Source organism: Salvelinus alpinus, chromosome 11 (genome assembly GCF_045679555.1).
Source record: "Salvelinus alpinus chromosome 11, SLU_Salpinus.1, whole genome shotgun sequence".
Taxonomy (NCBI): domain Eukaryota; kingdom Metazoa; phylum Chordata; class Actinopteri; order Salmoniformes; family Salmonidae; genus Salvelinus; species Salvelinus alpinus.
Window position 1 is genome coordinate 56,179,500 of NC_092096.1, and position 72,089 is coordinate 56,251,588.

Genomic DNA, 72,089 nt, shown 5'->3' on the forward strand with positions numbered 1-72,089 from the left:
AATATTAAGTTCTGCTTTTCTGATGTATCAAATACTTATGTCATGCAATAAAATGCAAATTAATTACTTAAAAATCATACAATGTGATTTTCTGGATTTTTGTTTTAGATTCCGTCTCTCATAGTTGAAGTGTACCTATGATAAAAATTACAGACCTCTACATGCTTTGTAAGTAGGAAAACCTGCAAAATCGTCAGTGTATCAAATACTTGTTCTCCCCACTGTAGCTGCTACTGCATCGTCAAAGGAATTATCTAAGTGTCTTTCAGAGATGGCCAGAAAATGAATGTTTTCGAATGTTTAGTAAGTTGTCAATTTCATGAATTTCATTACTAGCCAGATAATGAACATTTTGTGCAAAAAAAAAAGAAAGTTAGACAGGCCCATTGGGCTAAAGATGGATCAGCCCATCTGACATTTTTCTGAAATATCAGATGGCTGGTCCGCCCCTGGCTCCTGCCAACCGTAAGAGTTCCTAAGTTAAGTGATCTACTTGGTGCAGTCAGAAGAGTGCCCCCAATTGTTAACCACCACCAATTCCCGCCAATAGTTACCCACTCTGTCTCCTGACCAATGCAATTATTAGATCCAACCATGCTGGGCATCATCATTGAGAAAACAGATTCATACTTGGCATATATACTCTAATACAAGACTCTTTTTTTCAAAAGTTATTACTTTAAAATGAACAAAATATGTTTAACCAGCTGGTCTACTGAAATAGATTTGATCAATTTTGAGTATTTACAATTTTAGATTTTGGGAACCCCTATGATCATGATATAAATCAGTCTTATCGTTCTCTCTCGCAAACCAAATGCAAAAGTGGAAAACTAGTGGCTTGTTAATAATCTGTGGTGTATGCAGCTATATGGTTGTCACACTATGTACCGCCCATTATCAGAAATTACATTTGTCTCTCTTATTTGAAGATTCAGTCCTTCCTTAATGGTCTCTCAATGCAGACCTACACACAGAATGGCACGTATATATGTACCAGCTCTGGTCCTCTACGGCTTCTGTAAGTTACTGTATCTTCAGTTCAGATTTTAACAGAATTGGTCATTCAAAGCGTTGTGACTGTGTCTAGGTGTGTATGTAGTATATGTGTGCAAAAATGATTTTGTGTGTGAACAATAGCTTTTTATTAAATCACACCAGATATACATTCCACACGATTTACACAGAAAGTTATGTTTCTAAATTAGTTTTCTCTCTTTCAGTTTTGACCCCTGTCATGTTGGTCTCTCCGCCACCCTCAATGGTGGTCCATCCTGGGGATAATGTCACCCTACAGTGCACTGATGTCCTTAAAGGACCAGGACACGTTGCTTGGTTCAAACAAGTCAGCGTCTCAGAGCCTCTGTGCATCGCGTCGATGTACAGCTCTCAGCCGTATGTCAAGCATCACAATGGTTTTCAGCCCAGCCATATGGAAATGTTCATCAACAATAGAATAACCTTCCTCAAAATCACAGAGGTGGATGTAGCTGATTCTGGTCTGTACTGCTGTGGAATGTTTGATAAATACTTCATCTTCACCAACATGACTTTCCTGATGGTTAAAGGTAATCTTTTCAATCAATTCTCAGCTGTGACAACTGGATGCAATGAAATGTTGTGCTACAGGTATGCACATAAAAGGGTTGGAAACAAGTTAGCTTTCAATCAACTTTTATGTAGCTGGAATATTAAACTCTCCTATTCATCCAAAAGGTTACAAGGATTCTGACAAAGAGCCAGAGCAATGTCCTGAAGGTATGCTTAGTCTGTTATTGTATGGTGAAAATCATTTAAACCATCAGTTTCAACCCATATCTTTAATGTGAGCTAGTAATTGTTAGATTAATGGGGTATCGTTTAACTATTGGTCTTGTAGGACAGGATGATGATGGAACCATGTACCTCCTTTCCCTGGTTGTGATCCTGGCTGTTGTGACTGCTGTTCCACTGATAGTCGTCATCATCCTGGTCCTCAAGATCAGACGAGACACAAACAGACACAACACAGGTAGGAACCCACTTCATGATAATATGCGACCTGTGAACTACACTTCAAATGTGAATTTTTTTCCCATGACATACTGCACACTGACTATCAGAAGAGACAGTGTGCTCACCAGAATGGAATGATCCATTATTCCGTTCTCTCATCTCTCTTTTACATCATATTCAGGACCTGAGTCTCAAAGACAACCACAAAATGATCAGGTAAATACTGTATCGTTAAATACTCTATTTTCAGTGACATTATTTTGTAAGCAATACAGAAACAGAAAATTACAACTGCAGCCTCTTTCATGATGTTTGCAAATCTACAGAACCAAGATCCAGATGCATTGAATTATGCTGCCCTGAATTTCACCTCCAAGAAGAGGAAGATGGAGAGGAGAAGAGAGAAGGAGCTGGACACCCATGTAGTGTATGCTGCTACAAGATGACAAAGTGGAGAAGGATGGAAGTTTGGTTGGCCATATCTTTGAATACATTGATTTGCCATATCTTTGAATACAAGTTTAAATCTTGCTAAATTGAATCTGTGTAGTTATATTAAATGGACTGAAATGGATTTAAATGTAAATCAATCAATCTCTGCAGTGTATGTTTGTTAGTTGTCCCTCAGGGCTACTGTAAGCCCTCTCCAACTAAGTTAGGCCACACAGCTCCGTAGTACAGGAGGATGGAACTGGAGGAAAATTGGTTGGCCATATCTTTGAATACATTGATTTGCCGTATCTTTACGGCCCTCTCCAACTCAGTTAGGTCACACAGCTCAGTGGTACAGGGTGTGGTTAGAGAGGAGTTAGAAGTCAAAACACAACTGTTTAATGGCTGCAGAGGAGTAGTTGCCTCTTTTGGCCTCTCTTAACTTAGATCTCTGTTGTGTTAGTGATTTGGTATGTGTTTTATAGGGTGACCTTGAGGGCCAAAGTACCCAGCAGTATTTGTCACTTCTAAAGATAAATAAAGAGTTAAACCAAAATTGCCTTTGTCATGATGTTATTCGTCCCTTAGTATTTCCTCTCGCTCTTTCTCGCTGTTGAATCTCTTTTTTTAATGGGCAAAGTATTTAAGTGACTGTAAATGAAGGGATGATTTAAGGGGGTTAGACAGTGACACTGACCAACTGTTATTTTCCACTGTGGTGAGCCTTACATGCGTCATTATCTCTCTCTCTCGCTCTCTCTTTCCCGCTCTCACTCGCTTTCTTTCTTTCTTTCTCTCTCTCTCTCTCTGCTGAAGACAAACAACCTGCACTACAGGAAGACTGGCATTCAGCTCTCACCACACCTCTCAGTGCATCAAAACCACATGCTCTTTTCACACCTCTCTTCATCTGTTCATCTGGACGATAAACTCCAGACCTTTGCCCCTCAGTTAAATGTGCAAAGTACACTCTTTAAAAAAAAGTCATATCTAGAACCTGATATGGTTATTCGGCTGACCCCATAGGAGAAGCCTTTGGAGAACCCTTTTTGGTTCCAGGTAGATCCCCTTTGGGTTCTATGTTGAACCCTCTTTGAAAAGGGTTTTAGCTGTAACCAAAAAGGGATATCCTATTGGGACAGCTAAAAAAACACTTTTGGAAACAAACAAGCTAAAATATTTTTTACGAACCCTGATACTGAACTCTGCACACAATACCCCATAATGACAAAGCAAAAACTGTTTTTTATAAATGCTTGCAAATGTATTAGAAAATGACTGAAATATCAAATCTATATCCCAAAACCAATAAGTATTCAGACCCTTCACACAGCACTTTGTTGAAGAACTTTTGGCAGCGATTACAGAGTCTTCTTGGGTATGACACTACAAGCTTGGCAAACCTGTATTTGTACAGTGCATTCGGAAAGAATTCAGTCCTCTTTACTTTTTCCACATTTTGTTACGTTACAGCCTTCTTCTAAAATGTTTCCCTCATCAACCTACACACAATACCCCATAAAGACAAAGCAAAAACAGGTTTTTCAAAATGTTTGCAAATGTAAACAACAGAAATATCATATTTACATAAGTATTCAGACCATTTGCTATTGAGCTCAGGCGCATCCTGTTTCCATTGATCATCTTTGATGTTTCTACAATTTGATTGGACATTCAGAGAGTGTCCCAAAGCCACTCCTGTGTTGTCTTGGCTGTGTGCTTAGGGTCGTTGTCCTGTTGGAAGGACTAATCCTTTCCTGCCTTTGCAGCAGCTAACGGGGATCCATGACAAATACAAATACAAATACACCCATGGAGACAGGAGTGATCAGTGTGAGAACAGCCCTGATGCTGAGTCTCCTACACAGAGCTGTGTCTACAACCTCCCCAAGAGGAACCTTACCCTATCCGATGCTGGGACTTACTACTGTGCTGTGGCCTCATGTGGGGAGATACTGTTTGGGAACGGGACCAAGCTGGATGTTGAACGTGGTCACTCTGATGATCCACAGATGAGAATCCTGGTCCTTCTCTCCATCATATGAACAGGAGTTCTCCTCTGCTGTCTGACCATCTTCATCATCATCTACACCACCAGGAAATACATCAATCTAAGACAAATGTCGATGGACTTTTTGCATTAAATGTTGGAAATAGTATCACTATGTCTTGAAAATGATTATTTATTGAGATTTCTGAGTTGTTTAATATTGCATTTTAAAAAAAAATCTAATGACCTGCGACCTTGTTTAAAAAGTTGGATGTCATTTGATTAAATAGCTCTTCAGAAATCCCTGAGTATGCTTCTTCTTTTAGTATTAATATATGTATATCAATTTAAACAACTGACTGACTAAAATAGACTTGTTTCTTCTCTTGTGTTCTGTACAGTATGTCTGTATGGATGTGTGCAGAGGGCTTCTGCAGACACATCATTCTGATAAATACAAAACCCACCCATGCATGCACCCACACAGCGAGATGTTCACAGATATCTGCACTCTGTGGTCTGCTGTGAGCACAAAACAAGGCCGTCTCTACGCTTTGGACAGGCCTGCTGTCCTTTTCCACACCCTGTGTCTCTATGTGGTTTTCAGCAGGATGTCTATGTGGTGTCACTCTGTTTTCTCTCAATCTTTCAATGTTGTTCACAACCATGACAATGAACATCACAGTCCACTTATATACTGTATGCCATGTAGCCTGTATCTTGTCACTTACAAGATCATAGGTTTAATTCATTCAAACTACAATCATTTGTTTACAGAGTTTAAATAAGAACTTGTATTAATGTATACTAGGCAACAGTGAAGAGGCCCACCCACGAGGTACACCCCTACCAAACGCTCAACTAGTAGACTACACATGAGTTAGTACATGAATGACAGGGATGAGACTGACTTTCACTCTGTAAGTGTTTCCCCCATATACCCTCACAGTAATGCTTCACACATGTTCACCCTACATACAATACATTACCAAAAGTATGTGGACACCTGCTCTTCCAAAATCTCATTCCAAAATCATGGGCATTAATATGGAGTAGGTCCCCCCTTTGCTTTTGTAACAGCCTCCACTATTCTGGGAGGATTTTCCACTAGATGTTGGAACATTGCTGTGAGGACCTGCTTTCAATCAGCCACAAGAGATTTAGTGAGGTCGGGCACTGATGTTAAGTGATTAGGCCTGGCTCACAGTCGGCGTTTCAGTTCATCCCAAAAGTGTTCGATGGGGTTGAGATAAGGGCTCTGTGCAGGCCAGTCAAGTTCTTCCACAACGATCTCGACAAACCATTTCTGTATGGACCTCGCTTTGTGCACGGGGGAATTGTCATACTGAAACAGGAAAGGGCCTTCCCCAAACTGTTACCACAAAGTTGGAAGAACAGAATCGTCTAGAATGTTATTATATGCTGTAGCATTAAGATTTTCCTTCATTGGAACTAAGGGGTCTAGCCCGAACCATGAAAAACAGCCCCAGCCCATCATTCTTCCTACACCAAACTTTACAGTTTTCACTATGCATTCGGGCAGGTTGCGTTATCCTGGCATCCGCCAAACTCAGATTCGTCCGTCGGACTGCCAGATGGTGAAGCGTGATTCATCACTCCAGAGACCGCGTTTCCACTGCTCCAGAGTCCAATGGCGGTGAACTTTACACCACTTCAGCCAACGCTTGGCATTGCGCATGGTGAACTTAGGCTTGTGTGTGGCTGCTCGGCCATGGAAACCCATTTCATGAAGCTCCCGAGGAACAGTTCTTGTGCGATCATTGCTTCCAGAGGGAGTTTGGAACTCGGTAGTGAGTATTGCAACCGAGGACAAATTATTCGGCACTCGGCGGTCCCGTTCTGAGGCCATTCTATTGCCAATGCTTGTCTATGGAGATTGCCTGGCTGTGTGCTCGATTTTATACACCTGTCAGCAACGGGTGTGGCAGAAAGAGTAGAATCCACTAATTTGAAGGGGTGTCCACATACTTGTTTAAATATAGTATATGTATCTGTGCAGAATGAAGGACTGCAATTCATGTATCGTTCAATAGGGTGCAGCAGTGTACTATTATGGAAGTCCCCATGACTGCCTCAGCAGTAGAGTTGGCAGCAACTTGTAGAAGTTGTCAAAAAAGTTCACTAATTTGATGAACAATCATTGAACTCACTTTCCTGTGGAATCTCATGAGTCTAGTAGAAATAGTGGTCCAACAAATTATACAATAGACAATATTATTCTGAAGTCACGTCATCTGGATTTTTTGGGGCATTTTAGATAACTATTTTCTAACCTTAACCTAATTCTCCACATTAATACTCCGAACCTGCCATGTTAATTATCTTAACCTGCTGCGTAAGTTCTCCTAACCTGCTACAAAAAGTCTGCAGACCAGTCCTGAGAACAGCCATGGTTTCCACTAATGCGATACAGCCTCACACTGGCTTGCCTGCTCTTTCTCTTCACTAATAATGCCAGTGTGTTCAGTTTTCAGTGAGTGTGTTCAGTCTTCAGTGTTTTGCACATAGAATATCCTAGCCTATTCATCGAAGATAGGCCCTGCTTTACTGATGTTGCTAGACACTGCAAGCCAAGAATTTGCGATATACAGCATTCTATTGTGAGTTACAGCTTTTGCTTTTCCCATAGATAGGTCTAGTGCACGGATTCAGGTGCCTGACTGTCTGCCTGCCTTCCCTCTCTCTCCGTCCGTCGCTAGTTCGCTATGAAAGATGCCAGTGTTTATGTTCTCAAGCCTAGTTCACATTACCCATAAGAACTCTGTTAGGTTGCGCCGGTTGTCATGCATTTAAATGGGAACGTCCACAATGGAGTGGAATCGCAATGAACCCTTGCAGTTGAAGACTCCGTTGTGAGACGGACACGGCATACTTAGACATTTTTCAAACTTTGCGTCGTCTTCAGTCCTGCCAGAGTCCATCGAAGAACAGGAAGTTCCCAAACCAGAGAAGAAGATGAAAATATGTGGTTTTCGGTGATGGGCTTTATGGGATAGCTGCCAACTTGTAAACATTTACCCATTCCTATAAGTGAGTTATTTTTTCAATACTAATTTAAAAAATACACATTGGCCGTTAAGCAAATTATATTATATGACTGTTGCCTTCTGTTTAATTTTTTTGTGATGGTAATGATGTTTGTTTTTGATGATAATTATTAGGTAGAGTTTCCTAGCTACTAGTGGTGTCTTTAATCTAGCCTAGCTTTTAGCTAGCTAGCTAGCTGCTCTTCAGTGCAAGCTAGCTCGAGGAAAAAATAACTAAACAAAACATGTTCTATTATCACATGAAACAATATATTTTTCCTGTTTTGAATGAAAAGGTCATATTTTGCAATCTCCCAAAATAAATGTGATCTCTGACAAGAGACTTGCGTTAGAAACACTACACTTGTCCGTTCCGTATACTGGGGTAAGACTTAAAGATTACAGACGTAAAGATTACATAAGGTGTAATGAAATACATCACCAGTACAGTAACTAATCAGTTTCCTCCGTTCCAAAAATTCTGAATCTTAGGAGTCAATTCCTTTCGGAAGGCGGGAGTAGAGGAATCAGTTATTTTGGTGTAGACTCTCCACCACTACGTTAAAGTCGTTAACAGTTGGAAAAATTGCAGAGAATGGCAAGCAACAGCAGCAAAGTCCTGTATGACAATAATTTGAGAAGTTAAATGAGAAGAAAATGCTAACTTTGCAAGGTGGAATTGAGATACAGTAATAGTAGTAAAGATGCAATGCTTAGACATCTGAAAGGGACGCACCGTGAAACCCAAAGGGGTGCTGGCAGCCGCAGTGCTGCATTGTGAATTTATATGAAATTTGGGACATTTTTCTTATTGTTTTAATGGAAAACCAATAAAAAAATGCAGTTTAAATGTTAACAATTGTTTTACACATTTATAACATGTTATAAATATATTTCAGCTTCATAGAATAGCCAGGATCTGACAGGTCAAACTGCCCTCCTCATAGGATCATTACTACTTATGTCAAATAAGTAGCCACAATCACTCAAAATGAAACAGGTAGTAGAGCGATATAATGAAGACAGTGACGTGTTTTTGTGTGTAGTTTTTTAATTGAGTTCCAGGAAGTCTTTGCGTAAGGAAGGCACACAACCTATTTCTTCAAGTCATCTCTCCTCTGAAATGTTTTTAGATTTTTTTTTATATATATATTTTTCTTTTACCCCCTTTTTCTCCCCAATTTCGTGGTATCCAATCGGTAGTAGTTACTGTCTTGTCTCATCACTGCAACTCCCATACGGACTCGGGAGAGGCGAAGGTCGAGAGCCATGCGTCCTCCGAAACACAACCCAACCAAGCCACACTGCTTCTTGACACAATGCACATCCAACCCAGAAGCCAGCCGCACCATTGTGTCGGAGGAAACACTGTACACCTGGCGACCTGGTCAGCGCGCACTGCGCCCGGCCCGCCACAGGAGTCGCTAGTGTGCGATGAGACACGGATATCCCTGCCGATATGCCTGCCGGCCCCAATTGTGCGCCGCCCCATGGGCCTCCTGGTCGCGGCTGACTGTGACAGAGCCTGGGCTCGAACCCAGAATCTCTGATGGCACAGAGAATCTCTGGTGGCACAGAGTGCAGGTAGCAGGGTAGATACGGCCTCATCTTGCTTAGAGCGGACCGCAGTGTACCTGTGAACTGGTTCACTGCGATGCAGTGCCTTAGACCACTGCGCCACCCGGGAGGCTCCTCCTCTGAAATGTTTTGTCCTCTTTCAGACGTCTCCATATCATGCCACTCACACCCACCTACACACAGAGAACCAGTTCACAGGTACACTGCGGTCCGCTCTAAGCAAGATGAGGCCGTATCTACCCTGCTACCTGCACTCTGTGTCTCCTTGTGGTTTTCAGCAGGATGTCTATTTGATGTAAGTTTGTTGTTCTTACAATCTTTACTTGTTGCCACTGACAATTTGCAGCCGTAAACCTACTCTGATATGTGTATAGTTATCTGAAATCAGTTCCAAACCACAAGGACCTGCTAGTGAACTCTGTTTGAACCTTCTGAGTTAACAATCTCAGTCCAGGGGGAGGGACAAGTTAGTGATGATGTCATGGGAGACATTTCAGTACATTCGCAATCAGACATTTATTGTGAGGCACAAAGACTACTGCAAGGTCCTCTGGAAGATGACCAAAAGAGGAGGAACCTCCTTTTGATAGATTCCCTCCTATGAGAACAACATTCACCAGCGAGTGATTGGCTGAGGTTTCCAATCAGTGGATGTTTCTGTGAATGATAGGGAATGAGACTGCCATACAATTGATTTGTTTTATCCTGTCATCTGATTAAATGACTTGGTCAAAAGAGTATATGTTATCTTTAGGGGCACTTGATTTATCTTAACTAGTGCACTGGAGACAAGATAGCCTACATCAAATGCGCCTAAAAAAGTGACTGCGGGAACACAAATGGTAAACAGATAGAAAATAAAATTTTCACAAAGGTCTGACCAGAGTGAATTGGAGAAATACAAACCACAATTTCTTGCAAGACCATTCAGGAGTCAGGGTACAATACAAGACCAAAGATTGTCTGAATGAGGCGTAAACAAAAATGACGCGTCCAGTTCGACCAATCACCAATAACCCCATTGTTGAAGTGTTGTACACATGGTTAGACTTTTTCCACTCAAGGTGATACCTTCAAAGATGATCACACTGTGTGTGATATTTCTCCTCCTTAAACAAATGGGTAAGTAAAATTGTTTTATTTCTCTGCTTGTGTGATGTGTACCATAACATTTATTACAGTCGATTTCAGGCAATCCACCTAGAATGATAGCATTTTTAATAAGTATGTGCTGTCTAATATATGTGAGTAGCTAAGCAATTTTTGTTGTTGACGTGTGTGTTATAGATCACGTTCCAGCTGTAGCACAATCCTCAGCCATTCGTCTCATATCACCCAATGTTGGAGACACAGTGACTTTGCACTGTTTCTATGAAGGTGACATGGCAGTAACATTCTCCTGGTACAAGCAACCCTTTGGAAATATTCCTCGCGTCATGTCAACATTTTTTTTAAAGTATGATAGTGGCGCTACATTCTACCATGAATTTAAAGGTAACCCTCGCTTCTCAGTGGAAAGTGACAAAGGAAAAATTCACCTAAGAATCTCAGACATGGAACTCTCTGATTCAGCTTTATACTACTGTGGGAGCTCTTATGGAGACAAGGTGGAGTTTGGAGAAGGAACCATTCTCATTGTGAAAGGTACAGAGAGAATTCTTATTTTCAGATAGTTAAAAATCTTAGATTATACACAAAGAGTGTAGAATAATGACTAAAGGAAATCTTATTATTGTGACAATCGAATGTACATAAAAGGTTGATGTCCTCGCCCCCGTGGAAATCTAATTAGCATAATACACACAAAAACAAACAAATCCTTCAGTTTAAGCTAGAGATATCTGTTTTGCATTGGATGAGTCTCAATCCACTGCAACTGCCTATCCAACTCTTCCGTATCTGCGGTGAAAGGTGACAGAGCTAGAGCGGTGTTTGTCAGATCATGAGACAATTCCCGAAAATCCGTCTTTTCACAAAATTGTCTGTAGCATTCGATTTGGCCTACAAACTGTTATGGCCTACCCATCTATGGAACGATGAGACTCTCATGAACATGATGGTGTTCTACGTTTTGCGTCTTGGGACTTGTCTGCAGTCGGTACAGCCGATCTGCCAACTTCTGTCTGTAATGTCTGAACAGTTTGGGCTACACACTAATATCACCCCTCTGACTTTCACGAAAACGTACATGTCGGTTCTTCTGCACAAGACTCGTCTGAGTCTAGAGCATGGAGGTATATATGGAGACTGTTTACTGCCAAAAATAAGGGGTTAAATAAATGTTTAAAAAATATATATTATATCTCTCAGACAAAGGACAGACACTCCAGAACAAACTTCTTTAAGATTTTTGTTGGGGGGGACTATCTGTTGTTCCATGTAGTGAATATGTTATTCAATGTGTTTGTATGTGCTAATAGCATTAAAGCCAAGTACAATTTTCAATCAAATAATTGTTTAATATTTTTTGTGGGATACTTCAAGGGGTCTTAAAATTAATAATCAACTAGCAACATGATCCTTGGTATAACCTTCTTAAAACAAGTCCATATATGTTAGTAGAATCCCCCACCCCCTTCGCCGGCTTAGACAGGGCTTAGACACATTAGTAAAAAAAAGAAAGGGGTTGTAAAAAATAGAAAGTGACTCTTATGGGTAAAGTATTGTCATAATGAGATCCTATCATTATTAAACAAATGTTAGGTAGGGATGTTTTGGATATTCAAAAGATTTACTGACATCGTCATTGTACCAAGTAGCCATGCGGTCTGGCGGGATCGTGTTTCGGAGGACGCACGGCTCTCGACCTTCGCCACTCCCGAGCCCGAACGGGAGTTGCAGCAATGGGACAATGCTGTAACTACCAATTGGATATCACGGAATTGGGGAGAAAAAGAGGTAAAAAAATGCAAAATTATTTTTAGGTAACCCTCGCTTCTCAGTGGAAAGTGGGAGCTCTTATTGAAACAAGGTGGAGTTTGGAGAAGGAACCATTCTCATTGTGAAAGGTACAGAGAGAATTCTTATTTTCAGATAGTTAAAAATCTTAGATTATACACAAAGAGTGTAGAATAATAGCTAAAGGAAATTGAATTATTGTGACAATCAAATGTCTAATCTAATTAGCATAATACACACAAAAACAAACAAATCCTTCAGTTTATGCTAGAGATATCTGTTTTTTGCATTGGATGAGTCTCAATCCACTGCAACTGCCTATCCAACTCTTCCGTATCTGCGGTGAAAGGTGACAGAGCTAGAGCGGTGTTTGTCAGACCATGAGACATTCCGAAAATCTGTCTTCTCACAAAATCGTTTGTATTATTCGATCGATTTGGCCTACAAACTGTTATGGCCTACCCCTCTATGGAACGATGGGACAATACTGTAACTACCAATTCAATTTCATGGAAATTGGGGAGAAAAAGGGGTAAAAAAAATAAAAATATTTACTTATTTTCAGGTTCAGAGTCCAACAGTAAGACAGTTGTACATCAGTCTGTGTCTAAATCAGTCCAGCCAGGAGACTCTGTGTCTCTAAACTGTACAATACACACTGAGACCTGTGCAGGAGAACACAGTGTCTATTGGTTCAGAGATGGTTCAGGAGAATCCCATCCAGGAATCATTTACACCCATGGAGACAGGAGTGATCAGTGTGAGAAGAGACCTGAGGCTGGGTCTCCTACACAGAGCTGTGTCTACAACCTCCCCAAGAGGAACCTCAGCCTCTCTGATGCTGGAACTTACTACTGTGCTGTGGCCTCATGTGGGGAGATACTCTTTGGGAACGGTACCAAGCTGGACATTGACCGTAAGTGATACTTCTGACATTGTGTTTTGCTATAATCTAGATTGCAGGGAAGGTGTCATTCAGTTACTTTTGTTTTTCTCTTTCATTCAGAAATCTTTGTTTTCTGTATCATTCAGATATCTTTGTTTTTCTATGTCATTCAGATATCATTGTTTTTCTATATCCTTCAGATATCTTTGTATATGAGAGAATAAAATATGACTCAGATCAGGCCGAGTCTTGTTGGTGTCTCAAAACATTGTCATAGCTTTATCCCTCAGTGTCTCAGTGTCTCTATCCCTATTTGATATTTCACAGATGGTTGTAAGGAGGACCATCTTCTGTTCATGTATTGCCTTGGCGTAGCGTTGGGTCTGTGTATCATCCTCATCATTGTCCTTACTTGTGTTTTGTACAAGATGAGCAAGTGCATAGGTAAGCAATAATATTGTGCAAGATACAGTATGCTTATCAATTGATGGTACAGTTACATTATTTGACATGTTTTGGTCAAAATTGGTCATAAAGTCTCTTCATTGTAGGATGATGATGATAATGATTATTTTGATTATTTGTGTTTGATTAAAAGGAACCCACCTTCAGCCAAGTGCTCCTGCAGTCCCCAGTCATGATAACCAGGTAATCTGACCTAACACTTGTTTAGCTGTTGCTGAATCAATGTCTTTTTCCTTCAATCAAAATATGAAAATATACATTTTATTAGAAGTTTTCTTTCACAATACCACAATGTTTAGTCTAATACCAAATATTAGATTTACATTTTTGCTCTTGCTCTCAGGATCAAGGTGTTGACACAGTCCATTACGCCGCTCTGAACGTCGTCCACAAGAAACCAAAGGCCAGGAGACAGAGGAGCGCCATGGAGACAGACACTGTGTACTCTGGTGTGAGACGCCAAAACATGGACTGAAATGTCAACTTTTCCTCTTTAATAGCTTGCATTGATTCTGTGTTTTCTACACTTTATGTATAATTATGGGTTTTTCAGTGTGTTACAATGACTTGTAATCTGCCATGCTCATTTTTACATTGATACTGTTGTTCCATTTTGATCAAATAAAACATTAAACTGCTTTCATAAAGAGGTTTGATTAGTATTGAAATTTTTGTTGTTACATTTCTACACTTTCACCCACAGATTCAGTGTGCAACAACCATATCAAGCCTATGCTCAATGTCAAAACGGTGGTTGGTTGCATAATAACTGTAAATATGTATCAATTGCTGGTGTTTTAGCCTCTCAAACTGTCAACACTCAGTGGTGTTGTGGTGTTCTCTGTGGTGTTCTCACTGCCCTAAATAGATGTTCCACTCACGTAAACTCAACTCTAACCCCCAGCAATGACCGTCAATCCTAACCACACTCTCTCTTTACACACCTCTGTCCATCCAAACAACAAAGATGCATTTCACTAAGAACACAATTCTGCCTCTCCATGACAGTGGCGTTCAGACTTTTTTTTCATGAGCATGGCCTTATTTCTATTACAGCATGATGGGTGACTATCATTCACCCCGTTCAATGTAACAGCGATTGGTTTAGGCAATTACATGGTACTCAAATTGTCCCTATACCCATCATGAGGTTGCTACAACCTAGCCTATGAACAGAAGTTTACAACGTAGGTGCACACAGGTCGGAAGACAAATGTGAGGTGATGGACAGTGACACATGGACAGACAGTGACATTCAATACGCCTTGCACACTCTTGCCTTCATCTAGCTGAACAAGGAGAAAATCATGAGTCCAACAGTTGCAAACGAGAGTGTCTATTGGACAAATTCAAGTATGTTAATCCCCTTTTTGTTCTGTTTGCTACCATTAAATAAAAGTTTTTCAACAGAACCGCTTGTGGACTTCAATGCACAGCACATCAGCTGTATGTGACCAGGGGAAAAAACCTTTCCAAGCCAAACTGCTACACACAGCCTACATCGTTGTCACCATATTAGCTAAAGTAACGTCATAGTCAGCATAGCTAATAGAACTCGCTACAATCATGCATTAACTTTACAGTGTATGGTCCGTACACCGGCGGGCCCCGGTGACAAGAAATTAGTAAAGTCAAAAGCTTACCTTGACTTGGAAGATTGGAAGAGTTCCAGTATTGTGTTGGATAGTCATAGCCAGCTAGCTAACATAGCATCCCTCTGTTTGAGCAGGGTGTATCAGTAGGCTAAACTAGCTAGCTGTATTTGCTAGCTAAGTAAGTGAAACTGAAAAGTGAAAAAGAATCCTTCATTTTGGAAGAAATGTATTTGTTCAAAACTGCTCAACTATTGTCTTTCTCTCTCTTTGAGTCAACTACTCACCAGATGTTATGCACTGCAGTGCTAGCTAGCTGTAGCTTATGCTTTCAGTACTAGATTAATCCTCTGATCCTTTGATTGGTTGGACAACATGTCAGTTCATGCTGCAAGAGCTCTGCTAGGTTGGAGGACATCCTCCGGAAGTTATTGTAATTACTGTGTAAGTCTATGGATGGGGGTGAGAACCATGAGCCTCCTAGGTTTTGTATTGAAGTCAATGTACCCAAAGGAGGACGGAAGCTAGTTGTCCACCAGCTACACCATGGTGTTACCCTACTGAGTGCTGTTGAAGCTACTGTAGACCTTCTTTGCAAAATAATATGTTTTAGTCGAATATTTGGTGAAGTGATTACATTTAGTATAGTTTTACCTAAAAAAGTATACCTTTTTAAATGTTTTTATTTTTATGAAATCACTTCCTCCACTGAGGAATCTCCACTGCTCCATGAGATAAGTAAACTAAAAATAAACTTCTTAGCGGAATATACTTTGAACAGAATTGATATGGTTGAGAGACTGATTTCAAATATGACACTGTTCACGTAGTAACTGAGCCGTTTTCACAAACTATTGACAAAATGTGAATATGTATAAGTGCACCTTGCAGGACTGCAATCCATTTGTCTTTCAACAGGGAGCAGCAGTGAACATGGAAGTCCCCATAACTACCAGTAGAGTTGGCAGCAACTTGTAGAAGTGTTCAAAATGTCCACTAATTTGATGAAGTATCATTAACAGGGTGATTTTCTGTGATAGTTTATGTGTCTAGCCTAAATAGCAGTCAAACCTATGCCAAAAATGTTAATTACTACTAACCTCAACATAGTTCTAATAACGTGTAGCTTAGTAACAAGGAGCAACAATCACTCAAAATGAAACCGGTAGTAGAGTGAACTGTATGATGAAGACAATGACTAATTTGTTGTAGTGTGTAGTTTTGTAATTGAGTTCCAGGGAGTCTTTGCATAAGGCACACAACCTATTTATTCAAGTCATATCTTCTCGGAAATGTCTTGACCTTCTTTTAGACATGTTGATAGCATGACACTCACATCCGCCCACACACATCTAACAAGTTCACAGGTACTTGCGGTCTGCTCTAAGTACAAGGCCTTATCTAGGCTTTGGCTTTGTACACACAGGACCCTCCTACCTGCTATCTGTGTCTCTGTGGTTTTTAGCAGGATGTCTATCTAATGTTTTCACATTTGTTACTGTTGTTCATGTTGCTACTGACTGCTTGCAGTCACAACAAACCAGTTCTTTATGAAGTTACTCGCATATATATAGTCTATATATATATATATATCTGAAATCAGTAACAAACTGCAAAGAACTGGTTATGAACTATATTTGAACTCTCCAAGTTAAGCATCTCATGTCATGTGTAATACAGAACCATCTATTCTATAGCTATGGGATCAGGGGGAGGGGCCATTGTAGGATGATGTCATGGGAGAACTAGTGCATTCACAATCAGACAAGTGTTCTAGGACTACTGCAGGGTTCTCTGTAAGGAGACCAATAGAGGAGGATCCCCCTTATGATAGATTGCCTCCTATGAGAACCACACTAACCAGACAGTGGTACAGAGTGGATAAAGTGTGTCATGTGTATTAGTTACATTAGGTTCAAATCAAATGTTATTGGTCGCATACATATATTTATCAAATAAAATAAAATTTTATTAGTCGTCACTAACAATACACAACAATACACACAAATCTAAAAAGTTAAAGAATGGAATTAAGAAATCTAGAAATATTGGGACGATTAATGTCAGATTGCGTAGTATAAATATGTATATATGATGGGATATATAGACAATATGGACAGTATATGGATAGAATATGTAGTTTGCCGGAATAATAGTAAATCTCCAGCAATAGTTCATTAGGATAGGTCTTGACTAGTATACAGTATACAGTGCATTCGGAAAGTGTTCAGACCACTTGACTTTTTCCACATTTTGTTATGTTACAGCCTTATTCTAAAATTGATTAAATTGTTGTTTTTTCCTCATCAATACCCCATAATGACACAGCAAAAACAGGTTTGTGGAATGTTTTTCAAATGTATAAAAAATGTAAAACTGAAATATCACATTTACACAAGTATTCAGACCCTTTGCTCAGTACTTTGTTGAAGCACCTTTGACAGCGATTACAGCTTCAAGTTTTCTTGGGTATGATTCTACAAACTTGGCACACCTGTATTTGGGTAGTTTCTCCCATTCTTCTCTGCAGATCCTCTCAAGCTCTGTCAGGTTGGACGGGGAGTGTCACTGCACAGCTATTTTCAGGTCTCTCCAGAGATATTCAATCGGGTTCAAGTCTGGGCTCTGGCTGGGCCACTCAAAGACATTCAGAGACTTGTCCCGAAGCAACTCCTGCATTGTCTTGGCTGTGTGTTTAGCGTCGTTGACCTATTAGAAGGTGAACCCCAGTTTGACATCCTGAGCACTCTGGAGCAGGTTTTCATCAAGGATCTCTCTGTACCTGCTCCATTCATCCTTCCCTCAATCTTGACTAGTCTCTCAATCCATGCAGCTGAAAAATATCCCCACAGCATGATGCTGACACCACCATGCTTGACTGTAGGGATGGTGCCTTTCAGACGTGACACTTGCATTCAGGTCAAAGAGTTCAATCTTGGTTTCATCAGACCAGAGAATCTTGTTTCTCATGGTCTGAGAGTCCTTTAGGGGCCTTTTGGCAAACTCCAATGTGACTTTTACTGAGGAGTGGCTTCCGTCTGGCCACTCTACAATAAAGGCTTGATTGGTGGAGTGCTGCAGAGATGGTTGTCCTTCTCGAAGGTTCTCCCATCTCCACAGAGGAACTCTGGAGCTCTGTCAGAGTGACCATCGAGTTCTTGGTCACCTCCCTGACCAAGGCACTTCTCCATGATTGCTCAGTTGGGACAGGCGGCCAGCTCCAGGAAGAGTCTTGGTGGTTCCAAAATTCTTCCATTTAAGGATGATGGTGGCCACTGTGTTCTTGGGGACCTTCAATTCTGCAGAAATGTTTTTGGTAACCTTCCCCTGGTCTGTGCCTTGATACAATCCTGTCTCGGAGCTCTACAGACAATTCTTTCGATCTCATGGCTTTGTTTTTGCTCTGACATGCACTGTCAACTGTGGGACCTTATATAGACAGGTGTGTGCCTTTCCAAATCCAATCAAGTCGTAGAAACATCTCAAGGATGATCAATGGAAACAGAATGCACCTGAGCTTAATTCCGAGTCTCATAACAAAGGTGCTGAATACTTATGTAAATAAGGTATTTCTTTTTCCTTTTCTTTTTTTTGCAAAAATGTCTAAACTGGTTTTCGCTATGTCATTATGGGGTCTTGTTTGTAGCATTTTATTGAATCCATTTTCGAATAAGGCTGTAATGTATCAAAAAAAGTCAAGGGGTCTGAATACTTTCAGAATGCACTGTACATATGAAGTGGGTAAAACAGTATGTGAACATCATTTAAAATGACCAGTGTTCCATTAATAAAGTGACCAGTGTTCCATGACTAGGTACATACTGTTCTCCAGCAGCCTCTAAGGTGCATGGTAGAGTAACCTGGTGGTAACCGTGTACTGACAGTGATTAAAGTTCAGGGCAGGGTACTGGTCGGGGGCCGGCTAGTGGTGACTGTTTAACAGTCTAATGCCCTTGATATAGAAGTTTTTCGGTCTCTTTGTCCCAGATGTGATGCACCTGTACTGACCCTGCCTTCTGGATGGTAGCGGGGTGAACAGGCCGTGGCTCAGGTGGCTGAGGTCCTTGATGATCTTCTTGGTCTTCCTGTGAGACCTGGTTTCTGTAGATGTCCTGGAGGACATGCAGTGGCCCCCGGTGATGCGTTGGGCAGACCGCTTCACCCTCTGGAGAGCCCTGAGGTTGCGGACGGTGCAGTTGCCATACCAGGTGGTGATACAGCCCGACAGGATGCTCTCAATGGTGCATCTGTAAAAGTTTGTGAGGGTCTTATGGGCCAAGTCAAATTTCTTCAGCCTCCTGAAGTTGAAGATGCTCTGTTGCGTCTTCTTCACCACACTGTCTGTGTGGGTGGACCATTTCAGATTGTCGGGGATGTGAACGCAAACGAGCTTGAAGCTTTTCACCTTCTCCACTGCGGCCATGTTCGATGGGGGCTTGTTCCCTCTGTTGTCTCCTGAAGTCCACGATCAGCTCTTTCATTTTATTGACGTTGAGGGAGAGGTTATTTTCATGGCACCACTCCGGTAGGGCCCTCACCTCCTTCCTTTAGGCTTTCTCGTTGTTGTTAGTAATCAGTCCTACCACTGTTGTGTTGTCTTCAAACTTGAGGATTCAATTGAATACGTGCGCGGCTGAGTATGCACCCTTGTGGGGCCCTTTGTTGGATCAGTGTAGTGGAGGTGTTGTTGCCTACCTTCACATTTACATTTACATTTAAGTCATTTAGCAGACGCTCTTATCCAGAGCGACTTACAAATTGGAACTACTCCCTATAGGTCTTGGATGATTTCCTTTGATTTTCCCTTGATGTCAAGCAAAGAGGCACTGCGTTTGAAGGTAGGCCTTGAAATACATCCACAGGTACACTTCCAATTGACTCAAATTATGTCAATTAGCCTATCAGAAGCTTCTAAAGACATGATATAATATTCTGGAATTTTCAAGCTGTTTAAAGGTACAGTCAACTTAGTATATGTAAACTTCTGACCCACTGGAATTGTGATACAGTGAATTATAAGTTAAATAATCTGTCTGTAAACAATTGTTGGAAAAATGACTTGTGTCATGCACAAAGTAGATGTCCTAACTGACTTGCCAAAACTGTAGCCATGTAGCCATGATAACATACAGTGGCTTGCGAAAGTATTCACCCTTTTGGCATTTTTCCTATTTTGTTGTCTTACAACCTGGAATTAAAATAGATTTTGGGGGGGGGTTGTATCATTTGATTTACACAACATGCCTACCACCAAAATATGTATTCTTGTGAAACAAACAAGAAATAAGACAAAAAAACGGAAAACTTGAGCATACGTAGCTATGTTTTCCCTTAAACCACTCGAGTGTTGCTTTAGCAGTATGCTTAAGGTCATTGTCTTGCTGGAAGGTGAACCTCCATCCCAGTCTCAAATCTCTGGAAGACTGAAACAGGTTTCCCTTAAGAATTTCCCTGAATTTAGCGGCATCCATCATCACTTCAATTCTAACCAGCTTCCCAGTCTCTGCCAATGAAAGACATCCCCACAGAATGATGCTGCCACCACCATGCTTCACTGTGGGGATGGTGTTCTCGGGGTGATGAGAGGTGTTGGGTTTGTACAACGATATAGCGTTTTCCTTGATGGCCAAAAAACTACATTCTAGTCTCATCTGACCAGAGTACATTCTTCCATATGTTTGGGGAGTCTCCCACATGCCTTATGGCAAACACTAAACGTGGTTGCTTATTTTCTTCTTTAAGCAATGGCTTTTTTCTTGCCAGTCTTCCGTAAAGCCCAGCTCTGTGGAGTGTACGGCTTAAAGGGGTCCTATGGACAGATACTCCAATCTCCGCTGTGGAGCTTTGCAGCTCCTTCAGGGTTATCTTTGGTCTCTTTGTTGCCTCTCTGATTAATGCCCTCCTTGCCTGGTCTGTGGGTTTTGGAAGACGGCCCTCTCTTGGCAGGTTTGTTGTGGTGCCATATTCTTTCAATTTTTGAATAATGGATTTAATGGGGCTCCGTGGGATGTTCAAAGTTTCGGATATTTTTTTATAACCCAACCCTGATCTGTACTTCTCCACAACTTTGTCCCTGACCTATTTGGAGAGCTCCTTGTTCTTTATGGTGCCGCTTGCTTGGTGGTGCCCCTTGCTTAGTGGTGTTGCAGACTCTGGGGCCTTTCAGAACAACTGTATATATACTGAGATCATGTGACAGATCATGTAACACTTAGATTGCACACAGGTGGACTTTATTTAACTAATTATGTGACTTCTGAAGGTAATTGGTTACAACAGATCTTATTTAGGGGCTTCATAGCAAAGGGGGTGATTATATTTTTCATTTCACTTCACTTCACCAATTTGGACTATTTTGTGTATGTCCATTACATGAAATCCAAATAAAAATCTATTTAAATTACAGGTTGTAATGCAACAAAATAGGAGAAACACCAAGGGGGATGAATACTTTTGCAAGGCACTGTACATTATGATAACAGCATGATCAACTATATAATGTTTCTATTCTCCTGTGGAAGAAAACACTCTACAAAAGACATGACTGTTCAGACTGTACACCCACTACAATGACCTGACAGTCAGTGGAACAGTGACAGGCAGAAGTTCTATGGAAAAAAGAACAACGATCACAAAGATCAGAAGGAGACATCTAGTACATTGACCTATTACTTCCAAGAAAGCTTAATATAATGAAATGCACAAATAAGCTGAATACTAGCAGTAAGGAAAGTTAAATGGCAGTTTCTTGTAAAAAAAAAAATATATATATACTCAATTTATTTAATGTTGACAAATTTATCTGATTGCCCTGAGACGTTTGGACATCTGTCCTCCCTTAAAAGAGATTGAAATTGTCACACCTGCTCCCACTCTCCCTCTCTGGCACGCGAGGGTGCCAGACTGCCTTCATTATGCACACCTGTCACCATCTTTACGCGCACCTGTTCTTCATCACCGGTCACCATCACGCGCAGCAGGGCTTCAATGGAATCACCTGGACTCCTTTAATTTGTTGATTGCCCTCCCTCTTTCTGTGTGCTTCCCTGTGTATTCCCTGTATCAACATTGTTGTCGTTTCCGTTTCCCCCGTCCAAACGCTGTCCGTATTCAGTTCCTGTTCTGTTTCATGTCCATTATTCATTAAATGTTCACTCCCTGTACCTGCTTCTTGTTCCTGGCGTCTGTCCTCACAGAAATAGAGGAAGGCCAGCTATTATTTTTTATGACAATCTATCAGCAATGCTTATTGGTTGGGCATTTAATTGATCTTCACAGAATGTACATTGCATAGAGATGCATGTAACATTACACACAGAACAGCGTAAACTGGCTCTAACCAGAATTGAAAGACATTGAGACTGGTGTTTTGCAGGTACTTTTTAATGAAGCTGCAAGTTGAGGACATGTGAGGCGTCTGTTTCTCAAACTAGACACTCTAATGTACTTGTCCTCTTGCTCAGTTGTGCACCGGGGCCTCCCACTCTTCTTTCTATTCTGGTTAGAGTCAGTTTGCACTGTTCTGTGAAGGGAGTAGTACACAGCGTTGTACGAGATCTTCAGTTTCTTGGCATTATCTCGCATGGAATAGCCTTCATTTCTCAGAACAAGAATAGACTGATGAGTTTCAGAAGAAAGGTCTTTGTTTCTGGCCATTTTGAGCCTGTAATAGAACCCACAAATGCTGATGCTCCAGATACTCAACTAGTCTATAGAAGGCCAGTTTTATTGCTTCTTTAATCAGATCAACAGTTTTCAGCTGTGCTAACATGATTGCAAAACGGTTTCTAATGATCAATTAGCCTTTTAAAATGATAAACTTGGATTAGCTAACACAACGTGCCATTGGAACACAGGAGTGATGGTTGCTGATAATGGGCCTCTGTACACCTATGCAGATATTCCATAAGAAAATCTGCCGTTTCCAGCTACAGCAGTCATTTACAACATGAACACTGTCTACACTGTATTTCTGATCAATTTGATGTTAATTTAATGGACAAAAAATGTGCTTTTCTTTCAAAAACAATGACATTTCTAAGTGACCCCAAACTTTTGAACGGTGGTGTATATAAACAAAATAAAGTATTTTGTTACATTTTCACCTGTCAGCATTATCAAGATTCCATCAGCAAACAGCATATGATTCAAGAAAATCTTCCCACAATCGTAGGTCCCAAGGTCCTCTTGCCATGTGGCAGAAATGTTGAGGTGACATGTGTTTTAACCAGCCAACACAGAGAATCACCCATCATCAAATTCGTTGTAGAATTGCACATCACTCTGGTACTTTGAAGATTTAGCAATGTATTGAAGAACAGTTCTGGTGGTGAGTTTGTACCACATCATGTAGTTGATGTTCTCACTGGTCATGTGGCAATCAATAGTCACATTGCCCCCTTCTGGAAAGAAGCAGGCTGAACAATTATTTGTGTTTTAGATACACCTGAATTAAAATAATAAATGTACCATGTTGAAAGCACATGCACCAAATATAGTAAGAACCTGTGAGGTATGTTTAACAGTTATAAGATTAGTAAATTGACCTAGACGTTACTTACAAGCTTTCCAGATGAAAAGAAAGATGAAAAGTTGGTCCATCTTGCTTGTTCCTTCAAGTGATGATATTGACCTGTGTGAAATGCAGTCTCTCTACAGAAGAGAAAGGAAACTTGTGTTTGCTTTCATTGGTTGATCTCCGGTACCATCTGATCTGGATGTTCAAATTTGATTGGCTCACGAATGCAACAAACGCTGTCCATTCATGTTGTTGTACAGCTTGAACATGTGTTGCACAACTTCATCAAATTGCAAGTTTGAATGACTATGTTAATTGCACATTTTTTAACTGAATGTGACTGTGAATTTATTCTTTATAAGACATAAATACAGCTCATACTGTCTACAATACTATGTACTACAGCCGTCCACCTGAGGGCTTGTCCACCTGAACGTATAAGACATAACCACAAGCATCAATGGATCACTTTACTTCATCTGTTGTTCTTGCCATTGTTGTCCATGGGAGTCATACAGTAGTTGTGACCTTGTTGGCCGCATGTTATGACACTGTCATCTTGTAGGGCTTCTAACACAAATAAATATCTACAGAAAACATGATAATTGTCTTTGCTTAACCAGCAATATCTCATCTACAAAGTATTCTCCAATGTATGGACGGATAAAAGCCCTCCCATGATATAAATATGAGGAGGCTCTTTCTTCTTGTCCCAGATGATGATGATACTTTACATCACACTTAAAACTGTCATGTGTGTTAGGAAAAGTACTTCAGATGTCTAGGTCAAATGACCCAATAGAAAGTTCATTGTGGTTTTTGACAGATTTTAACTGAATATATATATATAGATAACAAGCTGCCTCATGAAAATAGTGGTCTACTGTTGCTAAAATGGGCAACTTGAAGAGCAAGTATAGAGTATGTATACAACTAACTGACTGACACCACTGAGACATCCTGCTGGAAACCACAGAGAGAGAGAGAGAGAGAGAGAGAGAGAGAGAGAGAGAGAGAGAGAGAGAGAGAGAGAGAGAGAGAGAGAGAGAGAGAGAGAGAGAGAGAGAGAGAGAGAGAGAGAGAGAGAGAGAGAGAGAGAGAGAGAGAGAGAGAGAGAGAGAGAGATGGTCCTGCGCAGAAGTCCAGCAGGCCTCACCAAAGTGTAGCTAGTTACAACCTTGTGTTTTGTTCATAGCAGAACAAAGCGTACCTTTAAATAGGTTGCTGTGTCACATGCAATAAGTAGGCAGATGTCTTAATTTAAAAAAATAACATTGCAACAGAATGAGGCCTAACTATAGCCTGTCCTCATTCTGTGGTAGTGGCTGTTGTGCAACTTTCACTATGAGTAGTTCTGTTGCAAGAGGTCCAAATAATTTACCATAACATGATGCAGTACTGCTAGACTTCACATAATTAAGTAAACTTTGACCTACACATTTGTGTTGAGAGGTCCTTGTTGCACTAAGTTGCTGTTTCACACCAAGGGGTGTGAACTATACAGGGCCCTAAGGGACAAAGTAGAGAGCAGTGTGGCTGCAGGTCAGTCTTCCTGTGTTAAATGAGGTTAGTTTCCATCAGTGGAAAGTTACTGCAACACCTCCACCTTCACCACAAGGCTTTGTAAACAGACCATAATGTCTGAGACAGTTAAGAACATCCGTCTGTACAACGCACCATATCATCATAGTATGCAATGAGTTCAATTTATTCACATTCAAACAGTTGGAAACACTTTATTTTTTACACAAGTAACTGGTTTATTGTTGCTAAAATGGGCACAAAAAAATATAAGAAGAATAATAATCTGTCGCTGTGCCCTTGAGCAAGGCACTTAACCCTAATTGCTCCAGGGGTGCTGTACAATGGTGACCCTGGCTGTGAACCCACTCCCTGCGGGAGTCTCAGGGAGTTGGGATTAGCATAAAAATAACATTTCCATTACACACTTGTGTACCAAGACAAATATAAGCACCACCCCAAATTATTATTATTATTATTATTATTATTAAAACAAAAAATGTTGTCAGAGAAGCAATGCAATCGATTATTTCAACATTAAATAACAAAAAAGCTATGACCACTGTTTTCATCACATTTGACTGCTTATGCGTTCATAGATAGTTAATGAAGCTAGAACTAGTTATTAAAGAGTTATCTAGTATGAAATGATCATTGTGTCATTCATCCAGTTTTACTGTCTGATCCCAGCGTACACCACTGTCTCCATGTGACCTCTCTGTCTTCTAGACCTGTTCTTCTTGTTGCTCAGATTCAGAGCTACGTAATGGAGACTGTCTCCATCTGGGTCCTGTGAAGCACAAAAAAGCATTGTTGACAACAAATTATTTTAAATGTAGTTTTTTTTACCCACAATAGTGACGTTGGTTAAAGACAGGCTTCACGATAGACTTCAGACAATATAAAATGATTTCTGCTTACCCCTGCGTCTGACCGGGTAACTGCAGGACCTCTGGTCTGTGAGACGAGTCCTGAAAAGAATGACACAAAAGATTAGGATACTTCTACTTCTTCCACTACTGAAACAACAACAAATGGTGACATCAACGAATAGCAAGGGATAGTAACTTACCTCTGCACTGCACACATGTTGTGTTGTTCATCTTGTACATGATGCAAACCAGGACAATGATCAAGGTGAACGTGACACCCAATACTACACCCAGGCAGGACACCAAGAGAAGAGGATCTGTTCTATGGTCTGTTGAAATTCAAACAGTAGTAGAAGAAACCAGAATGGCAAGTAAATGTATGTTCTACACGGTAGACTATACAGTAGATATAAAATGAAATAGAAACTGTATCATATACCCTCAATGTCCAGCTTGGTCCCGTTCCCAAAGAGTATCTCCCCACATGAGGCCACAGCACAGTAGTAAGTCCCAGCATCAGAGAGGCTGAGGTTCCTCTTGGGGAGGTTGTAGACACAGCTCTGTGTAATAGACCCAGCCTCAGAGCTCTTCTCACACTGATCACTCCAGTTTCCATGGGTGTAAATGATTCCTGGACGGGATTCTCCTGAGCCATGTCTGAACCAATAGACACTGTGTTCTCCTACACAGGTTTCAGTGTGTATTGTACAGTTCAGAGTCACAGAGCCTCCTGGCTGACCTAATTCAGGCACAGGCTGCTGGAGCAAAGACATGCTGTTGGACTCTGAGTCTGAAGACAGAGAGAGAGACTAAAGTAAGACTAAGATGTGTTGGTGAAATACATAAAAGGCCATGTATTCATCGCTAGCATTTTACGTAGCAGTCATACAAACATACCAATATACAGGGCCACCCATTTTGAAATTGAAGAAGCAAATATTTAGTCACCTTTGACAATTAAAACAGTTCCCTCTCCAAATGTGAGCTCATAGATTTCTGTAGTTGAACAATAGTATGTAGCTGAGTCCCCTGGCTCTGTCTTTGATATGGTCAAGTTACAGCTGTCGTGTCCTCTCCTCACACCCAAACGTTTGGTCTCAGTAAAGTCCTTGATAAAGTTGTTGGAGTAATAACTATCTTGGCCAACATAAAGAGATGACGTCATGTAGAGAGGTTTCTGTCCAAATATCTGCTTGAACCAATTAAATCTGATCACTGACTCATGTGGACAAAAGCAAGTGAGAGTCACAGTGCCTCCCAGCTCAGTAACCATCACAGGGGTTGGTTGGATTACGTTTGGTTCGGTAAAAGCACAAACTGTCAAAGCAAACAAACAAAATGGATCAAAGACAAATTCATGGATAAACCATTTCTACCCGTTACAGACAGAACATCCTACTTCACCTATCATATTCAATCTACATAGTATAAATGTAGGAACTCAATTAAATGTCTTACACTTACCCAAGTTGATGTAAAATATAAATACTTCTCTAGTCATCATTGTAACATTAGACCCTTCTTCCCTGTATAGTCTGTGGGTCTGACAGTGGGGCACTTTACACGCACCCTATATGTGATGGCACTTTACATGTACTTTTCATGCAGTAGGAGGGAATATTGAAAGGAGAGATTTTATTGGCTGACTACAATCTTAGAAATGTGTCCTCTGGCTTACCATAGTTTGAGCTTCCCGGGAAATACTTTTTAAGAAGACAAAGCAATTTTATTTTATTTTAACTTTATTTAACTAGGCAAATCAGTTAAGAACAAATTCTTATTTTCAATGACGGCTTAGGAACAGAGGGTTAACTGCCTTGTTCAGGGGCAGAATGACAGATTTTTACCTTGTCAGCTCGGGGGTAAACCACTAGGCTACCTGCCGGCCCAATTCAGTTACCTGATCAAGGCAATCAAATATTTGCTTGATACTCCTGCATCTTTTTTGAGAGAAATTAAACATTTTGTGAAATTATTTCTCTTTTGATGTTTGGACAGGAAACCGTGAATGATCTCTGGTGCTGCTAATACTACCTATCCCAACCCAGCCCAGCCCAAAGGCTAAGGTAATCCATCATGTAAATTTACCCACCACTGCATAAAGGCTAAATTCCTGGCTGTTGGTTTTCATCATAAGGCTCCAACAATAAATACTAATATTATTTGTAAGCGCAATAGCATTGAATAATATATGTTGGCTTAATTTCAAACCTTTGTTTGTTACCAATACTTTCTTTTTTCATGAAGGAAGAGTTGACAAAACTATTGAGACACTCAATCTTTATCTGCACTTTGTCCTCTTGTTATATGCTTTAGGGTTGTTAAATGTTTTCAACACGAGACCCAAATGATAAATTGACTGTCCTCCCAAGACCCAAATCGTCCTCCAACGACCTAAAGTAAGCAGAAAGAGTGCATGATTATAGATGTAATCTCATAACTCAGGACTTATAGTTTAAGAAAACCTGCACAGTTTAGGGTTTGGAAAATGATTTTAGCTTGTTGTATGTATTCTTGACATACTTTGCACATCTAACTGAATGGCAGGGGTCTGGTGTTTACCGTCCAGATGAACAGATGAAAAGAGAGAGGTGTGTAAAGACCACCCACACCCTCAAATCACCCAGGTATTTACTTTTCCACACGCAGAGAGAGAGAGAGACAGAGACACAGAGAGAGAGAGAGAGCGAAAGAGAGCGAAAGAGAGTGAAAAAGAGAGCATAAGGGACATTTCATCCCGCAGTGTTAGTCTATGAGAAGCCCAGTGATGTTCATCTCAGCAGGTCTCGTTCTACACTGAGCTGCTCCTTACTGTCAGTCACACCACAGGAAGTGATGCGCACCCTCACTGGCCCCTCCTCTACTTCAGACCTCAATGATATTCTCCTTATAAGGTGCTTCTCGGAACAGGGGGCTGTGATCAGTGCAAAGTCAAGACAGGAAATACTAAGGGAAGAAAAAGATAATGATAAAGGCTATTTTGGTTTAACTCTTTATTTGTCTTTAGAAGTGATCAGTATAATACAGTTGTCTACTGTTGGGTACTTTGACCCTCAGGGTCACCCTATAAAAAAATAACCAAAACTCTAACACACAACAGAGATCTAAGTTAAGGTTGAGGCAAATGTTGGTGCATATTTTTTTGTCATAAAGTAAATTTACGAAAATCGCTATTTAGCAAGTTAGCTGACTAGCTAACATTAGCCAGTTAAAACCTCTAACGAGTCACAAACCCGGATCCGGGATCCCCCCATCAAAAAAGCAGACTAGCATTGCCTAGCCTAAAGCTACAGGGATATCATATAATAAAATGTTCATGAAATCACAAGTCCAAGAGACCAAATGAAAGATACAGATCTTGTGAATCCAGCCATCATTTCCGATTTTTTAAATGTTTTACAGGGAAGACACAATATGTATTTCTATTAGCTAACCACCATAGCAAAAGACACAACTTTTTTTCCCACCATTTTTTTCCTGCATAGGTAGCCATCACTAATTCGACCAAATAAAGATATAAATAGTCACTAACCAAGAAACAACTTCATCAGATGACAGTCTGATAACATATTTATTGTATAGCATATGTTTTGTTAGAAAAATGTGCATATTTCAGGTATAAATCACAGTTCTACATTGCAGCTGCAATCTGAAATAGCGCTGAAGCAGCCAGAATAATTACAGAGACCAACGTCAAATACCTAAATACTCATCATAAAACATTTCTGAAAAATACACAGCGTACAGCAAATGAAAGCCCAACATCTTGTGAATCCAGCCAATATTTCAGATTTTTTAAGTGTTTTACAGCGAAAACACAATATAGCATTATATTAGCTTACCACAATAGCCAGAAACACAAGCAATTTACCAGCAGCAAAGGTTAGCGATCGTAACAATCCAGCAAAAGATATATAATTTTTGACTAACCTTGATATACTTCATCAGATGACAGTCCTGTAACATCATATTACACAATGCATATAGGTTTTGTTCAAAAATGTGCATATTTAGCAGCACAAATTGTGGTTATACAATGTGATTAGTAGCAACATTTCAGGCAATCTGGCCGGCGCCATCTTGGAGAGGCACCTAATCTAATCAATAAATAATCATAAACTTGACAAAAAAATACAGGTTGGACAGCAAATGAAAGATACATTAGTTCTTAATGCAACCGCTGTGTTAGATTTTTAAATTAACGTTACTACGACATACAGGGTGCGTTATAGCGAGACCCCACCGAAATGAATGGAGGAATAATCATTTAAAACTTTTCCACAGAACAACGAATTAACATCATAAATAGTTCTTACTTTTTGATGAGCTTCCATCAGAATCTTGGGCAAGTTGTCCTTTGTCCAAAAGAATCGTTGCTCGGTTGTAGATTGTCGCCTTCAACTTTGGAATTAGCTGTAAACATTAGCCATGTGGCGAAGACGTGCCCAACTCACTATTGCGCAGCACAAAGAACATTTCGAAAATCGCAATATACTCACATAAACTGAAATAACTTGGTTTAAAATAACTACGTTATGATGTTTCTAACACCTATATCGAATAAAATCAGAGCCGGATATATCTAAGGGCTATAACGGGAGCTTTCTAGAATGCCATCCTGAGGTCTGCCTTGCGTCATGGCGAACGAAGGAAAGAGAGGACATCACGTTCCGAGCCTATTTATAAGGCCTCAGATCTGCCTAGCAACTCCATTCCAATTCTCACTATTTGCTGACATCCAGGGGAAGGCGTATGCAGTGCATCTCAACCAATAGAAGACAGGCAAATTAATAAACCGACCTCAGAACAGCCTGCATGATTTCAGACTTCTCACTTCCTCACAGGAAAATTGCTCCAACTCGAGTTCTGTTTAACTCACAGATATAATTCAAATGGTTTTAGAAACTAGAGAGTGTTTTCTATCCAATAGTAATAATAATATGCATATTGTACGAGCAAGAATTGAGTACGAGGCAGTTTAATTTGGGGACGATATTTTACAAAGTTGAAACAGCACCCCCTATAGTGACAAGAAGCTAGCTTGCTATTGCTATGACATGAGAATGAATTTGTAATTCGTGTTGTTCATGTTTTAGGGACTGTTTTGAAACAGTGGACATAAAGAATATAGCTAGCTAATGCATTTACTGTAAATTGAAAGTACAATTGTGTTAGCTTGCCTTGCTTATATTTGCCAGGCAATACAGCTGAAGTAACATAGCTAGCTAACTATTTATTTGCTTATTGTGTAGTGGAGGATGAAAATAACAGTATGCCTATGGATGTGTAGCTAGCTACAGTATGTAGCCAATCTGTGTATGGACCCTAAAACTTTTGTTATTAATATTAGTTCAGAACCTATCTGTGAACCTCAGCTATCATAGTTGTTGTATCGACTTCACGTCTGAATGGCATTAATGAAGCCTATGGATAGAGTAGAATATAATAACTTTATTGTGCCAAGGATGCAAGTCCTATATACATGTACTGTAGTTAATTCCACGCAAAAGATCCCCACATTGTAGCTTGTACATTGAATATATTCACTGATCATGTACTCTTCCTTGGCAAATAAAGGTGCGGCTCAGGTATGAATCTCTGTGAGACATTCTTTTTCAGTCATATCCAATACCAGGTGTATCAAACTCCATTCTTTGAATGATGCTGTGTCTGCGTGTACGTATTACAATTATACACTTCAACAGTGTTTACCACTCCTGCTCCTGGAACATCAATGATTACACATTGTAACTATGCAATAGACTAGAAACAAGATTTAAGTAAAGGCTGATTTGTAATTCATATATACATAAATACAGCTATGCCTATCTAACTCCCTTCATCTGCATTAATCTGAGGACACAGGATAGGTGTAGTATTCCAATAAGATACTTAATTGGCAAATAAAGTATCTCATTTCAACCAGCGGAGAATGTGAAACGCTTCATTGAAAGTTAATTATCAAGGTGTTATAAATACATAACACATGCATTATAAATATTATAATTGTAATATTCTATTATAAATTCAAGTTCAATATGTACTTCAAAGCACCTATGGTGTGCATTATAAAGAGGAAGAAAGGAGGTGGGGAGAGAGTTGTAGACGACAGAAAAGGAAAGAGGTAAAACAGAGGAGCAGGGAAGACAGCATAAGATTAATGAATTACAGTGTTACCCTAATATTCTCTCAGTTCATCACAATTACATAGTGTCTCTTTTCAACTGTTCTGCCTGCGGCTATGGAACCCTGACCTGTTCACCGGACGTGCTACCTGTCCCAGACCTGCTGTTTTCAACTCTCTAGAGACCGCAGGAGCGGTAGAGATACTCTTAATGATCGGCTATGAAAAGCCAACTGACATTTACTCCTGAGGTGCTGACTTGCTGCACCCTCGACAACTACTGTGATTATTATTTTTTGACCATGCTGGTCATTTATGAACATTTGAACATCTTGTCCATGTTCTGTTATAATCTCCACCCGGCACAGCCAGAAGAGGACTGGCCACCCCTCATAGCCTGGTTCCTCTCTAGGTTTCTTCCTAGGTTCTGGCCTTTCTAGGGAGTTTTTCCTAGCCACCTTGCTTCTACACCTGCATTGCTTGCTGTTTGGGGTTTTAGGCTGGGTTTCTGTACAGCACTTTGAGATATCAGCTGATGTAAGAAGGGCTATATAAATACATTTGATTTGATTTGATTCTTGCTGTGTCTCCTAACCAGCCTTGGGCTCCCAGTCGGCCCGAAGGTTATCTTAAGAGGGGGTGAGGTGGCGATGACGTGTTTTTTATTCTAACACGGTCAGTCATCATAATCATCAGGAGGTGAAATGCAAAACTGACCTTGGATAATTAACTCTGGGACTGTATTTCAATTTAAAGCATATCTTTAATAATACTTCCTGTTTATTAAATATAATATGTATAATATCATTTATAACAAAACAAGATAACATTGGATAGATAGATACATGTGCTGGTGTAGCATGTGACAATAGCAGGATCAGATCAAGGATAGCATCACAAATGAATACATACATACCACTTGAAGCTTGATGATGACTTGATCATTTGAATCAGCTGTGTAGTGCTAAGGCAAAAACCTGCTTAACCCAGAATAGACTACTCTCTCACTTTGACAGCTGGGCCTGCTATCCTTTCACCCTCCTCTAAAAAATACAAAATGTTTGCCCTTATCAAGAGTGGCACTGGAGCTGTTAAGCCTACTCAAACACCTGGCTCAAACAGAGAAGGATGGTATTTGAGAGGAGGAGAGAACCTAGATAGTGTTTGGTTCTGAAAATATGAAATATACTTCAAATCAAATCCAATTTTAATTGGTCACATACAATGATGATAGATGATATTGCAAGTGTAGCGAAATGCTTGTGCTTCTAGCTCTGACAGTGCAGTAATATCTAACAAGTGATATCTAACAGTTTCACAACATGTACCCAAAAAACACGTAAAGCTAAGTAAGACATGGATTAAGAATATATATACAGTACATATATGTCAGAGCGGCATTGGATTAAGATACAGTGGCATAGTATAGAGTACAGTATATACATATGAGATGGGTGATTGTCACGACTTCCGCCGAAGTCGGCTCCTCTCCTTGTTCGGGAGGCGTTCGACGGTCGACGTCACCGGCTTTCTAGCCATCGCTGCTCCATTTTTCATGTTTCCATTTGTTTTGTCTTGTTCCCTGCACACCTGGTTTTCATTCCCCAATCACACTACATGTATTTATTCCTCTGTTCCCCCTTTATGTGGTACGTGTTTTTGTACGCACTAGGCTTGCATGCGTTTTCTCTCGTGTAATTTCACGAAGCCTGTTTGTATACACTTGATGGTTTGTGTGCGTTTTACACTTTGCCTTGTTGGTTGTAGGTTTTTGGACACATCTGCATCCGTCTGTATATTCTCTCCTGCCGAAATAAAGTGTGCGCCTGTTCACAATTCTCTGCTCTCGTGCACCTGACTTCAGCACCAGTACGCACACGCCTTACAGAATCTTACACCTACCATGGAGTCAGCAGGAGCAGGTACCCCAGTCAGAGGAGTCGAGGAGCGCGTCCAGGAACACGCGGCAATGCTACATCATCTCGGTGCCATGATGGATCGCGTTGTCCAGACCATGGACCACTGGGAGAGACACGAAGTCTCTCCAGCGCCTCGACCAGCGCAACCGGGATTACCTCTACCCGTCCCGTACGGATCCAGCTCCAGTGGGGTGCGTCTCTCCCTTCCCAGGGAGTATAATGGGACAGCCGCACAGTGCCAGGGGTTCCTCTTACAACTGGACTTATACCTGGCCACCGTTCACCCAGCTCTCTCAGGAAGGGAGAGAGTGTCCGCCCTCGTCTCCTGCCTCTCGGGGAGAGCTCTGGAGTGGGCAAACGCCGTGTGGGGAGAGGAAGACGCGGCATTGGACCGCTTTGAGGCGGGGGAACGACTCTTCCATTTGAGGCAGGTGACGAGGAGTGCACAGGAGTTCGCGCTTGACTTCCGGACCTTGGTCGCCGGAGCAGGATGGAACGACCGGACCCTCATCGACCACTATCGATGCTACCTGCGCGAGGACGTCCAACAGGAGTGTGCCTGCAGGGATGCCACCATCACCTTTGACCAACTGGTGGATCTGTCCATCCGGTTGGATAACCTGCTGGTCACCCGTGGACGTCCTGAGGGGGCTCTGTCGGTTCCATCTCCCAGCACTCCCGCTCCGGTGCCCATGGAGTTGGGAAGGGCTGCGTGTAGGGAGGCTGGAAGAGGGGCCTTCATGTGCACCATCTGTGGCCGCAGAGGGCACACTGCCGGTCGGTGCCGGGTTGGTTCCTCTGGGAGTCAAGGCAGCAGGCAGGGCACTCTGGCGTCACCCCTGGTGAGTCTGCACCTCTCTCACCCAGAGTCCTCTGTTGTCCACCTGTTTGTACCTGTTTGTTTCCCTGAGTTTTCCCCGCATTCCCAGCATAAGGCGCTTGTCGATTCAGGTGCAGCTGGGAATTTTATCGACAGAGCGTTAGCTCTTAGTTTAGGGATCCCCATTATTCTTGTGGTTAGACCTTTCCCGGTTCACGGTCTGGATAGTCGACCATTAGGGTCCAGGCTAATCAGGGAAGCCACCATCTCCCTGGCCATGGAGACGCAGGGGGGTCACGAGGAGAGAATCAGTCTCTTTCTCATTGACTCTCCTGCGCTTCCCATGGTACTAGGCCTTCCCTGGTTTGCTCGTCATAACCCCACTATTTCCTGGCAACAGAGGGCTCTCACGGGGTTGTCGCGAGAGTGCTCGGGAGGTGTGTAGGGGTTTCCGTTGGTGCTACCATGGTGGAAAGTCAAGACCAGGTCTCCACCGTGCGCATTTCCCCAGAATATGCCGATCTGGCTCTCGCCTTCTGTAAAAAGAAGGCGACTCAATTACCACCCCATCGACAGGGGCATTGTGCGAGAAATCTCCTGGTAGACGCTGCACTTCCCAGGAGTCACGTGTATCCTCTGTCGCAAGCGGAGAAGGTGGTCATGGAGACATAATATAATATAATTTCATGAAAATCACAAGTCCAATACAGCAAATGAAAGATAAACATCTTGTGAATCCAGCCAACATGTCCGATTTTTTTAATGTTTTACAGCGAAAACACAACATATATTTATGTTAGCTCACCACCATATCCCAAAAAACACAGCTATTTTTTCACAGGAAAGATAGCTTTCACAAAACCCACAAATAGAGATAAAATTAATCACTAACATTTGAACAACTTCATCAGATGACAGTCATATGACATCATGTTATACAATACATTTATGTTTTGTTCGATTATGTGCATATGTATAGCCAGAAATCGTGGTTTTACATTGGCGCCATGTTCAGAAATGGCTCCAAAATAGCGAAAGTTACAGATAGCAACGTGAAATACAGAAATACTCATCATAAACTTTGATGAAAGATACATGTTTAACATATAATTAAAGATACACTGGTTCTTAATGCAACCGCTGTGTTAGATTTAAAAAATTACTTTAGTAAAAGCACAGCATGCAATAATCTGAGACAGCGCTCAGCCATTCTCCGCCATGTTGGAGTCAACAGAAATACGAAATTACATCATAAATATTCCCTTACCTTTGATGATCTTTCATCAGAATGCAGTGCCAGGAATCCTAGTTCCACAATAAATCGTTGTTTTGTTTTATAATGTCCATTACTTCTGTCGAATTAGCAACTTTGGCTAGCATGTGTAGTACACGTGTCCAAACACTTGCGCAATTGATCGAAAACGTTGAACGAAAACTTCAAAAAGTGGTATTACAAGTCGAATAAACTGGTCAAACTCAGTTGAGAATCAATCTTCTGTCACAATTCCAAAAGTGGTGATTGAAGGAGTCAGGCGCAGAGAGCAGGGAGTTCAGAAGCAAGTGGATTTAATATTCCAAAAATAACAGCGAGACGGCTACGCCACACACACAAGGGCGCGTCAAGTCACAGTCCAAAACAAACAGGACTAAATCTAATCGGAACAGACACCACAAGAAATAACGAAACACCACAAACAGAAAAACAAGCCCGCACAAAAGTCGGCGGGCCAACTGGGTTTAAATAGCCCACAATAAACCTAAACACAAAACAGGTGCAACAAATCAGACAAAACTAAATGAAGCAGAAAAGGGGATCGGTGGCAGCTAGTAGGCCGGAGACGACGACCGCCGAGGGCCGCCCGAACGGGAAGAGGCACCATCTTCGGCGGGATTCGTGACATCTTCAGGATGTTTTTCTCATATATATCCAATAACGTCCCAAACGGAGCATTTCTTCATGTCTATCTAACGCAGTGCAGACAAAGACATCACATGCCCTCTGTGCGTAGCCAAGAACTGGCAATCTGCCCTACCTGTCACTCCAAAGGCTCTCATCCGGTCCCACATGAAGCTATATGCTTCATTCCACGTTCTACTGCCTGTTGACATCTAGTGGAAGGCGTATGAAGTGCATACAGATCCATAAATATAAGGCAATTGAATAGGCGATTCCTTTCACAGCAACCCATTTCAGAATTTTCACTTCCTTTTTGGAAGTTTGCCTGCCATATGAGTTCTGTTTTACTCACAGATATAATTCAAACAGTTTTAGAAACTTCATAGTGTTTTCTATCCAATAGTAATAATAATATGCATATCATATGATCTAGGACAGAGTACGAGGCCGTTTAATTTGGGCACAAATTCATCCAAAAGTGAAAATGTCGCCCCCTATACCTAAGAAGTTAACTACCTCTCAAAGAGTGCAGTGTATAAAGTCAGAAAATCTGCTGTCTCAGCCACTGCCTGTCACCCAGTGAGTCACAGGCAGAGCTTGAGGTAGTCACGTCATACAAGTACTTGGGAGTATGGCTAGTAGACGGTGCACTGTCCTCTCAGCACATAAAGCTGCAGGCTAAAGATACATCTAGACTTGGTTTCCTTTATCGTAATCGCTCCTCTTTCACCCCAGCTGCCAAACTAACCCTGATTCAGATGACCATCCTACTCATGCTAGAATACAGAGACATAATTTATAGATCGGCAGGTAAGGGTGCTCTCGAGCATCTAGATGTTTTTACCATTCAGCCATCAGATTCTCCACCAATGCTCCTTATAGGACACATCACTGCACTCTATAATCCTCTGTAAACTGGTCATCTCTGTATACCCGTCGCAAGACCCACTGATTGATGCTTATTTATAAAACCCTCTTAGGCCTCACTCCCCCCTATTTGAGATATCTACTGCAGCCCTCATTCTCCACATACAACACCCGTTCTGCCAGTCACATTCTATTAAAAGTCCACAAAGCACACATCCCTGGGTCGCTCCTCTATTCACTTCGCTGCAGCTAGCGATGGAATGAGCTGCAAAAAGCACTCAAACTGGACAGTTAGGGTTAGGGTTAGTCTTGATTCAAAGACTCAATCATGGACACTCTTACTGACAGTTGTGGCTGCTTTGTGTGATGTATTGTTGTCTCAACCTTCTTGCCCTTTGTGCTGTTGTCTGTGCCCAATAATGTTTGTACCATGTTTTGTTCTGCTACCATGTTGTGTTGCAACAATGCTGTGTTGTCATGTGTTGCTGCCTTGCTGTGTTGTCTTAGGTCTCTCTTTATGTAGTGTTGTCTCTTGTTGTGATGTGTGTTTTGTCCTATATTTATTTTTTAATCCCAGGCCCCCGTAGGAGGCCTTTTTGTAGGTCGTCATTGTAAATAAGAATTTGTTCTTAATTGACTTGCCTAGTTAAATAAATAAAAGACTAGGGTTTGGGTTGGTTAGGGTTTGGCTAGGCTAGGGTTACAGCTAAGACTAGGGTTAGGGCTGAGGTTAGGGCTAGAGTTAGGGTAGAGTTAGAGTTAAGGGTTAGGGTTGGTGAACAGTTAGTTTGAACATTGTTGCGTATGCCTCTTGGAGGGAACGCAAGACCCTGCTACATTTCAACTCCCTGTGGAGTGAAAAAAGTATGTGATCGTAGGTGCGGGGAAGGACGACAGAGGCAGAGAATACCGTTTACAGGGAATGTATTATTCCTAACACACGGTAATGTGGGGAAGAATGGGCTGGATGGAACTAAAGCAAAGAAAGTAAACATTAAGGAATCCCCTCTCCTACCTTACCTGCCTTCTAACCTAACCTTTAGCACCACCTGGCGCGCTAACCAAAATTCAGGGGGTGGTCCGCCCAGGTCTTACCTAGTGTGCATAGACAGATTAAATGCTACGGGTTAGACAGATTAAATGCTACGACTCCGTCCGCAAAACCTGAACCTATAGGGGAGGGTCTGGGTGGGCATTTCACAGCGGTGGCGGCTCTGGTGCGGGACGTAGACCCGGCTCCACCTCGGGCCACTTAGGTGGCGCCTCTAGAGTGGGGACCCTCGTAGCGGGCCCCGGACTGGGGACCCTCGTTGTGGGGGCCGGACTGGGGACCCTTGTTGGGAGCTCCGGACTGGAGACCGTCGCTGAAGGCTCCGGACTGGAGACCCCCGTCGGAGGCTTCGTGCCATGTCTCACCTCTGTAGGCTTCTTGCCATGGATCATCACTGGAGGCTTCTTGCCATGGATCATCACTGGAGGCTTCGTGCCATGGATCATCACTGGAGGCTTCGTGCCATGGATCATCACTGGAGGCTTCTTGCCATGGATCATCACTGGAGGCTTCGTGCCATGGATCACCACTGGAGTCTTCGTGCCATGGATCATCACTGGAGGGTTCTTGCCATGGATCATCAATGGAGGCTTCGTGCCATGTATCACCACTGGAGGCTTCGTGCCATGGATCATCACTGGAGGCTTCGTGCCATGGATCATCACTGGAGGCTTCGTGCCATGGAGCACCACTGGAGGCTTCGTGCCATGGATCACCACTGGAGGCTTCTTGCCATGGATCATCACTGTAGGCTTCGTGCCATGGATCATCACCGGAGTGGAGAGACACACAGGAGGCCTGGCTCTGGGAGCAGGCACATGACTCACCAGGCTGGGGAGATATGCAGGAGGGTTAGTTCTTAGCACAGGCACAGGACTCACCAGGCTGGGGAGACATGCAGGAGTCCTTGGCCGAGGCACCGGATACACTGGGCCGTGGAGGCGCACTGGAGGTCTCGAGCTAAGAGCCTGTACAACCCGTCCTGGCTGGATGGTGACTTTGGCCCTGCACGTGCGGGGCGCAGGCACAGGACGCACTGGGCTGTGCAGACGCACTGGAGACACAGTGCGCAGAGCCGGCGCAGGATATCCTGGGCCGTAGAGACGTACTGGAGGTCTGGAGAGCAGCGCTGGCACGATCCTTCCTGGCTGGATGCTCACCCTAGCCCGGCAGATGCGGGGAGCTGGGATGTAGCGCACCGGGCTAAGAACGCGTACTGGAGACACCCTGCGCTCCACCGCATAACATGGTGCCTGACCAGTACGACGCCCGCCACAGTAAGCACGGGGAGTTGGCTCAGGTCTCCAACCTGACTCAGCCACACTCCCCGTGTGCCCCACCCCAAATTTTTGGGGGGGCTGCCTCTCGGGCTTCCTTGCCAGCCGTGTTCCCTCATAGCGCCGGTTCCCTTTTCCTGCTGCCTCCGCTCTCCTGGCTGCCTCCACCTGTTCCCATGGGAGGCGATCCCTTCCAGCCAGGATTTCCTCCCATGTGTAGGATCCCTTGCCGTCCAGGATGTCCTCCCATGTCCAGTCCTCTCTTCCACGCTGCTTGGTCCTTTGGTGGTGGGTAGTTCTGTCACGTTCGTCAAAGTGAGGAGACCAAGGCGCAGCGTGATGTGAATACATTCTTCTTTAATAAAACCAAGAACACTTAAACAAACTAACAAAAACAACAAAACGAACGTGAAGCTATAATAACACAGTGCTGACATGCAACTTCACATAGATAACTACCCACACAGACAGGTGGGAAAAGGCAACCTAAGTATGGTTCTCAATCAGAGACAACGATAGACAGCTGCCTCTGATTGAGAACCACACCCGGCCAAACACACAGAAATACAAATCATAGAAAAAAGAACATAGAATGCCCACCCAAATCACACCCTGACATAATATAGACAAAATAGAGACATAAAAAGCTCTCTACGGTCAGGGCGTGACAAATATGTCCTGAGTGATTGCGGACATTGTAGAGGGAAACAGAAGACAGAAGACAAGATTCTTATCTTTCGGGGTTGGGGTCATAATATTTTTTAACTTAAACCGTTCAAATGATAGAAACACATTGGTAGGAAGAAAACAAAAACCGCTCTGTTTATTACAACTGCAACTCGCAGCTACCGTAGGTTACTGATGTAACCCTGGTTCTATGATACAAGAGCAGTTTGTACATTTTATTTCAGATTTTTTCTCATGTCCCCATTTTTAAATCAGGGGACAGACACTACCTGGGGTCGCAACCTTCAGTTTGGGAAACGCTGACCTATATGAACCCAACCGAACCCAAACACCATCTCTATTTTGATTCAACACAAATATGCTACATTTCTGTTTTTACAAGACACATAAAATGTCTGTCAATTCTGCTTTCTGTAAATAGACATTGTGGTCCAATACCAACTACCACGCCCCCAACCAATGAAATCCCTTTTGATCTCACTGTGATCTCAGAGTGAATAAAGAGGTGTTCTCTGATTCACAACCAGACAGAACAGAATAGATTTACACACAGAATGGCCAGAACCTTCCTACCAGCTCTACTGCTCTATGGATTGAGTAAGTACGCTACTGTTAAATCTAACACTGAGACAGAGTAAGATTGACTGCATTCGTCAAGTATAACCAGAATGTTCAGTGCAGCGCTTCCTGATTTCTAACATGTAAATGTGATATCACCGATTACAGTCATTAATGTAGGACTTTGTTCTTTGTGTTTCAGGTTTGGTCTCTGTTTTGGATTCTCAGTCTCAGACTATGGAGGTCCGTACTGGGGATACCATCACCTTGCAGTGCTCCAATGTTACAACGGTTGTGGGACACACAGCCTGGTTCAAGCAAGTCAACGGATCAGAGCCTGTGTGTATCTCGTCTATGTACGACTTTAATTCAACACCTGATCTCCACAATGGTTTTCAAAGGAGCCATTTTGAAATGTTCAGCAACCACACCATTATCTTTCTGAAAATCACAAAAGTGGAAATAGCTGATTGTGGTCTGTATTTCTGTGGATTGCATCCACATAGCCACATGTTCTTTGTCAACTCAACATATCTAAAAACTAAAGGTACGTTTTCAACTATTTATCTGGCTTTTGATACATTTGAAAATGTTCATCAACCTAATCAGGAGTTATCATGAAACAAAGGCAAACCATTGCTGGACATATTTTTTAGCATTATAATTTTGAAAAAAACTTCTCTATTATTACTAATCGCAATGCTACAGGGCACAACGGAGGTGAGGAAACACCAGAGTCACCTAAAGAGAGTGACAAAATGTCTACATGACAAAATGTTTAGGTCTGTCATTAAAGGATCACCAAGTGATTTAATAAACTGTAATCTAATAGGAGATTGTAATGGAACGATCAGTCTAGTAGGAGAGGATGATGATGGAACCATGTACCTCCTTCCCCTGGTTGTGATCCTTGGTGTTGTGACTGCTGTTCTACTGATAGTCATCATCATCCTGGTCCTCAAGATCAGACGAGACGCAAACAGACACAACACAGGTAGGAGCCCATGTCATGATAATATGGGACCTTGGAACTATACCTTTAATGAGGATGTTTTTCCCATGACATACTGTACACGATCAGAGGAGTCGGTGTGCTCACTAGAATGGATTGATCCATTAGTTCGTTCTCTCATCTCTCTTTGATATTCAGGACCTGATTCTCAAAGACAACAACACAATGATCAGGTAAATGATTAAATACGGAATTATCAGCAATTCAGAAATGGAGAAAATGACAACTACTACATGGTGTTTTGCAAATCTACAGGACCAAGATCCAGATGCATTGAATTATGCCGCTCTGAATTTCACCTCCAAGAAGAGGAAGACGGAGAGGAGAAGAGAGAAGGAGCTGGACCCCCATGTAGTGTATGCTGCCACAAGAAGATAAAGTGGAGGAGGATGGAAGAGGAGGACAAATAGTTGTCCATATCTTTGAGTACATTGATTTACTATATGTTTGAATACAAGATTAAATCTTGCTATATTGTATCTGTGTAGTTATATGAAATGTATTGACATTTATTTAAATGTAAATCAATCGATCTCTGCAGTGTATGTTTGTGAGTTGTACCTCAGGGCTACTGTAGCCCTCTCCAACTCAGTTAGGTCACACAGCTCAGTGGTACAGGGTGTGGATAGAGAGGAGGAGTTAGAAGTCAAAACACAACTATTTAATGGCTGCAGAGGAGTAGTTGCCTCTTTTGGCCTCTCTTAACTTAGATCTCTGTTGTGTGTGTTAGTGATTTGGTTATTTTTTTTATAGTGTGACCCTGAGGGACAAAGTACCCAGCAGTAGACAACTGTATTATACTGATCACTTCTAAAGACAAATAAAGAGTTAAACCAAAATTGCGTTTGTCATGATGTTATTCGTCAATTAGTATTTCCTGTCTTGGCTTTGTACTGATCAAATCAAATCAAATTCTATTAGTCACATGCGCCGAATACAACAGGTGTAGTAGACCTTACATTGAAATGCTTACTTACGAGCCCCTAACCAACAATGCAGTTTAAAAAAATAGGGATAAGAATAAGAAATAAAAGTAACAAGTAACAAGTAACAAGAGCAGCAGTAAAATTACAATAGCGAGACTATATACAGGGGGTACTGGTGCAGAGTCAATGTGCGGTGTGCACCGGTTAGTTGAGTTAATATGTACGTGTAGGTGGAGGTATTAAAGTGACTATGCATAGATGATAAAAACAGAGAATAGCAGGTGAGCGGCAGGGTAGCCTAGTGGTTAGAGCGTTGGACTATTACTAGTCCTTAAAGGTTGCAAATTCAAATCCCCGAGCTGACAAGGTAAAAATATGTCATTCTGCCCCTGAACAAGGCAGTTAACCCACTGTTCCTAGGCTGTCATTGAAATTAAGAATTTGTTCTTAACTAACTTGCCTAGTTAAAGAAAGGTAAAAAAAGAGAATAGCAATGGAGTAAAAGAGGGGGGGTGGGCAATGCAAATAGTCTGGATAGCCATTTAATTAGGTGTTCAGGAGTCTTATGGCTTGGTGGTAGAAGCTGTTTAGAAGCCTCTTGGACCTAGACTTGACGCTCTGGTACCGCTTGCCGTGCGGTAGCAGAGAGAACAGTCTATGACTAGGGTGGTTGGAGTCTTTGACAATTTTTTTGGGACAATCAAAGCCATCTAGTCCGAGAAGCAGTTTATAAGGAGAATATGATTGCGGTCTGAGGTAGAGGAGGGGCCAGTGAGGGTACGCATCACTTCCTGTGGTGTGAGTGACAGGAAGGAGCAGCTCAGTGTAGAGTAACACCTGCTGAGGTGAACATCGCTGGTTCTCTCATAGACTAACACTGGGGGATGAAATGTCCATTATTCTCTCGCTCTCTCGCGCTCTCTCGCTCTCTAGTCCACCTGCCGACAGATAGTACGGGAAAATATTTGTGTGTAAGAGTAAACACAACTCTTCTGTTCATCTGGACCGTAAACTCCAGACACCTGCCGCTAGATGTGCAAAGTATGTCAAGAATACAAACCACAAGCTAAAAGCATTTCCTAAACCCTAAACTGTGCAGGGTTTCTTAAACTATAGGTCCTGAGTTATGAGAAAACATCTATAATCCCAGGCTATTTCTTCACATTTCTGGTCGTTGGAGGACGATTTTGGTCATAGGACAGCCAATTTCTCAATTGAGTCTCGAGTTGAAAACGTTTAAGAAACCTACAGTAAACATTCAACAAGAGGACAAAGTGCAGATAAAATTGAGTGTCATCTCAATAGTTTTGTCAACTCTTCCTTCATGAAAAAAGAGAAAGTATTGGTGCCAAACAAAGGTTTGAAAAAACAACAACATATTATTCAATGCTATTGCGGTTACAACTAATATTAGATTTTATTGGTGCAGCTTTTATGCAGTGGTGGGTAAATTTACATGATGGGTACCTTTAACCATTGGGCTGGGCTTGAATATTTTTCTTTATTTTACTAATCTACTGTGTAGAACATACTTTACTTGCTATTCTGAGTGTCCTCTATCAATGTTTGAATCTCCACAGGCCATAGGGCAGACCTTCTTCTCTTGGTGTACTGCCTGGGTGTAGGATTGGCTTTCTTGTTAATCCTGATCATTGTCCTTGCTTGCATCATGTACAAGATGAACCAGAGAAAGTGTCTGCAGTGCAGAGGCATGTGACAACCTTAGAGAAGTTGCTCTTCTTTAATATCAAATCAAATGTATTTATATAGCCCTTCGTACATCAGCTGATATCTCAAAGTGCTGTACAGAAACCCAGCCTAAAACCCCAAACAGCAAGCAATGCAGGTGTAGAAGCACGGTGGCTAGGAAAAACTCCCTAGAAAGGCCAAAACCTAGGAATAAACCTAGCGAGGAACCAGGCTATGAGGGGTGGCCAGTCCTCTTCTGGCTGTGCCGGGTGGAGATTATAACAGAACATGGCCAAGATGTTCAAATGTTCATAAATAACCAGCATGGTCAAAAATTAATAATCACAGTAGTTATCGAGGGTGCAGCAAGTCAGCACTTCAGGAGTAAATGTCAGTTGGCTTTTCATAGCCGATCATTAAGAGTATCTCTACCGCTCCTGCGGTCTCTAGAGAGTTGAAAACAGCAGGTCTGGGACAGGTAGCACGTCCGGTGAACAGGTCAGGGTTCCATAGCCGCAGGCAGAACAGTTGAAACTGGAGCAGCAGCACGGCCAGGTGGACTGGGGACAGCAAGGAGTCATCATGCCAGGTAGTCCTGACGCATGGTCCTAGGGCTCAGGTCCTTCGAGAGAGAGAAAGAAAGAGAGAAAGAGAGAATTAGAGAGAGCATACTTAAATTCACACAGGACACCAGATAAGACAGGAGAAGTACTCCAGATATAACAAACTGACCCTAGCCCCCCGACACATAAACTACTGCAGCATAAATACTGGAGGCTGAGACAGGAGGGGTCAGGAGACACTGTGGCCCCATCCGATGATACCCCCGGACAGGGCCAAACAGGAAGGATATAACCCCACCCACTTTGCCAAAGCACAGCCCCCACACCACTGGAGGGATATCTTCAACCACCAACTTACCATCCTGAGACAAGGCAGAGTATAGCCCACAAAGATCTCCGCCACGGCACAAACCAAAGGGGGGCGCCAACCCAGACAGGAAGATCACGTTAGTGACTCAACCCACTCAAGTGACGCACCCCTCCTAGGGACGGCATGAAAGAGCACCAGTAAGCCAGTGACTCAGCCCCTGTAATAGGGTTAGAGATATAGAATCCCAGTGGAGAGAGGGGGACCGGCCAGGCAGAGACAGCAAGGGCGGTTCGTTGCTCCAGAGCCTTTTCGTTCACCTTCACACTCATGGGCCAGACTACACTCAATCATATGACCTTCTGAAGAGATAAGTCTTCAGTAAAGACTTAAAGGTTGAGACTGAGTCTACGTCTCTCACATGGATAGGCAGAACATTCCATAAAAATGGAGATCTATAGGAGAAAGCCCTGCCTCCAGCTGTTTGCTTAGAAATTCTAGGGACAATTAGGAGGCCTGCGTCTTGTGACCATAGCGTACGTGTAGGTATGTATGGCTAGACCAACTCGGAAAGATAGGTAGGAGCAAGCCCATGTAACGCTTTGTAGGTTAACAGTAAAACCTTGAAATCAGCCCTTGCCTTAACAGGAAGCCAGTGTAGGGAGGCTAGCACTGGAGTAATATGATCACATTTTTTGGTTCTAGTCAGGAGTCTAGTCAGGACATCTACAGATGTATCTGCATTGGAAGAAGGAGTTGCATCTTTAGCTTTGGTGTGTTTCTTTTCAGGATCAGTCTCTCTGACACCATGTCCAGCAGTCTCTTCTACGGATGCAGGGGTAAGTAGAATTCCTTATTTTGTATTACCATAAAAATATGTATGAACATTTTTATATTGAATAATAACATAGTCATTTTTCCCCCTCCCCCTTTATAATTGTTTCTCACATGACCAAGATGGAGACAGTCTCCATTACGTAGCTCTGAATCTGAGCAACAAGAAGAACAGGTCTAGAAGACAGAGAGGTCACATGGAGACAGTGGTGTACGCTGTGATCAGACAGTAGCACTGGATGAATGAACCAAAGATCATTTTATACTAGATAACTCTTTAATAACTAGTTCTAGCTTCATTAACTATCTATGAACGCATAAGCAGTCAAATGTGATGAAAACAGTGGTGCTTTTTTGTTATACAATGTTGGAATAATTGAATGCATTGCTATTTTTTTATTTGAATAATAATAATAATAATAATAAAATGGGGGGTGGTGCTTATATTTGTCTTGGTACACAAGTGTGTAATGAAAATGTTTTTGTTGTTGTTGTTGTTGCTAATCCCAACTCCCCCTGAGACTCCCGCAGGGAGTGGGTTCACAGCCAGGGTCACCATTGTACAGCACCCCTGGAGCAATTAGGGTTAAGTGCCTTGCTCAAGGGCACAGCGACAGATTGTTATTATTTGTATTTATTTGTGTGCCCATTTTAGCAACAGTAAACCAGTTACTTGTGTAAAGAAAATAAAGTGTTTCCAACTGTTTGAATGTGAATAAATTGAACCCATCGCATACTATGATGATATGACGCTTTTTACAGACAGATGCTATTAACTGTCTCAGACATTATGGTCTGTTTACAAAGCCTTGTGGTGAAGGTGGAGGTGTTGCAGTGACTTTCCACTGATGGAAACTAACCTCTTATAGACATTTAACACAGGAAGACTGACCTGCACCCACACTGCTCTCTACTTTGTCCCTTAGGGCCCCTTACTGTTCACACTACTTAGTGGGTGTGAAACAGACCCGTAGTGCAGCAAAGGCCAATCAACACAAATGTGTAGGTCAAAGTTTACTTAATGATGTGATGTCTAGCAGTACCACATGTTATGGAAAATGATTTAGGCCTCTTGCAATAGATCTACTCATAGTGAAAGTTGCACAATAGCCAGCACCACAGAACGAGGACAGGCCATAGTCAGCCGTCATTATATATCTTTTTTAAAGATATAACATAATAAACCATACAATTTTACACTCCGTACATCTCTATTCTCTGTCTGCAGAACATCTCTGCGACCACATATACACATTTACATTTCTTATCACAGATGAAGTGCCTTTTTCTTGAACCTTTATTTAATTATGTTTAGTCTAGTTGAAATTTAAAAAAATATATATATATAATTCAAGAGAGACCTTGTGCTTGCACACCGTAAGAATCTCTCTGACTCTACATACCTCATAGATATACAGTTGAAGTCGGAAGTTTACATACACTTAGGTTGGAGTTTTTAAAACTCATTTTTCAACCACTCCACAAATTTCTTGTTAACAAACCATAGTTTTGGCAAGTCGGTTAGGACATCTACTTTGTGCATGACACAAGTAAATGTTCCAACAATTGTTTACAGACAGATTATACATTTTCAAACACCTGAAGGTACCATGTTCATCTGTACAAACAATAGTATGCAAGTATAAACACCATGGGAACACGCAGCCGTCATATCGCTCAGGAAGGAGACGCGTTCTGTCTCCTAGAAATAAACGTACTTTGGTGCGAAAAGTGCAAATCAACCCAAGAATATCAGCAAAGGACCTTGTGAAGATGCTGGAGGAAACAGGTACAAAAGTATCAACATCCACAGTAAAACGAGTCGTATATTGAAATAACCTGAAAGGCTGCTCAGCGAGGATGAAGCCGCTGTTCCAAAACCAGACTACGGTAGCCAGACTACGGTTTGCACATGGGGACAAAGATCGTACTTTTTGGAGAAATGTCCTCTGGTCTGATGAAACAAAAATAGAACGGTTTGGCCATAATGACCATTGTTATGTTTGGAGGAAAAAGTGGGAGGCTTGCAAGTGACCATCACAAAGCCCTGACTTCAATCCCATAGAACATTTTTGGGCAGAATTGAAAAAGCGTGTGCAAGCAAGGAGGCCTACAAACCTGACTCAGTTACACCAGCTGTGTCAGGAGGAATGGGTCAAAATTCACCCAACTTATTGTGGGAAGCTTGTGGAAGGCTACCCGAAACGTTTGACCCAAGTTAAACAATTTAATGGCAATGCTACCAAATACTAATTGAGTGTTTGTAAACTTCTGACCTACTGGGAATGTGAAAGCTAAAATAAATCAACTATTATTCTGACATTTCACATTCTTAAAATAAAGTGGTGATCCTAACTGACCTAAGACAGGGAATTTTTACTAGGATTAAATGTCAGGAATTGTGAATAACTGAGATTAAATGTATTTGGCTAAGGTGTATGTAAACATCCGGACTTCAACTGTACACATTGCCGCTCTTGCTGCTGGTGAGTCTCTGATCCACCTCTACGTAGACGACACCATTCTGTATACTTCTGGCCCTTCTTTGAAAACTGTGTTAACCACCCTCCAGACGAGCTTCAATGCCATACAACTCTCCTTCCGTATCTTCCAACTGCTCTTAAATATAAGTAAAACTAAATGCATGCTCTTCATCCGATCGCTGCCTACACCTGCCCGCCCGCTCAGCATCACTACTCTGGACGGTTCTGACTTAGAATATGTGGACAACTACAGATACCTAGGTGTCTGGTTAGACTGTAAACTCTCCTTCCAGACTCACATTAAACATCTCCAATCCAAAGTTAAATCTAGAATTGGCTTCTTATTTCGCAACAAAGAATCCTTCACTCATGCTGCCAAACATATCCTCGTAAAACTGACCATCCTACCGATCCTTGACTTCGGCGATGTCATTTACAAAATAGCTTCCAACACCCTACTCAACAAATTGGATGCAGTCTATCACAGTGCCATCCACTTTGTCACCAAAGCCCCATATACTACCCACCACTACGACCTGTACGCTTTCGTTGGCTGGCCCTCGCGTCATACTAGTCACCAAACCCACTGGTTCCAGGTCATCTACAAGACCCTGCTAGGTAAAGTCCCGCCTTATCTCAGCAGCACCCACCCGTAGCACGCGCTCCAGCAGGTGTATTTCATTGGTCACCCTCAGGGCCAATTCCTCCTTTGGCCACCTCTCCTTCCAGTTCTCTGCTGCCAATGACTGGAACGAACAACAAAAATCTCTGAAACTGGTAACACTTATCTCCCTCACCAGCTTTAAGCACCAGCTGTCAGAGCAGCTCACAGATCACTGCAACTGTACATAGCCCATCTATAAATAGCCCAAACAATTACCTCATCCCCTAATGTATTTATTTATTTTGCTCCCTTGCACCCCAGCATTTCTACTTTGCACATTCACCTACTGCAAATCTACAATTCCAGTGTTTTTAATTGCTATATTGTATTTACTTCGCAACCGTGGCCTTTTTATTGCCTTCACCTCCTTTATCTCACCTCATTTGCTCACATTGTATATAGACTTGTTTTTGTACTGTATTATTGACTGTATGTTTGTTTTACTCCATGTGTAACTCTGTGTTGTTGTATGTGTCGAATTGCTTTGCTTTATCTTGGCCAGGTCGCAGTTGTAAATTAGAAATATATATACAGTGGGGCAAAAAAGTATTTAGTCAGCCACCAATTGTGCAAGTTCTCCCACTTATAAAGATGAGAGAGGCCTGTAATACACTTCAACTATGACAGACAAAATTAGAAAAAAAATCCAGAAAATCACATTGTAGGATTTTTAATGAATTTATTTGCAAATTATGGTGGAAAATAAGTATTTATTAAAATAAGAGTTGTTTTTCTGAGGTCGCACGGCTTTCGACCTTCACCTCACCTGAGGCCGTACGGGAGTTGCAGCGATGGAACAAGACAACTTGATATCACGAAAAGGGTGCAATAAATACATACAATAATTTTTTACAATTGTGGATGGGTATAATTTGTATGTAAAAAATGTATAATAGTAATATTTAAAATGAGTAAATCGGGTAATTTTGTATACATTTATTTAAAATTGCATCAGGACGCTTTATGGGGAGATTCTGGTAAGATCCCACCATAGTCGCCTGAATTCATTTAGACGGAAACGGCCCGATGTACTTGGGCCGATTCTGGGCAGTCATTAATTTTGATTCCGGGCCGAGTCCGACACCAGATTCCAGGCGGATTCAATCAGTTCCGGTCCCCTGGAAGAAGGCCGCTTCTGGCCAGATTCCTCATTGCTAGCTGGGTAGTGGATAGTTCGTTTGAACTGGTATAATCCATCTGTAGGGGAAAATACAAATAAAGCCTTAAGACCACTAACCCTGATAAGGTGAAGTCTTGTTGTCACCTATTAACCCCACTAAACCCAAACACCTACTGTATATGAACCCAAACACCTACTGTATATGAACCCAAACACCTACTGTATATGAACCCAAACACCTACTGTATATGAACCCAAACACTTATCTCCATTTTAATTCAATATAACTATGCTAAACTTTTTTTTTTACACTCCATATAAAATGTCTCTGTCAATTCTGCTCTCTGTAAATAGACATTGTGGTCCAATACCACTACCACGCCCACTACCAATGATATCACCTTTGATCTCACTGTGATCTCAGAGTGAATGAAGAGGTGTTCTCTGATTCACAACCAGACAGAGCAGAATAGACATACACACAGAATGGCCAAAACGGTCCTACCAGCTCTACTGCTCTATGGATTGAGTAAGTACGCTACTGTTAAATCTAACATGGAGACAGAGTAAGATTGACTGCATTCGTCAAGTATAACCAGAATGTTCAGTACAGCGCTTCCTGATTTCTAACATGTAAATGTGATATCACCGATTACAGTCATTAATGTTGGACTTTGTTCTTTGTGTTTCAGCTTTGGTCTCTGTTTTGGCTTCTCAGTCTCAGACTATGGAGGTCCTTACTGGGGATACCATCACCTTGCAGTGCTCCAATGTTACAACGGCTGTGGGACATACAGCATGGTTCAAGCAAGTCAACGGATCAGTGCCTGTGTGTATCTCGTCTTTGTACGACTTTAATTCAACACCTGTTCTCCACAATGGTTTTCAAAGGAGACATTTTGAAATGTTCAGCAACCACACCACTATCTTTCTGAAAATCACAAAAGTGGAAATAGCTGATTGTGGTCTGTATTTCTGTGGATTGCATCCCAATAGCCACATGTTCTTTGTCAACTCAACATATCTAAAAACTAAAGGTACGTTTTCAACTATTTATCTGGCTTTTGATACATTTGAAAATGTTCATCAACCTAATCAGGAGTTATCATGAAACAAAGGCAAACCATTGATGGACATATTTTTTAGCATTATAATTTTGAAAAAAACTTCTCTATTATTACTAATCGCAATGCTACAGGGCACAACGGAGGTGAGGAAACACCAGAGTCACCTAAAGAGAGTGACAAAATGTCTACATGACAAAATGTTTAGGTCTGTCATTAAAGGATCACCAAGTGATTTAATAAACTGTAATCTAATAGGAGATTGTAATGGAACGATCAGTCTAGTAGGAGAGGATGATGATGGAACCATGTACCTCCTTCCCCTGGTTGTGATCCTGGGTGTTGTGACTGCTGTTCTACTGATAGTCATCATCATCCTGGTCCTCAAGATCAGACGAGACGCAAACAGACACAACACAGGTAGGAGCCCATTTCATGATAATATGGGACCTTGGAACTATACCTTTAATTTAGATGTTTTTCCCATGACATACTGTACACGATCAGAGGAGTCGGTGTGCTCACTAGAATGGATTGATCCATTAGTTCGTTCTCTCATCTCTCTTTGATATTCAGGACCTGATTCTCAAAGACAACAACACAATGATCAGGTAAATAGTGCATGATTAAATACGGAATTATCAGCAATTCAGAAACTGAGAAAATGACAACTACTACATGGTGTTTTGCAAATCTACAGGACCAAGATCCAGATGCATTGAATTATGCCGCTCTGAATTTCACCTCCAAGAAGAGGAAGATGGAGAGGAGAAGAGAGAAGGAGCTGGACCCCCATGTAGTGTATGCTGCCACAAGAAGATAAAGTGGAGGAGGATGGAAGAGGAGGACAAATAGTTGTCCATATCTTTGAGTACATTGATTTACTATATGTTTGAATACAAGATTAAATCTTGCTATATTGTATCTGTGTAGTTATATGACATTTATTGACATTTATTTAAATGTAAATCAATCGATCTCTGCAGTGTATGTTTGTGAGTTGTACCTCAGGGCTACTGTAGCCCTCTCCAACTCAGTTAGGTCACACAGCTCAGTGGTACAGGGTCTGGATAGAGAGGAGGAGTTAGAAGTCAAAACACAACTATTTAATGGCTGCAGAGGAGTAGTTGCCTCTTTTGGCCTCTCTTAACTTAGATCTCTGTTGTGTGTGTTAGTGATTTGGTTATTTTTTTATAGTGTGACCCTGAGGGACAAAGTACCCAGCAGTAGACAACTGTATTATACTGATCACTTCTAAAGACAAATAAAGAGTTAAACCAAAATTGCCTTTGTCATGATGTAATTCCCCCCTTAGTATTTCCTGTCTTGGCTTTGTACTGATCAAATCAAATCAAATTCTATTAGTCACATGCGCCGAATACAACAGGTGTAGTAGACCTTACATTGAAATGCTTACTTACGAGCCCCTAACCAACAATGCAGTTTAAAAAAATAGGGATAAGAATAAGAAATAAAAGTAACAAGTAACAAGAGCAGCAGTAAAATTACAATAGCGAGACTATATACAGGGGGTACCGGTGCAGAGTCAATGTGCTGGGTGCACCGGTTAGTTGAGTTAATATGTACGTGTAGGTGGAGGTATTAAAGTGACTATGCATAGATGATAAAAACAGAGAATAGCAGGTGAGCGGCAGGGTAGCCTAGTGGTTAGAGCGTTGGACTATTACTAGTCCTTAAAGGTTGCAAATACAAATCCCAGAGCTGACAAGGTAAAAATCTGTCGTTCTGCCCCTGAACAAGGCAGTTAACCCACTGTTCCTAGGCTGTCATTGAAATTAAGAATTTGTTCTTAACTAACTTGCCTAGTTAAAGAAAGGTAAAAAAAGAGAATAGCAATGGAGTAAAAGAGGGGGGGTGGGCAATGCAAATAGTCTGGATAGCCATTTAATTAGGTGTTCAGGAGTCTTATGGCTTGGTGGTAGAAGCTGTTTAGAAGCCTCTTGGACCTAGACTTGACGCTCTGGTACCGCTTGCCGTGCGGTAGCAGAGAGAACAGTCTATGACTAGGGTGGTTGGAGTCTTTGACAATTTTTTGGGGACAATCAAAGCCATCTAGTCCGAGAAGCAGTTTATAAGGAGAATATGATTGCGGTCTGAGGTAGAGGGGCCAGTGAGGGTACGCATCACTTCCTGTGGTGTGAGTGAAAGGAAGGAGCAGCTCAGTGTAGAGTAAGACCTGCTGAGGTGAACATCGCTGGTTCTCTCATAGACTAACACTGGGGGATGAAATGTCCATTATTCTCTCGCTCTCTCGCTCTCTAGTCCACCTGCCGACAGATAGTACGGGAAAATATTTGTGTGTAAGAGTAAACACAACTCTTCTGTTCATCTGGACCGTAAACTCCAGACACCTGCCGCTAGATGTGCAAAGTATGTCAAGAATACAAACCAGAAGCAAAAAGCATTTCCTAAACCCTAAACTGTGCAGGGTTTCTTAAACTATAGGTCCTGAGTTATGAGAAAACATCTATAATCCCAGGCTATTTCTTCACATTTCTGGTTGTTGGAGGACGATTTTGGTCATGGGAGGACAGCCAATTTCTCAATTGGGTCTCGAGTTGAAAACGTTTAAGAAACCTACAGTAAACATTCAACAAGAGGACAAAGTGCAGATAAAATGGAGTGTCATCTCAATAGTTTTGTCAACTCTTCCTTCATGAAAAAAGAGAAAGTATTGGTACCAAACAAAGGTTTGAAAAAACAACAACATATTATTCAATGCTATTGCGGTTACAACTAATATTAGATTTTATTGGTGCAGCTTTTATGCAGTGGTGGGTAAATTTACATGATGGGTACCTTTAACCATTGGGCTGGGCTGGGTTTGGGTCGGTAGTATTAGCAGCACTAAAGATCATTCATTGTATCATTTCCAAACATCAAAAGAGAAAGAATTTAAGTAAATGTTTCATTTCTCTCAAAAAAGAAGCAACCGTATCAAGCAAATATTTGATTTCCTTGATCCAGTTACTCTGACCTGCTTTATAATGTCTTAAAAAGTAATTATAAGGAAGCTCAAACTATGGTAAGCCAGAGGACATACTTCTAAGATTGTAGTCGGCCAATAAAATCTCTCTTTTCAGTGTTCCCTCCTACTGCAAGAAAGGTACATGTAAAGTGCCATCATATATAAGGTGCATATAAGATGTCCCACTGTCAGACCCACAGACTATACAGTTGTCATGACGTTGCCCTCTTTGGGTAAAGCAAGCCCATCCCCCTGTCTCTGTCTCCTACACTAGGCTGCTGCGAACTCAGGTCGTAAATTCCTGGAGGAGATTATCTCCTCATGGCCACAGTATAGAGACAGAGTGTCCCAAAGTGTCGGTGACCAGGTTTGATTGGTTCAAGCAGAGTTTTGGACAGAAACCCCTCCTCATGTCATCATCTCTTTATGTTGGCCAAGATAGTTATCATTCCAACAATTTTATCAAGGAATTTACAGAGATCAAACGTTTGTTTGTGAGGAGAGGAGACTACAGCTTTAACTTGACCATATCCAAGACAGAGCCAGGGGACTCAGCTACATACTATTGTTCCACTACAGCCATCTATGAGCAAACATTTGGAGACGGAACTATTTTAATTGTCAAAGGTAACGAAACATTTGCTAATTCATTTTAAAAATGTATTGCACTGCATATTGGTATGTTTCTGCAACTACACAATCAAATGCTAGCGATGAATACATGGCTTGTTTTTCACCCAGTTAGTCTTACATTAGTTACTCACTCTCTTCAGACTCGGAGTCCAACAGCATGTCTGTGCTCCAGCAGCCTGTGTCTGAGTCAGTCCAGCCAGGAGACTCTGTAACTCTGAACTGTACAGTACACACTGAGACCTGTGTAGGAGAACACAGTGTCTATTGGTTCAGACATGGCTCAGGAGAATCCTGCTCATGAATCATTTAAACACATGGAGATAGGAGTGATCAGTGTGAGAAGAGCTCTGAGGCTGGGTCTCCTACACAGAGCTGTCTACAACCTCCCCAAGAGGAACCTCACACCTGCTGGGACTTACTACTGTGCTGTGGGCTCATGTAGGGAGATACTGTTTGGAGACGGGACCCAGCTGGACATTGCCCGTAAGTGATACTTCTGACATCTATATAATCAAAGTTCTTTAGATTGCAGACAAGGTATCGTTCATATACTTTTTTAATTATTCAGATATCTTTGTTTTAATTCATTCAGATATCTTTGTTTTTCTAAATCACTCAGATATCTTTTGTTTTTCTATATCATTCAGATATCTTTGTTATTCTATATAATTCAGATATCTTTGTTTTTCTTATATCATTCACATATCTTTGTATATGAGAGAATAAAATACGACTCAGATCAGGCCGAGTCTTGTTGGTGTCTCTAACATTGTCATAGCTTTATCCCTCAGTGTCTCAGTGTCTCTATCCCTATTTGATGTTTCACAGATGGTTGTAAGGAGGACCATCTTCTGTTCATGTATTGCCTGGGCGTAGCATTTGGTCTGTGTGTCATCCTCATCATTGTCCTTACTTGTGTTTTGTACAAGATGATCAAGTGCATAGGTAAGCAATATTATTGTGCAAGATACAGTATGCTTATCATTTGTTTGTACAGTTACATTAGTTGACATGTTTTGGTCAAAATTGGTCAAAAAAGCTCTTCATTGTATGATGATGATGATTAAATTGATTATTTGTGTTTGATTAAAAGGAACCCACCTTCAGCCAAGTACTCCTGCAGTCCCCAGTCATTATAACCAGGTAACCTGACCTAACACTTGTTTAGTTGTTGCTGAATCAATGTATTTTTCCTTCAATCAAAATATGAAAATATGCATTTTATTAGAGGATTGTTTCACTATACTGTAATATTTAGTCTACTTGCAAATATTTTCATTTTTGTTATTCCTCTTAGGATCAAGAGCCTGTTACTCTCCATTACGCCGCTCTGAACGTCGTCCACAAGAAACCAAAGGCCGGGAGACAGAGGAGCGCCATGGATACAGACACTGTGTACTCTGGTGTGAGACGCCAAAACATGGACTGAACCTAACCCTAACCCTAACTTTTCCTCTTTATTAATTTGCATTGACTCTGTGTTTTCTACACTGTATGTTTGACTGTGTCTTTTTCATTGTAAGTTACAATTACTTGCAGATCAATTTTACATTGATACTGTTGTATTTTGATCAAATAAAACATTAAACTGCTTTCATTAAGAGGAATTGTTTGATTAGCATTCATATTTTTTTCGTTACATTTCTACAACACTTTCACCCACAGATTCAGTGTGCAACAACCATATCAAGCCTATCCTCAATGTAAAAATTATGGTTGGTTGCAAAATAACTGTAAATATGTATCTATTGCTTGTGTTTTAGCCTCTCAAACTGTCTTCTTTTAGCAGTATCCTGTATCACAGCTCTCTGTGGTGTTCTGACTGCCCTGAATAGATTTTCCACTCACGTAAACTCAACTCTAACCCCCAGCAATGACCATCAGTCCTCACCACACTCTCTCTTCACACACCATCAAAACCACCAACATTCATGTCACTAAGAGCCCAACTCTCTCTCTCCATAACAAAAGACTGAACTAAAAATACACTTCTTAGCTGAATATACTTTGAACAGAATTGATATGGTTGAGAGACTGATAATAAATATGACCATGTTCACATTGTAACGGAGCAGTTTTCACAAACTATTGACAACATGTGAATATGTATAAGTGCACATTGCAGGACTCCAATCCATTTATTTTTCAACAGGGAGCAGCAAAGTACATGGAAGTCCCCACAACTGCCTCAACAGTAAAGTTGGCAGCAACTTGTAGCTATGAAGAATCTATAACAAGGTAATATAGTTATTACATGCTTATTACACATCTATAACATGTTCAAAATCATTTCCAGCGTATTTAAATAGCAACCACCAAACAGGCCAGACAGTCATCATCCCTGGATCATTACTACTAGCCTCAACATAGATATAATGTGTAGCTTAGTAACACGGAGCAACAATCACTCAAAATGAAACAGGCAGTTGAGTGATCTGTATGATGAAGACAATAACTCATTTGTTTGTAATTGAGTTCCGGGGAGTCTTTGCATAAGTAAGGCACACAACCTATTTTTTAGACGAGTTGATCGCATGACACTCACATCCCCCCACACACAGCTAACAAGTTCACAGGTACTTGAGGTCTACTCTAAGTACGTGGCTATATCTATTCTTTGGTCAGGCCTGTTGGCCTTGTACACACAGGACCCTCCTACCTGCTCTCTGTGTCTCTGTGGTTTTCAGCAGGATGTCTATCTATCTGATGTCTGTCTGTTGTTTTCGCATTTGTTACTGTTGTTCATGTTTCCACTGACAGCTTGCAGTCGCAGCAAACCAGTTCTTTATAAACTTACTTGGATATATATAGTTATCTGAAATCAGTTACAAACCACAAATAACTGGTAATGAACTCTATTGAACTCTCCAAGATAAGCATCTCATGTCATAATACAGAACCATCTATTCTATAGCTATGGGCTCAGGATGAGGGGCCATTTTAAGATGACGTCATGGGAGAACTAGTGCATTCTCAATCAGACAAGTGTTCTAGGACTACTGCAGGGTTCTACTGCAGGGTTCTCTGTCAGGAGACCAATAGAGGAGGATACTCCTTCTGATAGATTGCCTCCTACGAGAACCACACTAACCAGATAGTGATATAGAGTGGATATAGTGTGTCATGTGTATTGGTTATATTAGGCTGGTGAGTCCAATCAGTGATGCACTCTCAGCTGTTACACTTCAGTTTGTGCATATTTCTGTGAATGATAGGGAATGAGACTGACATAAAATTGACTTGTTTCATGCTGTAGGTGTTTATCCCATTACACTTCCAATGTTCTACTCCTGTTCACACATACATTTTAGTAATTTCGAAGACACTCTTATTCAGAGCAACTTACCGGAGTGAGTAGGGTTAAGTGCCACAGATTTTTCACCTAGTCGGCTCGGGGACCTAAACAAGCGACATTTTGGTTCCTGGCCCAATGATCTTAACCGTTCGACAAGACATGGTCGATGTAAAACAGCCCTACTATGCGTAATCTGGAGTACTCTGACTGCTGAATGACCTGTTCAAAATAATAATTGTTTTCTTTTCAAATACTTTAGGTACACTTGGTTTTTCTTGTCTTCTGCAACGAAGGCAAGATACACTTGATTTAACTAAAGTAAGTGTGAGAGAACAAATAGCCTACTATTTTGAACCAGGGTTCTCCAGAGAGGTGAGAAAACCACAAACCACCAAACAAGTAAAACCTTCAAGACAGTTACTTGCATTCTACAGCATCCTGTGTCTCAGTGAGTCCAGCCAGTAGACTGTGTGACTCTGTAGGGTGCAATAGACAACAAGACCATGGTCGTCTGAATGAGGCGTCAAGAAAGAAGATTGGGTCCAAATCAACAAATCACCCATTAGCCCTTTGTTGAAGTGTTGTACACTTGGGTAGACTTTCTCCACTCAAGATGATATATTCAAAGATGGTGACACTGTTTAAGATATTTCTAAATCTCAAACAAATAAGTAAGTTATATAACTTTACCAAGGACTTCACTGGGACTAAACGTCTGATTGTGAAGAGAGGAGTTGACAGCTTTAACCTGACCATCTCTAATGCACAGTTAGGGGACTCAGCTACATACTAATGTGTTGCTATTGAAGTGGGCAAAGTCACATTTGGACAAGGAGCAGATTTGATTGTCAAAGGTAAACTAACTTAAGTCTTTGTTTTGGATTTTCATTTTGCATTCATGAAATTCTAAATATACAAAATAAATTGCAGGACAAACAATTGACACACCATGATCTCACTTTGTCACTCTTTTCAGAATTAGAGTCCAACAGCATGTCTGTTGCACAGCAGTCTGTGTCTGAGTCAGTCCAGCCAGGGGACTCTGAGACTCTGAACTGAACAATACACACTGAGACCTGTGCAGGAGAACACAGTGTCTATTGGTTCAGACATGGCTCAGGAGAATCCCGTCCAGGAATGATTTACACCCATGGAGACAGGGTTGATCAGTGTGAGAAGAACTATGAGGCTTGGTCTCCTACACAGAGCTGTGTCTACAATCTCCCCAAGTGGAACCTCAGCCTCTCTGATGCTGGGACTTACTACTGTGCTGTGGCCTCATGTGGGGAGATACTGTTTGGGAACGGGACCAAGCTGGATGTTGAGCGTGGTCACTCTGATGATCCACAGATGAGAATCCTGGTCATTCTCTCCATCATAAGAACTAGTTCTCCTCTACTGTCTGACCATCTTCATCATCATCTAGACCACCAGGAAATACATCAATCTAAGACAAATGTCGATGGACTTTTTGCAGTAAATGTTGGAAATATCATCAACTTGTATTGAAAATGAGTATTTGTTGAGATTGCTGAGTTGTTTTGCATTCTAAAAATAAATGGCCAGTGACCTTGTTTAAAAGTTTAATGTCAGTTGATTAAATTGCTCTTCTGAAATCCATGTATAAGTTGCTTCTTTTAGCATTATTAAATATCCATTTATACAACTGATACTGACTAAAATAGACTTGTGCAGAGGGCTTCTGCAGACCCAACCTACTGATAAATGCTAGTCCCACCCATTCATGCACCCACACAGCGAGATGTTCATAGGTACCTGCACACTGCGGTCTGCTGTGAGCACAAAACAAGACCGTCTCTACGCTTTGGACAGGCCTGCTGGCCTTTTACACACCCTGTGTCTCTATGTGGTTTTCAGCAGGATGTCTATGTGGTGTCACTCTGTTTTCTCTCAATCTTTCAATGTTGTTCACAACCATGACAATTAACAACACAATCCATTTATATACTGTATGCCATGTAGCCTGTATCTTACCACTTAAAATATCATAGGTTTCATTCAAACTACAATCATTTGTTTACAGAGTTTAAAGTAGAAATTGTATTGATGTATATTAGGCAACAGTGAAGATTTCTACCCACCGAGGTACACCCCTACTAAACGCTCAACTAGTAGCCTACACTTGAGTTAGTACATGAATGACAGGGATAAGACTGACTTTCATTCTGTAGGTATTTCACCCACATACCCTCACAGTAATGCTCCACCCCTGTTCACCCTACATATCAGCACATGTTCTATGTATAACAGTCCCCCTATAGGTCATCAGGAGTACTGCCTGTAACTGTTGCATGGGGTGGGGCTAAATCTATCTTAGGCACACAACTGAGTTTAATAACAAGAGGATACAGGTACATTCTTTTGTAATGTATGCTTGAAAATGTACTGCATACTTACCAGATAATATTATACTTTTAATCCCATTAAATTAAGGATATTCATATATTCTCTTTACACACTGCCTCATTGTTGGACATCTTTGATTCAGCTGGTGCCCACACAGCAAACTATACGTTTCCCTCCAAAAAAAAATATTCTAGACACCACAAAGTGTCTATGCTTCACCCACCCTCAACAAAATATCCTAAACAGTAAGCATTGGTTCACTTTGCATGGATTATATGAGAGATTTTCACTTACGAAGACCATGGTTGGCTGAATAAGTTGTTAACAAAAATGACACATCCAGTTCGACCAATCACAAATAACCCCATAGTTGAAGTGTTGTCTACATGGGTGGACTGTTCCACTCAAGACACAGGTTGTGAAGAGGACAACTTCAAAGATGATATCACTGTGTCTGATACTGGCACTGCTTGTAGAAATGGGTAAATCCAACTGTGAAATTTCTCTGTTTAAGGGGTGTACACTCAGGTACTTTATTGATGCAATTCATGGATTTTTTGGGTATATAAAGGACTTGCGTAAGTAATGGATCATGTCTCTGTGTGTATTCTAGCTCCTACACAATCCTCAGAAATTCATCTTGTTACAGGCAATGTTGGAGAAACAGTGACTTTGCACGGCTTCTATAAAGACAACCTGGCACTGTACTTTATGTGGTACCAGCAAACATTGGGTGACAATCCTCAAATCTTATCAGTCTTTTACAAGTGTAACAAGAATGCAACATTTTACCATGAATTTAAGGGTAACACTCGCTTCTCAGTGGAAAGCGGTGAAGGAATGAATCACCTAAAGATCTCAGACTCTGATTCAGCCACATATTACTGTGGGAACTCTTATGCCAACCAGGTGGAGTTTGAAGAAGGAGCCATTCTCATTGTGAAAGGGACAATATCTGAATTTACAAAGAAAGAAAATTGTAACAAATTTTCTGCAACTATAATCTTGAGGGCTTTTGAACTTTACGTTTTGGATACAATGGCTTAAATATGCTATATTTGCATAATCAGATATGACTGTGTATGATTTAAACAATGACAACTTGGGACACAACATTGGGGACAGATTTACTGACTTATAAATCCTCTTGTCAGGATAAGGATCCAGAAACATGACTGTGCTCCAGCAGCCTGTGTCTGAGTCAGTCCAGCCAGGAGACTCTGTGACTCTGAACTGTACAATCCACACTGAGACCTGTGTACGAGAACACAGTGTCTATTGGTTCAGACATGGCTCAGGAGAATCCCGTCCAGGAATCCTTTACACCCATGGATACAGGAGTGATCAGTGTGAGAAGAGCCCTGAGGCTGGGTCTCCTACACAGAGCTGTGTCTACAACCTCCCCAAGAGGAACCTCAGCCTCTCTGATGCTGGGACTTACTACTATGCTGTGGGCTCATGTGGGGAGATACTGTTTGGAAACGGGACCAAGCTGAACATTCAAGGTAAATCCCATTTAATCTGTAAATATCTCCAACAATACAGTATATTCGTGCACGCAGCCTACCTCCAAATGACCTCATTCATTTGTGTCAACAAACTATACAATATCACCATTAGCTTTTGATTCCATATTTTACTGTTTGATGATGATACAATATGGATTCCCTGATACCCTTTCCACAGTTCCAGAGCATGATTCTCCAATTGATCTGAGTCCTACTGTTCTGTCATTGGTCTTCTCCAACATCGTTCTGGGGATAGTGACCCTTCTACTTGTCTGGGCGCTGTGCAAGACTCAGAACAGAGATAGCAGAGGTATTACTTTATATCTAATGTATCTAATGTTATAGCTGATGTATCTAATGTTACATGCATCTCTATGCAATGTACATTCTGTAAATATCCATTAAATGCCCAACACATCAGCATTGTTAATTAACTACATGAGGTTAAAAATAGACAGATTGTCATAAAAAATAATAGCTGGCCTTTCTCAATTTCAATCTCTTTGAAGGGTGGACTGATGTCCCAACATCTCAGGGAAATCAGTTAAACTTGTCAACATTTATAAATAGATAATATTGGTAGTTTTTACAAGAAACTGCCATTTAACTTTCTTTACAGCTAGTATTCAGCTTATTTGTGCATTCTTTGTTATTAAGTTTTCTTGGAAGTAATAGGTCACTGTGCTAGATGTAGCCTACTTGTCTTTGTGATCATTTTACATTTTCTGTGGAACTTCTGTCTGTCACTGTTACACTGACTGTCAGGTCATTGTAGTGGGTGTACAGTCTGAACAGTCATGCATTTTGTAGAGTGTTTTCTTCAACAGGAGAATAGAAACATTATTTAGTAGATCATGCTGTCATCATAATGTATTTCCTCATGGCTCCACCCCCCTCAGAATCAAGACAGTGACGTGTTGAACTATGCAGCTGTCAGTTTCACCCCCAAGAAGAAGTCCTCCTCTAGAAGAGCGAGAGAGAAGACCAGCAGAGATGATGCAGTGTACTCTGATGTCAGGCACCTGCAGCAGCAGTGAGCGATATCACCACTGTCACAAAGACTACAAGAAGAAATGTTACTATTTGTAGCATAATAAAACTGCTTTTAGTAACAAACATTTGTATGGAGTTTTCAAAGTATCAAAGAAACTGTTGATTTAACACCGTTTTGCGGGTACTATTTAATGAAGCTGCCAGTTGAGGACTTGTGAAGCATCTGTTTCTCAAACTACACTCTAATGTACTTGTCCTCTTGCTCAGTTGTGCACCAGGGTCTCCCACTCCTCTTTCTCTTCTGGTTAGAGCCAGTTTGCGCTGTTGTGTGACGGTAGAAGTACACAGCGTTGTACAAGATCTTCAGTTTCTTGGCAATTTCTCGCATGGAATAGCTCCATTTCTCAGAACAAGAATAGACTGAGTTTCAGAAGAAATGTCTTTGTTTCTGGACATTTTGAGCCTGTAATCGAACCCACAAATGCTGATGCTCCAGATACTCAACTAGTCTAAAGGCCAGTTTTATTGCCTCTTTAAATCAGGACAACCATTTTCAGCTGTGCTAACATAATTGCAAACGGGATCAATTAACATTTTCAATTATAAACTTGGATTAGCTCACACAACGTGCCATTGGAACACAAGAGTGATGGTTCCTGATAATGGGCCTCTGTATGTAGATATTCCATAAAAAATCTGCAGTTTCCAGCTACAATAGTCACTTACAACATTAATAATGTCTACTCTGTATTTCAGATAAATTTGATGTTATTTATTGAACAAAAAATTTGCTTTTCTTTCAAAAACAAGGACATTTCTAAGTGACCCCAAACCTTTGAATGATAGTGTACATAATATTAGCATCAACATACATTATAGGTTAATTCAATTTCACATATTTAATAGTTTCTTTGGTTCAACCATAATGCATAATAAGCATCATTAACAGGGGGAACATATTGGGTGTGCGCTGATTAGCTCTAGAAAGAATATATCAATTTATAAGACTTTTTCATGAAAAAGATAATTGTTCATAAGTAGGGCCTGAGATCAAAGTCAATATTCAGATCACTAGGGGTCAATGTTTTTACATAGGATATCCAGTAAGCCTCCCTTTGTCGAAGTAGGATCTCAATGTTACCTCCTCTCCTTGGTTGAGCCACATGCTCATTGCCTGTGTATTTGAGGGAGGAGATGGGATGGTTAGCTTCAACAATGTCAGCTGCTACTGGATAGTCAATGTTCTTACACCTGATTGAGCTGCGGTGTTCAGCTATGCGTTGTTTTAATTGTATTTTCATTTGTCCTACATAGGCTTTCCCACATGAACAGGAGATGAGGTGATACCCCGAACAGGGTTTTTTCAACCTGTATGTGGGTGTCTGAAGAAGGATGTTTTTATTGTGATATTGCACTGTGCGCATGAGACACATTTGTAGTTCCCATTTGGAATGTGTGTCAAGAGTGTCTGAGTGGGCTCAGGGTGCATGTCTGATCTCATGAAGCTATCTCCAATATTGCGACCACCGGGACATGGACTTGTACCCATGTACCAACTTACTATGAAAAAGTGTAATTCCAGGGAGATTCCGCAAATACATTTTGTCTTGAGCTGCAAAGGATGACTTGAGTTTTAATTTGCCCATACTGATGTTGGTTCGTATCATTGTGGAATATTCTGGTATAATGAATAATATTTTGGAGATGGTGCATATGCCATGAAGGTCAGTGAAGAAACTGAAAGTTTAGTAGCAAACTATGTTTCCAATTTGAATTTCAGTTTATTTTCCATCAGAATGTCGAAATGTTATGTGGTTCTCTTTAGCCAATGATAGATAGATACAAGAAGGAATTATATATACACCGAGCTGTTTGTATGTGGATGCTATGAAAGTGAACTGTGTTTGCGTGTGATCAGGGGTGTATTCATTGCACCGATTCTGTTGAAAAACTTTCTAAAACGGAAGCAAACGGAACAAAACGGGGATAAACATACCTGAATTTGTCCAATAAAAACTCTTGTTTGCAACTGTTGGACTAATGATTACACCCTTGATCAACTAGATGCAGGAAACAGTGTGCAAGGCGGTATTGAATGTGTCACTGTCTGGCATCTTGATTACTCCAAATTCTCTCGACCAGTGAACCTACGTTGTAAACTTTCATTCATAGGCTAGATTGTAGCAACCTCATGATGAGTACAGGGATTATTTTAAAATCATATAGTAGACAAAACATATCGATTTTACGTTGAGCTGGGTGAATGGAATATGAATGACAGTCATCCAATATGCTGTTATAGAAATAAGGCCATGTTCATTCAAAAAATTATCATCCTCCCTTATCTTAAACGGCACCAACCACCACTGGTGTATACTAGTCATTCTGTCTGTCAGATTAGAGTGAGAAGCAGGGGGTTGGCTGTCTTACATGACTATAATGATGGTCCCTAGGCCTGATTGGCTGCTCTGAGACCAGCAGAGAGAAGGAAGAGGACACCCTACTGTATCATCAGTCCTGCCTCTAACAGTGAACTCTGAAGTTAATAACGTCCTGAATAATCAGATGATGATTAACATTAACATGTTTCAATTTTTTACACTATATCTACACTTATATGTACATTAATTAACAATATTTTCAAAAGAAATTAAATAGAACAGTATTAATTACTGTACGTTTTCTCCAAAGTCCACCAGGAATAACATGCCTATGTGTGATCGGTCACTTCAACCGCAGTTTATTGCGTCAGCAGAGTTTGATTCAAGCGTGAAAAGAGTCCTTCATAGGTGTCAGCTAATGGCCTTTTCCTGCTGTTTGATTTTTAACTGACATTAGAAAGGTGACAAATGCATCAACCACAGTGTGAGGTGACAGGAAATACAAGGCTGGAGCCAGTGTTGACCTAATCATATTGGTTAGTGAAGCGTTTCCCAAACTAGGGGTCGCCTGATGTGGGGTCACCTGATTTTAAACTAAGGGTCGCCAGAGAAACTCTGAAATAAAATAATAACATATCCGCTGGTTCATAGTACCGGGGTTACGTCAGTAACCTCTAGTAGCCGCTAGATGCGGTTGTAGTAAATAGAGCGGTTTCAGTTTTCTTCCTACAAATGTGACTCCTTCTTAGGAACGGTTTAAACTACAAAATATTATGACCCCATCACTGAAGGATAATACTCTCAGGAACACATATGCATCTTCTGTTTCCCTCTACAATTCCCAAAAGCCAGAACAGACTGGACAAGATCAGGCACTAAATCAGACTGTGGAACAAAGAATATCGTCAATGATGATGTTCTTTTCTACACAAAATATCATACAACATTATTGCCTGATGATCATCTCAACTTCCCAATGCCTTTCGGATGCATTTCAGTCACTTCAAACCATACTTCCTTCACATTGAAAAAACTGTCAAAAGTACTGACTTGTAATAGTCTGTCATAGCTCCAATTATAAAAGTAATCATTGGCCGTTGACTACATAACTTTTTTACATGGTTGGGTGGCAAAGACAAATGTATATCAAAATGGAGTTACGGGCAAAAAGGTTTGGGAACCAGTGGGTTAGTAGCACTGACACCCAGACAGGTCTGCATGATATGATCATGAGCTAAAAACAAGTATGGGTAGCTGCAGCCATACTGCAGTATGGGCGAGTGGGTGTGTCGAAACGATTGGGTGTATGGAAACGAATCAGCTGATTGTGCAGATTTGTTGCCAATCCAGACTGTTTTGCATGGTTGATTTTGCTGAATGACGATAAGCCAGCGACCAGTGAACAGCTATATCATGGTCGTGTCGCCTGCGATAGCTAACGTGACCACGTTTTACCATCCCATTATTCTATTTCAAGTAGGATAGCAGCATACACAATATGTAATATTAAAAACCATCTAGATGTGACATCAATTCACACAGTACATACACTATACTACTCAATGGGGAGGGTATGAACGGCAACAACACCAGGACACAGTGCCCTTTGCTCACTTTTGTCAAGCACTAATGTCCGGCAAAGGCGTGGGAAGTAGCTACCTACTGTAGTAGCCAATATCAGGGTGACAGTCACAGTAAGCACACATATACAACACATGAAGCAACAGTACACCCATCACCAGTACTTCTAATAAAAAATAACAATTGTCTGTTTTATAACTGAAAATGTACAATTATTTGTGTAACACCATGATGTTGATGTGAGCCATTACCAACCTTTCAAAGCACTTCATGGCTATAGACGTGAGTACTACGGGTTTGTAGTAATTTAGGCAGGTTGCCTTTGTGTTCTTGGGCACAGGGACTATGGTGGTCTGCTTGAAACATGTTGGTATTACAGACTCAATCAGGGACATGTTGAAAATGTCAGTGAAGACACCTGCCAGTTGGTCAGTACATGCCCGGAGCACACGTCCTGGTAATCCGTCTGGCCCTGCAGCCTTGTGTATGTTGACCTGTTTTAAAGGTCTTACTCACGTCGGCTACGGAGAGCGTGATCACACAGTCGTCCGGAACAGCTGATGCTCTCATGCATGCCTCAGTGTTGCTTGCCTTCGAAGCGAGCATAGAAGTGATTTAGCTCGTCTGATAGGCTCGTGTCACTGGGCAGCTCGCGGCTGTGCTTCCCTTTGTAGTCTGCAATAGTTTGCAAGCCCTGCCACATAAGACGATTGTCGGAGCCGGTGTAGTATGATTCAATCTTAGCCCTGTATTGACGCTAAGCCTGTTTGATGGTTCATCGCAGGGCATAGCAGGATTTATTGTAAGCTTCCGGGTTAGAGTCCCGCACCTTGAAAGCGACAGCTCTACCCTTTAGCTCAGTGTGAATGTTGCCTGTAATTCATGGCTTCTGGTTGGGGTATGTATGTACAGTCACTGTGGGGTACAGTCACTGTCCTCAATGCAATTGATAAAGCCAGTGACTGATGTGGTGTTCCAACATGTTCCAGTCTGTGATAGCAAAACAGTCCTGTAGTTTATCATGGAGACAGAGTAAGATTGACTGCATCCATCAAGTATAACCAGAATGTTCAGTGCAGTACTTCTTCCTGATTTCTAACATGTAAATGTGATATCACCGATTACAGTCATTAATGTTGGACTTTGTTCTTTGTGTTTCAGGTTTGGTCTCTGTTTTGGTTTCTCAGTCTCAGACTATGGAGGTCCGTACTGGGGATACCATCACCTTGCAGTGCTCCAATGTTACAACGGTTGTGGGACACACAGCATGGTTCAAGCAAGTCAACGGATCAGAGCCTGTGTGTATCTCGTCTATGTACAGCTTTAATTCAACACCTGATCTCCACAATGGTTTTCAAAGGAGCCATTTTGAAACGTTCAGCAACAACACCACTATCTTTCTGAAAATCACAGAAGTGGAAATAGCTGACTCTGGCCTGTATTTCTGTGGACTGTATCCACATAGCCACATGTTCTTTGTAAACAGAACAGTTCTAAAAACTCTACGTAAGTTTTCAACTATTTATCTGGCTTTTGATAAAATGTTATCAATCGAATCAGGAGTTAACATGAAACAAAGGCAAACCATTGATGGACATATTTTTTTGCATTATAATTTTGAGAAAAAATACTTCTCTATTCTTACTAATCTCAATGTTACAGGGCACAATGGAGGTGAGGAAACACCAGAGTCACCTAAATATAATGAGTTTCTCAATGTTACAGGGCACAACGGAGGTGAGGAAACACCAGAGTCACCTAAATATAATGAGTTTCTCAATGCTACAGGGCACAACGGAGGTGAGGAAACACCAGAGTCACCTAAATATAATGAGTTTCTCAATGTTACAGGGCACAACGGAGGTGAGGAAACACCAGAGTCACCTAAATATAATGAGTTTCTCAATGTTACAGGGCACAACGGAGGTGAGGAAACACCAGAGTCACCTAAATATAATGAGTTTCTCAATGTTACAGGGCACAACGGAGGTGAGGAAACACCAGAGTCACCTAAATATAATGAGTTTCTCAATGTTACAGGGCACAACGGAGGTGAGGAAACACCAGAGTCACCTAAATATAATGAGTTTCTCAATGTTACAGGGCACAATGGAGGTGAGGAAACACCAGAGTCACCTAAGTATAATGAGTTTCTCAATGTTACAGGGCACAACGGAGGTGAGGAAACACCAGAGTCACCTAAAGAGAGTGAGTTTCTCAATGTTACAGGGCACAACGGAGGTGAGGAAACACCAGAGTCACCTAAATATAATGAGTTTCTCAATGTTACAGGGCACAACGGAGGTGAGGAAACACCAGAGTCACCTAAAGAGAGTGAGTTTCTCAATGTTTGTCAAGTAGATGTAAACATTATAATTAAGGAACAAAAACGCAAAATGTTCAGGTCTGTGATTAAAGGGTCACCAAGTGATTTAATAAAATGTCATCTAATAGGACATTGTAATGGAACGATCAGTCTAGTAGGAGAGGATGACGATGGAACGACGTACCTCCCTTTCCTGGTTGTGATCCTGGGTGTTGTGACTGCTGTTCTACTGATAGTCATCCTCATCCTGGTCCTCAAGATCCGACGAGACACAAACAGACACAACACATGTAGGATTCCACTTCATGATTATATTGGACCTGTGAACTACACCTTTAATGAGGATGTTTTTCCCATGAGTCAGTGAGTTCACTAGAATGGAATGATCCATGAATCCGTTGTCTCGTCTATCTTTTATATCATATTCAGGACCTGATTCTCAAAGACAACAACACAATGATCAGGTAAATACTGTATGATTAAATAGTGAAATATAAGCAGTTCAGAAATCTTGAAAATAGCATATGTTGGTTATGTCATGATGTTTGAATTATGCCACTCTGAATTTCACCTCCAAGAAGAGGAAGATGGAGAGGAGAAGAGAGAAGGAGCTGGACCCCCATGTAGTGTATGCTGCTACAAGATGATAAAGTGGAGGAGGATGGAAGTTTGGTTGGCCATATCTTTGAATACATTGATTTGCCATATCTTTGAATTCAAGTTTAAATCCTTCTATATTGTATGTGTAGATAAATTAAATGTATTGAAATGTAAATCAGTAAATATCTCAGTAAGTACCTCAGGGCCACTGTAGCCCTCTCCAACTCAGTTAGTTTACACAGCTCAGTGGTACAGGGTGTGGTTAGAGAGGAGGAGTTAGAAGTAAAAACACAACTGTTTAATGGCTGTAGAGGAGTTGCCTCATTTGGCCTCTCTTAACTTAGATCTCTGTTGTGTGTGTTAGTAATTTGGTTATTTTTTTATAGGGTGACCCTGAGGGTCAAAGTACCCAGCAGTAGAGAATTGCATTATACTGATCACTTCTAAAGACAAATAAAGAGCTAAAGCAAAATTGCCTTTGTCATGATGTTATTCTTCCCTTAGTATTTCCTGTCTTGGCTTTGCACTAATCACAGCCCCCTATTCCGAGAAGCACCTTATAAGGAGAATATGATTGGGGTCTGAGGTACAGGAGGGGCCAGTGAGGGTACGCATCACTTCCTGTGGTGTGAGTGACAGGAAGGAGCAGCTCAGTGTAGAGTGAGACCTGCTGAGGTGAACATCACTGGGTCTCTCATAGACTAATACCGGGGGATGAAATGTCCCTTATGCTCTCTCTCTCTCTCTCTCTCTCTCTCTCTCTCTCTCTCTCTCTCTCTCTCTCTCTCTCTCTCTCTCTCTCTCTCTCTCTCTCTCTCTCTCTCTCTCTCTCTCTCTCTCTCTCTCTCTCTCTCTCTCTCTCTCTCTCTCTCTCTCTCTCTCTCTCTCTCTCTCTCTCTCTCTCTCTCTCTCGACATGGATGTGCCAACCATGTCAAGAATACTAGCAACAAGCTGAAGCATTTTCCAAACCCTAAAATGTGCAGGGTTTCTTAAACTATGAGTTCTGAGAATACATCTATAATCACACACTATTTCTTCTTACTTTGAGTCATTGGAAGTTGATTTTTCACGGTGGGACAGTCAATTTCTCATTTGGGTCTCGAGTTAACATTTAAGAACCCGAAAGCATTCAGGAAGAGGACATAGTGCAGATAAAGATTGAGTGTAATCTCAATAGTTTTGTCAACTCTTCCTCCTCTTCGCACTGGAGGCCTAGTGCGTGGAGCTGGCACAGGTGGTACCGGACTGGTGACACGCTCTTCAGGGCGAGTGCGAGGAGGAGACACAGGACATACCGGACTGGGAAGGCGCACTGGAGGCCTAGTGTGCGGAGCCGGCACAAGTGGTACCGGACTGGTGACACGTTCTTCATGGCGAGTGCGAGGAGGAGACACAGGACTGGGGAGGCGCACTGGAGACGTGAAGGGTGGAGCCAGCCCAAGTTGCACCAGACTGCTGCTAACCGGATCCCCTGGTCGGATGTTGAGCAGAACACACTTGCACAACATCTCTCTCATCTCTCTCTCTCTCCTAACCTCACCAATGCCTCCCTGACCATCTCTGGCACTTCAGGGCGAGTGCAGGAAGCAGGCACAGGACATACCGGGCTGGAGACACGCACTTCAGGGAGAGTGCGAGGAGGAGACACAGGACGTACCGGACTGGGGAGGCGCACTGGAGACTAGAAGGGTGGAGCCAGCCCAAGTTGCACCAGACTGATGACATGCTCCTCCAAACGCCTGCGTTGAAGCATACTCC

General features: G+C 41.5%; 2 protein-coding genes, 2 long non-coding RNA genes, 1 pseudogene and 1 gene segment (V, D, J or C); 4 read left to right on the forward strand and 2 right to left on the reverse strand.

The window, feature by feature from the left end:
* The first annotated feature begins 1,902 nt into the window (after positions 1–1,902).
* Positions 1,903–2,933, forward strand: LOC139534485 (uncharacterized). Its single transcript, XR_011666955.1, has 3 exons — positions 1,903–2,011; positions 2,177–2,211; positions 2,322–2,933. It is a non-coding gene; the product is annotated as an uncharacterized lncRNA (long non-coding RNA).
* A 6,318-nt stretch (positions 2,934–9,251) lies between these two features.
* Positions 9,252–13,913, forward strand: LOC139534483 (uncharacterized). The gene is made up of 6 exons (XM_071333659.1): positions 9,252–10,164; positions 10,330–10,686; positions 12,506–12,856; positions 13,154–13,270; positions 13,425–13,474; positions 13,635–13,913. Exons 1-6 carry the CDS (start codon positions 10,083–10,085, stop codon positions 13,764–13,766), a joined length of 1,089 nt encoding a protein of 362 aa, XP_071189760.1. The 5' UTR covers positions 9,252–10,082; the 3' UTR covers positions 13,767–13,913.
* Positions 13,914–22,588: 8,675 nt separating this feature from the next.
* Positions 22,589–23,526, reverse strand: LOC139534484 (uncharacterized). The gene is made up of 2 exons (XR_011666954.1): positions 23,445–23,526; positions 22,589–23,285 (listed from the first exon to the last, which is right to left on the reverse strand). It is a non-coding gene; the product is annotated as an uncharacterized lncRNA (long non-coding RNA).
* A 1,610-nt stretch (positions 23,527–25,136) lies between these two features.
* Positions 25,137–27,086, reverse strand: LOC139534480 (uncharacterized). Its single transcript, XM_071333657.1, has 5 exons — positions 26,743–27,086; positions 26,234–26,584; positions 25,995–26,123; positions 25,844–25,893; positions 25,137–25,712 (listed from the first exon to the last, which is right to left on the reverse strand). The coding sequence occupies exons 1-5, from the start codon at positions 27,065–27,067 to the stop codon at positions 25,596–25,598; spliced, it is 972 nt and encodes a 323-aa protein (XP_071189758.1). The 5' UTR covers positions 27,068–27,086; the 3' UTR covers positions 25,137–25,595.
* Positions 27,087–51,964: 24,878 nt separating this feature from the next.
* LOC139533342 (uncharacterized) lies at positions 51,965–56,707 on the forward strand (annotated as a pseudogene).
* Positions 56,708–61,354: 4,647 nt separating this feature from the next.
* LOC139534482 (Ig kappa chain V region K29-213-like) lies at positions 61,355–63,569 on the forward strand. The segment is given in 3 exon segments: positions 61,355–62,445; positions 62,627–62,758; positions 63,348–63,569. Coding segments are annotated over 3 exon segments (480 nt in total).
* Positions 63,570–72,089: the final 8,520 nt, after the last annotated feature.

Coding starts and splice junctions, on each gene's coding strand:
- LOC139534480 (XM_071333657.1), bottom strand. CDS start 27,067: ATGGTTACTGAGCTGGGAGGCACTGTGACTCTCACTTGCTTTTGTCCA. Junction 26,585..26,742: donor AACTGTTTTAATTGTCAAAG/GTGACTAAATAT, acceptor CTCTGTCTTCAG/ACTCAGAGTCCAACAGCATG. Junction 25,894..25,994: donor AACATGTGTGCAGTGCAGAG/GTAAGTTACTAT, acceptor CATTCTTTTCAG/GACTCGTCTCACAGACCAGA.
- LOC139534483 (XM_071333659.1), top strand. CDS start 10,083: ATGGTTAGACTTTTTCCACTCAAGGTGATACCTTCAAAGATGATCACA. Junction 10,165..10,329: donor TCTCCTCCTTAAACAAATGG/GTAAGTAAAATT, acceptor TGTGTGTTATAG/ATCACGTTCCAGCTGTAGCA. Junction 10,687..12,505: donor AACCATTCTCATTGTGAAAG/GTACAGAGAGAA, acceptor ACTTATTTTCAG/GTTCAGAGTCCAACAGTAAG.